Source organism: Mytilus galloprovincialis, chromosome 10 (genome assembly GCF_965363235.1).
Source record: "Mytilus galloprovincialis chromosome 10, xbMytGall1.hap1.1, whole genome shotgun sequence".
Lineage (NCBI taxonomy): Eukaryota > Metazoa > Mollusca > Bivalvia > Mytilida > Mytilidae > Mytilus > Mytilus galloprovincialis.
Window position 1 is genome coordinate 71,989,422 of NC_134847.1, and position 60,948 is coordinate 72,050,369.

General features: G+C 32.0%; 2 protein-coding genes across 6 annotated transcripts; one reads left to right on the top strand and one right to left on the bottom strand.

Annotated features, from left to right (window-relative positions):
• The first annotated feature begins 26,746 nt into the window (after positions 1-26,746).
• On the top strand, positions 26,747-39,623 carry LOC143048304 (uncharacterized). Its single transcript, XM_076221912.1, has 7 exons — positions 26,747-27,056; positions 30,134-30,286; positions 31,037-31,227; positions 31,483-31,601; positions 33,245-33,289; positions 35,217-35,327; positions 37,454-39,623. Exons 2-7 carry the CDS (start codon positions 30,165-30,167, stop codon positions 37,547-37,549), a joined length of 684 nt encoding a protein of 227 aa, XP_076078027.1. The 5' UTR covers positions 26,747-27,056; positions 30,134-30,164; the 3' UTR covers positions 37,550-39,623.
• Positions 39,624-41,714: 2,091 nt separating this feature from the next.
• LOC143048303 (cyclic GMP-AMP synthase-like receptor) lies at positions 41,715-60,078 on the bottom strand. Of its 5 annotated transcripts, XM_076221907.1 has the most exons (15): positions 60,061-60,078; positions 59,391-59,501; positions 58,870-58,941; positions 58,009-58,110; positions 57,454-57,498; positions 56,721-56,792; positions 55,572-55,673; positions 55,254-55,325; positions 52,594-52,695; positions 50,538-50,606; positions 50,187-50,240; positions 48,056-48,267; positions 45,838-46,072; positions 44,732-44,944; positions 41,715-42,323 (listed from the first exon to the last, which is right to left on the bottom strand). In XM_076221907.1, exons 2-15 carry the CDS (start codon positions 59,467-59,469, stop codon positions 41,899-41,901), a joined length of 1,854 nt encoding a protein of 617 aa, XP_076078022.1. In that variant the 5' UTR covers positions 59,470-59,501; positions 60,061-60,078; the 3' UTR covers positions 41,715-41,898. The 5 variants fall into 5 exon arrangements, with proteins under 5 accessions (XP_076078022.1, XP_076078023.1, XP_076078024.1 ...); XM_076221908.1 differs by lacking the exons at positions 57,454-57,498; positions 60,061-60,078 and having other exon boundaries at positions 59,391-59,733; XM_076221909.1 differs by lacking the exons at positions 55,572-55,673; positions 60,061-60,078 and having other exon boundaries at positions 59,391-59,733.
• Between the last annotated feature and the right edge of the window lie 870 nt (positions 60,079-60,948).

Genomic DNA, 60,948 nt, shown 5'->3' on the forward strand with positions numbered 1-60,948 from the left:
AAGACAATCTAATTAAAAACCGATCTCTCATCGCTCCTGTTTCTAATATGTCGCGTGGGAGATCTAACGAAACCGGCTTTGAGGTCACATGTGAGTGAACTAAAAGTTATGAATTTATAAAGATATGCAAATGAGTTGACGACCTATTAAGAAGCCAATCAAAAAAGTTTATGAATTATTTTGACTGACGATTTCGTCGTTAATAAAATGAGTTACATCCCTTTGCCTTACGTTTAACTTCCAAGATCGTGGAAGACTCAATTTCATTGGTCGAAAAAGACACACCTACGAGGTTACTCACATGTGACCTCAAAGCGGGTTTCGTTAGATCTCCCACGCGACATATCAGAAACAGGAGCGATGAGAGATCGGTTTTTAATTAGATTGCGTAAAAGACACCCTTGTAGATTTCAAAAAAGACTAAGCTAATGCCGCTACAAGGCAACACTTGCACCCGCAAAGTGGAAAGGGATTAATAAAATTTCAATAACTTGCTTCCCCATCCACTATAAATAGATATGTTTAAACTAAAAGTAGCACAGAAGTGCTGGTACTAGGCTGGTGATACCCTTCAGGAATTATAACTCAACCAGCAGTGGCATCGACCCAGTGCTTGTAAAAAGTCGCATCATAGATGCCAGGATAAAATATTGTATTTACGCCAAGCGGGCGTTTCGTTTACAAAAAACTCATCATTGACGTTCGAATTCAAAAAAAGTTAAAAAGGCCGAATTAAGTACGAAGTTGAAGAGCATTGAGGACGAAAATTCCTTAAAGTTTTGCTAAATACAGTTAAGGTAATCTATTCTTGACGTAGAAAATGGTAGTATTTAAAAAATTCAACAGTTTTGTAAACAGTTAATTTATAAAATTGACCATATCAATGATAATTCATGTAAGCACAGAATTGCTGACTACTAGGCTTGTGATACCATCGGGGAATTAAAACTCCGCCAGCAGTGACATCGACCCAGTGGTTGTAAATAAACTCATCATAGATACCAGGAATAAATTTTATATTTACGCCAGACGCGCATAAACACGCGTCTGGCGTTTCAAATTATAAGCCTGATTCCTTTAATAACTATTATTATTTAATGTCTGCGCAGTAATGGTATTGCCTATCATTTTCCTAAAAATTAAAGCACAACTCATAACACGATCTGTTCGTTAAGTACTAATTGTGAATGAAAATTCAAAGATATTACACTTGCTATTCTAGTATGCAATACGCGCGTTTTTTGTACAAAAAACTCTTTAGAGATAAAAATTCTAAATAAAAGCATGATAAAACTGGATTAGAAAACAAATACTCATAGTAGAAATCCTACTGATTTATAATATTTTGTTAACAGTTAGTTTCTGGAATAAGATGTGGTCAGTATTTTTTCATTGAAGCACGTTGAAAGCAATGAAGAAGCATCGATGTCATTCATATGACAAGAGATGTCTCGAATATTGTTATGATACGGTGCTGCTCAGTCGTAAGATATCTGTTCTTTTACTCTAGCTAACTAATCATTTAAAAGGACCACCAATATATAACTACACATATGGTCAAACGGCGTCAACATGCCAATACTTCAATCTAAATAAAACATCAAACAAATCAAAACATAAAAAAGACTTTTGATGATACAGACATATCTTTAAATTAAATACATCTTACCAGCTTGCATAGGTTGAATAAAAAGAATTAACATTAGTCCTTGCATTCCAATGCTTATCTCCATAACGTTTTAAATGTTTTGGAATGTAGAAAGCCTTGTGCGCAGAATTGTATGATTACATACGTCCTTCGAAACGTATTTCCATTGTATTGATCACTAATTCTATTTAACAATATCATTTGTATATGAATTAAGCCATTATCATAAGTGTTTTTAAAAAGGCTCCTTAATTAGTATTTGAACAGCAAATAAAGTAATGACGTTCACAACTACTGAATAACTAATGATGCCGAAAATGCGACGAACAAAATATAATTATTTGTCCATTTATCTTTCAAAATTTTAATGAAGATGGAAAAGTAATTATAAACTTATATATCTATTTTTAGTACTGGCTCTGTTTAAAAGAAAAAAAAATATTTTACTAAATAATTAATACCCCAGTCCCACTAGGCCATGATCGTGAAAAAAATGCAAATTTTGATGTTCGTAGTTCGATCGTGTAGATCACAGTAAGGTGGTATCACGGTCGTGGTGAGGTCTTCAAGATCGTGAAGATCGTGGCCAACTTTGAACATAATAGTCCGGCGGCTTTGTAAAAAATTGTGCACATCCTGTTACAAGCTTGAAATTTGGCATAGGCCTTCCTCAACTATTACTCTTTTATTTCAGATAGGGAGGCATTTGAAAAAAATGTCTCACTTCCGGTAAAATCCAAAATGGCGGACGTTATACTTAAATCAGCCCAATATCGAAGACTAGCGTGTAAAAATGTCCTATTATCATGCTACTATCATAATATTTGGTACAGACCTTTGTGTTTTACTACTTTTGGATAAATTAAATAGATTAGATGTCTTCAGAAACCCCACTTCCGGTTAAAATCCAATATGGCGGACATTGTACTTAAATAAGCTTATTTTTGGAGAGGGTAATTGAAGTGTGTTTTAACGTATTGCTACTATAATTACATTGTCACTGGTGGTAAGCGGATGGTCGTAACTAAAAGTTACGACCATCCGGAGATGGGAGACAACTCTAGGGATAGTTTTTCTTTTCCGCTTTTCGTGCAGTAAAAGGTTCATTTGAGCCAAACCGGTTGACTCATACATACTATTCGGTGGTTCGGTGATATTGAAACCAAATTTGATGAATTAAAACATTCCAATTTTCGTAAAATAGTCATTCAAAAATTCGAGCATGATGGTCGTAACTAAAAAAACAAAAATGTTAAGGATGGTCGTAACGAAAATTTGTGATGGTCGTAACTCTGTTTTAAATACGACCGAATAAGGCAAGTCAAGAGTTTTAAACGTGTCTTTTATTATATGCATATATTATATGATGTATTTCTGAAGATTTAATTTTTATTTTTACACAAAACGTAAAATAAAGCAATTTCAATCCGTATAACACTTTTCAATTCAAAATTTTAAAAAAGTTTTCAAATATTAGTTTTGGGGGAATTTTTATTAAAGTTTGATTTAAAATTCCAAATTTTTTAAATGTTTTGGACCGAACAAGGCAAGTCAAGAGTTTTAAACGTGTCTTTTATTATATGAATATATTATATTTTATATTTGTGAAGTTGTTTTCACCAAATAATAAAAACTAAAAGGGGTGAAGAGAGAGGTACCTGTAAAGTGCGAAACGGAAGACAAATTGGAACGAATCGAACGAAACAATACAAAATGAAATTAACAGTCATATATACTGAAAATATAATGTATAAAATTATCCAAGAGGCAAATGGTTGAATTAGCGTAAGCGGTTAAATTCATTAACAATGTAAATTTCTCAAAAGTGGAAAATTCATTCAAGTTTTAAAACAAGAAACACAGCTCTGGTTATGATAATTCTTAGTTAGAAATAAAAAGCACGAAATGTATCAAATCATTTCATAATTACAAAATAAATGATTTTAAGGAAAGGCATTTTTTAATAAATTGGACATCACATGAAATAACAGTATCCTGGTTTTTTTTTCTTCTTTAGATTTTGCATCTATTGAAAAGAAAAACTTTTTTAAAAACTTTTTGAGGATGTACTTATAAGCAGATTTTTATTTTAAATCTACAATTTAAGATTGATACATTAAGTCGAAAGAGCATTAGTAAGGAGTCAAAATAATCTAAAAATATTGATAGGTTATGAAGATCATTATCTAGACTAGACCATTCACGCGAATTCGCAGGTCCGTACCTGAGTTAAAGAACATACGCTTTATTTTTAGCCTGGATTTTTAGAAGTCATACTGTTGTTTGGTGAAATCAAGCTGATAATAAGGTGCACAGTTATTTCCAATGACGAAGTCCATGAGTAGCGTGTAGCCATTCATACAATATAAACATATAACATACACATAATTTCCAACCTGCATCCCGTGGGGTTTGTATGTGATAGTTGCCGCAGTACATTTAGTTCTACATAAGTCCTTGTAATATTATCCTGGCTACAAGCTTAAGCCTGGCTATAAACTAGTATTTTATTTTACTCTTAAATTCAGCGCGTGTAGCTGTGTAAAATATATATCAACAGTATTCCTACTTTCGAGGTTAATACAATTTTCATTGCGACACCATGGATTCAGTTTTCATTCCGTACCAATACTTAAAACTAATATCAATGATATACCGCAATATATAATCGTTATGTAATCGATTTAAATAAAGACAACACGTTAAAAATCCTGGGTTGAGTTCAATATCGTAGCAACTACGTAGCCGCTACGTAGATGCTATCAATATCTATATAGCAACTAGTCTATAATAGCTATACGTTCAATAGTCAAAATCTACGATATAGAACCCAACCCAGGATTCCAAAGTGTTTTTGTGGATTTAATTTCCTCATCAACGACCAAAAGCCGAATATTTGAAGGCCAATAGTTTATAAAAACTGCAATAGCTGATTAAAAGTTAAATATGATTGTTCAGAATTGTACGTTTAATAATTTCATCTGCCGACATGATTGCAGATAATAAAAAAAAGTCGTAAATAAAAAATAAAAAAAAACAAATATAAGGGAATACACGTGTATTTAATAATTTTATGCCTTAACGTACAGTAAAAAATAAATTAATACTCAACCCTAACATACTTTTCGGCTTAATGCGAGTTGATAAGTTTTCACTGTTGCTCCTAAATGATGAGCGTTTGGAATACATCAAAATTGTTTATGTTTAATAATTCTTTAGCTTAATTTCTGCATACAATTATCAGAGTAACAAATAATGTTGTTTGTAACAAATCATATATGACATCTGAGTATATTACTTTTACTTTTAAAAACATTAATAAAAGTTTGTCTAAAAACGCGAGTAACGTACGGTCATCTTTCAAAGTTACGACCATCATCCAAAATACTATAGTTGAATTTACGACCATCACACATTTAAAGTTACGACCATCATGCTCGAATTTTTGAATGACTATTTTACGAAAATTGGAATGATTTTGTCTATCAAATTTGGTTTCAATATCAACGCACTCGCGATAAGTGTATATGAGACAAGAGGTTTGGCTCAAATGAACCTTTTACTGCACGAAAATCGGAAAAGAAAATTTTTTCCCTAGAGTTGTCTCCCATCTCCGGATGGTCGTAACTTTTAGTTACGACCCATCCGCTTATCACCAGTGATTGTGTATGAACCTTTCTTTGGTGCTTCTGATGGAGACAATGTATGAGACATATGTCTTTAAAACCCTTACTTCCGGAAGTATCCAAAATGGCGGACAGAGAAATATCAATTTTTTATTCAAATTTTCAACTTTCTTCAAAATGTAAAGAAAATGATTTTATTTTGTGCTGGTCATTAAACTTTTGGCTTTAAGTTATGCCCAAAACCACTTATTCTAGCATGTTGTAAATGCTAAGATATAAAGTTGACACTTCCGGTAAAAATATGACGTAAATTTAAAAGATGAGTCCTCAATCTATTTCTTCGATGTAGAGTTTTGGATAGATTGATTTAAACAAAATAAAATCACTATAGTACTAAAAAATATTTAAAACTACTTCTATTTGGCCAAGAATACATGCTTATTCACAATCACCACCACATGCACACAAGGCAGTGCACGGGAGACCCGATTTTACACATTAAAAATAACCGCGGCATCCTTTCTTACATCCATAATGTACAAGCTTCTGAAAAAATGATGAGGTATCAGAAAGAGTTTTTTTTAAAGGGACCCTCTTTGTCCCTTCGCAATCCATTAGTGACAAGACTAGGTAGCATAAGAGTCAATCCAAAACTCGTCTCACTAAACACCTGCATTAGTATATTACACGTTTTACATGCTTGAAAAGACTAGAACAAGTCGTGGGAATAGCCTCACTTAAAATGAGAATTCCCTTTTGTGCAAAAATTTACTTTCTTGGTTCGTTAATCATGTTAGATCTGATAAGTTTGTACAGTACAACCCCGGTGATTTAGGCTGATCAATCATCATTCTTTATGTTAAAGTCACATCTTCAAATACCATTAATGTCTCCCACGCAGTCTTTTTTTTCCTTTTCAAGCAAAGAGAGAACAGTATCACAACCCGTCATAAGGTATTGGTCAGAAATAAAAGTGTGTGATCACTCATTGCCTAGTGCATTTGAAAGGCCATTGATAGATATTAATCCAAAGATTTTTGCCTCCCCAAATACAATCAATAGTTCGTCTGCCCCTTTGTTACGGAATAGCGAAATACTGGTAGTTTTAAAGCTGCTAAAAGAAGCAAGGGTAACATTTAGGGGAAAGGGAATACACAGACGAACCCAGGATTAAAAACATCCTGAAAGATGGGAAAGTTTTCTGAGAGATGACGACAGTAAGAAAGAACTTTTAAGTTTTCATTCACAGGAGCTTGCTCAATACAATTTTGAGTACAAGGTAGTTGAAGCAACAAATGCTCAGGATGTTTAGTGTTATCCACCACTTGATGATGTTTCAAGTTTAGCACCATGTTTACACGAAGAGACTGACACTAGAATCAAGATAGATGTGTCTGATGCAGTGAAACATAGACTTAACTGAGTCATGACTCAAACAGTCGATACTGATGTCATTGCTGTTTCGCTATTCCGTGACATAGGGCAGACAAACTTTGGTTTGCATTTAGAAGGGGAAAAGTATAAGATATATATCAATCAATGACCTTTCAAATGCACTAGGCATTAAAAGATAACACGTTCACTTGAAAAGGAACTGCGTTGGTGACATTAATGGAGTTTGAAGATGTGACTATAGCATTTAGAATGATGATTGACCAGCCAACATCACCATATGGATTTGATGTTTAATGTCATTGAAAACGATACGTGGTTTTGTTGGAAGATAAAAAAAAAAGAAACAGATTAGGTTAACAAGGCAAGAAAATATGTGTTTTTGCAGAATTTATTAAGATGTGAGAAACAATACCACAGTCTTTGTAAATGTTGGAAATCAGCTCTCCGATTGTGAATTGCGGCCTACTGAGTATGCTGATTGGGTATTATGTCCTTACCTAAATAAAATACCTTGAAACTGAAATACGAGTGGATGAAGTCTTGGATGCGTATGGTAGTTATAGCAACAAATGGTCAGGATTTTCTGTCTTATCCACCACGTAATGTATTTCAAGTTCAGCACCAAGTTCACATTTAGAGGCAGACACTAAAATCATGGTGCATGTGTCTGATGCAGTGAAACACGCACTTAAACGAGTCATGATTCGAACAGTCGTTAATGATGATGTTGTCAATACTGTTTCGCTATTCCGTGACATAGGGGTAGACGTTGTGTTTGGGAGGGCAAAAGACTTTGGATTAATATCTATCAATGGCCTTTCAAATGCACTAGGCAATGAGTGATCTGGGTGATCTGAAACACTTATTGTTATCCATGTCTTTACCTGTTGTGATATGGTTCTCTCTTTGCTTGAAAGGGGGGAAAAGACTATGTGGGAGACATTGATTGCATTTGAAGATGTGACTTTAACAAGAAGAATGATGATTAATCAGACTAAATCACCGGGGTTTTACTGTAAGATCGCACAAACTTAGCAGATGGGTATAACATGGTTAACGAAGCAAGAAAATAACTATTTTCCAGCATGTAAATAATGCAATATACTTAGGCAGGTGTTTAGGGATTATTAGTTACATAGTGTGCTAGTGACCTAATACGGTATATATGGGGTCAGTAAATTCCATATGGGGTGAGAGCGAAGCTCGAATCCCCATATGGAATTTACTGACCCCATATATACCGTATTACGTCACTAGCACACTATGTAACGAATTTATCTTACCGACTATCTTAGCGTGTGAAATTAAAACTAGTGATTCTCAAAATGAGCAAGTATTCAATACTGTTAGCATTAAGAAAATACTTCCATTGATCCTACAAAAACAGATGCTAACAATAACGACTTGTAAGGTTTAAATGTGTTTTATGAATTTATTTCAATCTTAATCATCAATTTCTTCGTCTGTTGGAACTTTTAAGCTTTTTTCTCAGTACCGTTTTGTTTTTATAAAGGGACATAACACCATTACTAACCGTGTATGAAATAAGCCCCGCCCCCTTCTTACCTAATATGGAATATAAAGGGACGTAACTCCACTACTAACCGTGTATGAGATAAGCCCCGCCTCCCTACTAACCTAATATCAAATATACACGGTTTGCACGCGGACGCTTTTAACCAATCGTATTTCTGGAAATGTATAGGAGGTAAGATAATGGCTCTTATGCTACCCAATCCAGGCGGGGACAAAGAGGATAACTTTTGAAAAACTCTTTTTGAGGCCTCATCATTTTGTCAAAAACTTATACATTGTGGATGTAAGAAAGGATTCCGCGGTCATTTTTAATGTGGAAAATCGGGTATCCCGTGCACTGCGATGTGTGCATGTCATGGTGACTGTTAATAAACATGTATTCTTGGCCAAATAGTAATAATTTTAAATAATTTTTAGTACTATAGTGATTTTATTTTGTTTTAATCAATCTATCCAAAACTCTACATCGAAGAAATAGATTGAGGACTCATCTTTGAAATTTACGTCATATTTTTAAAAAGAAGTGTCAACTTTATATCTAAATATTTACAACATGCTAGAATAAGTGGTTTTGAGGATAACTTTAAGCCAAAAGTTTAATGACCAGCACAAAATAAAATCATTTCTTTACATATTGAAAAAAATGAAAATTTGAATAAAAAATTGATATTTCTCTGTCCGCAATTTTGGATATACCCGGAAGAAAGGGTTTTTAAGACATATGTCTTATGCATTGTATCCATCAGAAACACCAAAGAAAGGTTCATACACAATGTAATGATAGTAGCAATACGTTAAAACACATTTCAGTTACCCTCCCTAAAAAATAAGCTTATTTAAGTACAATGTCAGCCATATTGGATTTTAACCGAAAGTGGGGTTTCTGAAGACATCTAATCTATTTAATTTATCCAAAAGTAGTAAAAAAAAAGGTCTGTACCAAATATTATGATAGTAGCATGGTAATAACACATTTTTACACGCTAGCCTTCGATATTGGGCTGATTTAAGTATGACGTCCGCCATTTTGGATTTTACCGGAAGTGAGACATTTTTTTCAAATGCCTCCCTATCTGAAATAAAAGAGTAATAGTTGAGGAAGGTCTATGCCAAATTTCATGCTTGTAACAGGATGTGCACAATTCGTCTGAAATATGCTTGTAGCCGCCGGACTATAATCAAAACAATCGTGGTGCGGTCGTGGTGAAATCGCGTCGTAGTACAAGAGTAGTGAGAACGCACTAAGATCGTAGTAAGATCGTAGTGAATGCGTGATTCTATTCGGAGAGACTGCGATACGATCGCACAGGGACGTTATCATGACCTCACTACGACCATCACGTTCTCACAGCGACCCAACTACGCTTCCACTACGACTATACTACGCTGTTCACGACCATAGTACGATTCTAGCACGCCCTTGTCGTCCTCATCACGTTCTTCTTACGACCTGACTACGTCCACACTACGACCATCATTCTCATTGTCATTTTCACCTACAATATATAAAAAAGCTCCCTAGATTTTGTTTGCTTGAATGTAATTATCCATTTGCTCTAACGTCTCAACCATGCTTTCGTTTTTATATAGATTAGACCGTTGGTTTTCCCGTTTAAATGGTTTAACACTAGTAATATGTTGGGTCCTTTATAGCGTGCTGATTGGCACTCAAACAACATCTTCCTATATATATATATATATATATATATATATATATATATATATATATATATATATATATATATATATATATATATATAGATTACTAAAAATTCAACATTTCTATACACAAGAATATTTATTATAGTGATCTTCATATATATATATATATTGATACATCTATGTCCTCTCTGCTATAGTTCACTAAAATATCGTCATTGAGCTTTATGGACCAGCTATAGGTTGTAATTTAGGTTGGATTGGTCGGTCCGACATCTCTGTTCGATCAGGATTCGTTACTTTGCTCCCTCTGCTTCTACATCAACTCCTACCACCATGCCCACTTGTTCTGGTAGATTTTGGTGGCATGACTGTATTGTTTCCGAGAAATCTACGATTTAATCAGAAATAGAAGAAATTGAACTGTATTGATATGGAACACGATGTTGACGTTATTGCTGAGAACGTAGTAAGATCGCGCTATGAACGTAGTATAATCGTGGTTAGAACGTGTTATAATCGTGAAAGATCGTGTTGCAATCGGATAACTCGGGGTATGGTCGTAGTGAGAACGCGAAGAGCGTAGAAAGATATTGATACGAGTAGTGAGGTCGCAGAATAAGCGCGGTGAGAACGTGGTATAATCGTAGCGGGATCTTTGTAGAAGCGTAGAGAGGACGTAGTAGCATCATGAAAGCAACGAAAATTTACATTTTCATGCCGTTCAAACTGCGACCTCACCATGATCTAAATTTATTTTAGATCGCGGTGAGCGTGGTGCGATCGTGGTCTAGTGGGACTGGAGTTTTAAGTATTTTCTGTTGTTTAATTACATGAAAACTCCATAACCTTTTCTTCCTTCAGTTTCGACTTTTTATATTGGTACAAGAGTACCATATAATTTTACAATCCGGTTATATTTAGTTCCTATTACTTTATTTTGAATGTTGTTGTTTTGCTAAATGTCATGTTTGTTTTCTTTCATGAATTGTTTTCATAAATAAGGTCATTAGCGCTTTTCTCTTACGTTGAATTTTCTCGGACTTTTATAGCTTGCTAGGGGGTACGGGTTTTGTTGAATGCCTTTCGATGGACTTTATTTGTTTACTTCTACGTAATATATATATATTATGTTGGCAACCATACCACATCTTTTTATAATCAACCTCTTTTCGTAAGGAAATTAATCAGTCTATTTGTACAATTCCGTTACACTTCGTATTTTGTTCAGAGTAGAATTTGTTTTGAATAAAACATAAATGTACTCACTGCAAGATCCAATTACTATGTTTGACATGTAGAAAAAGAGATTGTATGATCAAGAGCATTTGATGAGAACAACTGGGCTTTTATGTTTAACAACCCAACCATTCTTTTTAAATTCAAATTAATACTGTAATCCTTTGAGCACAAATACGCTAGGTTCAACAGATAAGTTTTCTAATAATCCATTTACTCAATTGAACTGTTCAAAAAGATCGCACTATTTATATGTTGAATACATCTACTCAGACTTTTTAAGAATATGTAATGAGGTTGAATTTCAGTTCCATCGAATTTCCAATGTTTTAAATTATTACACTCATAATAGATACAAGGATTAACATATCACACGTCAGACGAACGTATTATTCCAAAAGACTCACCAGCGACGCTCGAATAGAAAAAAAGTCTTTGAAAAAAAGCCAGATACAGCCTTAGCAAGTGCAAAACCGAAGCGCATAAGGTTTCAAACCCTAAAGGATTTACACATAACTCAAATTTACTTTCTTGAAATTGAATTTATTTAAGAATTGATTGCTTCTTTTTGTTAATTTTTTGGAATGTTAAGGCGTTGACCGAATATCTGCATATAAAGAAGTATTCCTATGAGCAACTTCATCTACAGAACAGAAGATGCCAAACTCACAAATGACTTTTCTTGTCTTGATTTGTTCCTAAATGAATTAAATAAATAAAATGAGAGAAATATGGAGGCAAAGATACTTTTATTTTGTATGATACGCCTTTTACCTAACATACAAATAAACAACATACAAAATATAAAATACAAATAAACAACACACAAAATACCATAAAAACACACAAAATGCAAATAAACAACACACAAAAATAAACATTCACATTACCACTATATGTTTAAACATTTATATTTTCGGTCATATAAGGCTTTCAATATTAGGGTTGTGTGATAAGGCATTATATAGAAATAACATACGATCAGAGGTGCGAAAAGAAATACTTGCCCTTTTACTTGATATTAGGAAAATATATTTGGACGTACAGAAATCATGAGGAACATATGCTACTTCAAGAACCTCATTTGTGTTAATTGTTTTTTATTAATCACCAAGAAGAGTTAATGACAGATACGCATATCTCCTTATTATAAAATTGACGTCGTTAATCAAAACATATAGCTTGTACACGCAAGGAGATATTAGGAATGTACAAATTGTGATTTGGATGGAGAATTGTCTCGTTGGCACTCATACCACATCTTCTTATATTTATTTATTCAGGTCCAAATTAGGTTGAAATAATGTTTTGTATCGAAAAATCTATTTGAAAAAATAAAGTTTATGTTAGCTTTGTGACAAATTACACAAACAAACTGACCCCCTTCAACGAATTGCCATTCAAAATTTCTTTCTTGTTAACAGTTAACAAGAGGGTAGACCTTTTTTTTCAATTTACCCTTACAAAATGTTCTAATACTGCTAAACAAGGTGAGTATTCTTACATTATTTTTTTGTAGTTTTTGTTTATGCTTCCAGTCTATTTAAAGTTTATTGTCTGTGTTTATGTGCTTTCATACCGTACTTTCATGTTTCCACCTATTTTACAAAATAATATAAAAACTCAAACAGATAACGTGTCTGGTGCCGTCGAACTGACAAATGTTCTAGTTTCTTACCGATATCGGCATTAGGGTAACAAGCAAATTAATAGAAAAAAGAACAACGTTTCGACCAACATTAAAAAATCAATTTTACTATTCTAACTATTATATATTAACGAGTTATTGTTTCAAAAGACACGTTTTGTTTTTACATCTGTGATATCAATTAATTATTTAGCAATTACAGATGACATCATTGTTCATTAATGATTATGAACTTGTTTTACACTAATATATCTGATTTAGATTATTCCTAAATAGATTAAATGTTGAACATGCCAAATGCATTGGTTTTTTGTATAGGCTTATTGTTTTTTTAATAATAATAACTACCACGTATTTTATAAATTGTGTATGTACAGGACACAGCACGAGTAATATAATCAATTTTATCGATAATTCGTTTAAAATTGTAGGACAGACTATAAATCCTTTTGGATTGCACTGAATACCAAAACGACCTACAAATATAACGCGCCATTTTGTCAATTTTATAGAAGAGCAAACTAAGAATTAGCTGACTAAGTCATTGAAACTTTCGTTCTATTTAAAATCAGTTTTCAAAATAATTTAAAAAAAATCCTTTAATCATTCATTCATTCATTCCGATCTTTTATATACCATTCCGATCTTTTATATACTATCCCAGAATGATTTAATTTCAATTGTTTTGTGTGTTGTTATCCCAAGTTAGTTAAAATATGACTTACACTGCCATAGCTGATTAACTGTAACATTTATTTGAATAAAACATAGTTAAGAAAACCAAATGTTTTAATGTACCTACAATTTATATCTTATATCGTCTGTTAAATATTTGAGGAAAGTTAACATACGGCCTCAATCTGTCTGAACAGTGCTTTTTCATTTTATTTTACCACAATAAAAGGGTCATCTAATTGCAGAAAATATCCCTAAAGATTTATGTGTTGTATATAAACCAGCTACAGGATACAAAAACAATTCACAAAAAAAAAAACAATCTGAAACAGAAAAAAAGTGGTGACCTAGGGAAACTTTTTTATCCTTCCAATGAATTGCAAGACATTTTGCTTAGTCACAAGATATTATTGTGTAAAAAATAACTTTATTTTTGGAACGTTTTGAGATTGGCTTAACAAAGGAGAATCATGCTATGTTAACCATGTTTACCAACAGCTGACAAAAATGAGAAATACATATGTCTAACCATTCGTCACCTGTAAGTTATCAAGGACATTCAAAACGTTTTACGGAATGATCTATGTATGACATGTTTACACCAAAAAGACTGAAATTGTACATTTGTTTATTTTACATTTTACACAGTGGAATAAAATGTAAAACTTTAAAATTCCAATACAACTTTAGCATGTTTAGCATGTATATCCTGAACGCAATACCACGACACAATCGAGTCTCGCTTGATTGGCAATATAAGTAGAATAAAAGAATATTTATAATTAGAAAAATATGTTGAACAACTCTGGAGAATTGTACATAATTGCTATCAACGATAGTTATATACGGTGTAGAATTTTTATGATTATTTTCTAAATATCAAAACAAAAAACAATTAAGAAAAATTTAAGAACAAAAAGCAATATTACTAGTAGAACCTTTGTCACGTTGTATTCAATTGATAACGATTAAACTCAGATTTATTCTAAATATTAGTAAGTAAAATTGAGCATTAAAAGCCCGAGATAATTAATTTTCGACTAACAGATAGCATGTTAGTATATAGTAATCAAATTTTTGAACTTGCAGAGCAACTCTTTCTTGTCTTGTATTTTGAATAATTCAACCATATAATTCCTGCTCTTCTTGAGATGATGATGATGATGGAAGTTTTAAACGACCTTGACTGGTCCTTGCACGGTCGACATTTAACCCAAAATAAATATTTTTAGTGCGTTTCCTTTGTAGATATATCATGGATTCATAATAGAATCGAATTTAACAATTCATGTTTCGGTCATATATGTTTAGTTCAAACCATTCACACCACTTTATCGTAGAAATATTATATTATATATGTTACTGCCTTCATCAGGAATACCAATCTGTAATCTATTTAGAACAGTCATAAATTGTGCGACAACATCACAGAAAGAACCAAAAGAAACCATAATATATGATATTTCCCCTAAAGAAAGAGTTTAAAGATACCAAATGAATGTTTAAGGGCATACGATACAGTTACAGAGGTGGTTATTTTCACGTGGTCAAACTGTGACATATCGGGAAAAGATGCATATTTTGACTGTTTTTATGATACAAACTAATTTTTAACTTGAAAACGGGTACATGGATCCCTCTCTTTGAAAAGAGCATAAGGTCTGATTATGTTTAAGATAATTTGTACCAATTTTAATGAAAACGTCAACATTTTTTTTTAATTGATAAATATACTGAAAAAATGTATATTAAAAAAAAAACAACTTGAAACTTTGTTAAAAAAAATTATTTCCAAAGAATTGCTGTACATGTTAAGAGCATATTTATGTGGAGAAGATTTTCATAACGTTTTTACAAAAATCCGCTTGTGTTTACCAGTTGAAATAAAAAAATGTGTCTATACAAATGATAGTAATATAAAAAAAAAATGAATCATAAGTTTACAGTTTGTGTTAATGTGCAATCAAATTTTCTCTGTTTTAACAAATTATATAAAAATCAAGCAGATAACTTTCCCAGTGCGGTCGAAATCAGAATATACCACAAATTGATTAGGTTCTAACCGATATTAGCATAACGTTACCCAGCAAAAAGAGAACAACAATTCGATCCATATTCGAAAACCAATTTGCTATTCTAATTATTATATACTGGCAGTTTTTGTTTGATTAAAAACCTTTTTTTATATCTTTGATTTACAATTTTTTTTATATAGCAATTACATACAGATGACGTAATTTTTCATAAATAATTATGAATTTATTTTATTCTCATGTATCGGATTCAGCTAATTAATAAATGCATTGAATGTTTAATATGCAAAATACATTGATTTGTAACATTGGTTAATTGGTTTTCAAAATTTTATTTTTCATTAATTCAGTATGTAAATGAAACATCACGAGTAAATTTATTAATTTGAACAATATATGTAGGACATATCATTATTATTTTGTAGGTCTGCACTTAATACTAAAACAACCTACAAATCTAACGCATCATTTGATCAATTTGTAAGACATGATAGAAGAAAAAACTAACAAAAAACTGACTAAATAATTATAACGTTCATTCTATTTAAAACTAGTTTTCCAATAATTTGATTTAAAAGACAAATCATATTATTGATATTAAATATGTTGTAATAAAAATTTATATTCAATCTAAAAGATAGAAATGTTAGACAAACCGGAAATTTAGAGTAAACGTTTAAAATGTCGACCCGTTTATCTCTTAAAGTGTCACATGTTATGTCTTATTTTATGATTAAGAAATTATTCCGTATTCATAGTGCCATATTTGCCGTGTAAGACGTAACAAGAACCATCCTTCCAAATATAAACGAAAAAATAAATATAAATATCTGAATGGATTTCGATAAAACTTATACAGATTTGATATAATATGATCATATTTATGATGTGAAACGGTCAGAATAAATATCTAGTCTGTTCACAATATAGCGGCCATTTTTGAAATTCCATAGAGCTGTAAGATTTGAAAATTCGAGTATACAAAAATGAAAGCAAACACTTCGATGTTATAATATTTTCACATAAAGTATATGAAAGGTTCGCCACCTCTACACGAAAATGTGATTTTATTGAATTTTCCGAAAACATTTTTATTTTTAACATAGCTTCTCTCATTTTTTTACCAGTAATTTCCGTGTTTCCCGTAAATGTTACCATAGAGCCATCGTTCAAGATTTTTCCGTTACATGATAATTAAGGGTATTCTAAATTTGTTACAGACAAATTAACTATGAAAACAAATGTTATTACTGAAATGGGAATTTTTTCAAGATGTGTTTAAGCATTCAATTTTAAGGAAACGCTAAATCTTTCATCAATGTCCAGCAAGGTTTTCGTGTCACCCCAAAATGTTACCACGTTCAAATTGAACGATTTTTGCACGGAACGTCAACGTTACCGGCGTTATATATATATATAAAATATATAATTCTATTTTCTATTGACAACACATGTATCATGATCTGTGTAATGGTATTATTTTGAGAAAAAAACGTTTTGATAATGTTTTTTGAAGGGTAATAAATCAACAATAAAAATTTGACTTCATCAAACTTTTGTAAACAATTTGCTGATTCTAAAGGCGTCGAATTTTTCGGATAAAAACAATAATATCATGCAATGGGTTAATCATTTTTAATGCAAAAGAATTGCGTTTTAAGGCGTGTAGTATGGTTAAACAATTGTTAAGCATGATTCTCTTGTTATAATCCCGCGAGTTTCAATAGCTAATTTACACGTAATTTTTTAAAAATATTACCCGAAATTTTAAGATCATAAGTATGTATAGCACAAGCTTTTAAAATACTGAAGCTTTAGTTTTTGAAGCCATGTAACTTTTCTGTGTCTGTGTCTGCCAATACGAATGTTTGTTTTCATCATACACTAAAAGTCATGCATATGCATCCGACAAACAGACGTATGTGAAAAATAGTCATTCTATTTTAAGGTCGACTGTAGACCACTTGTTTTAATTTTGAAATAAAATCAATAATTTCAAACTATTATTCGCAAATTGTAGTTTGAAAATTACAGTAGAAGGCGTTTGATAAAATGTATACTCTGGAAGCACAAAACAGTTTTAGTACCGTACTGGCTGTCTTCAAGCGATATATATATGCCTATAACAAGATACTTGTGATGACGGAATCATGAGCATCCTTAAGCATTAAACATTTTGCAACAATTGATTTGCTTGGACAGTGACAAATATTTGAAATATATACTTTCAATAAGTTAAGATTATGATGAAATACAGTTTGTTTGTCAAAAATATATAATCAGCCATGTTAGATGCAAAGCTTTTACGTTGTGTACAGAAGTGATTTGAAATGATAGAAAAACGACGTCCAGTAATGTTACCATTACTAAACTGAATACCGTGCGTAACATATATGCTCTTTCAGTTAAGTTTTCAGACGAAATATAAGATTTTTTAAAAGTGAATTGCAGGGGAATTATGAATCAGTTGATATTTTCTTAGAAAAATGTATGAATTTTGGTTAGTTTGGTGTATCATATTTTGAAAATAATTAAGATATCACTGAAAGGGTATATATTACGTGCCATTCCAATTTCAGTATCTATAAATAATTTTTTGATGGTACCGCATATAGAGCAACCGACAATGTGTTAATGTTACAAAGCAAATAATTACCGGATGAATTAAAAGACAGATTCTTCGTCATTTAATGCAATGAGCTCCACGAAGAGTCATATCTACTATGTATTGGATACCTGAACAACATTACATACTTTCCAGTATCATTTTATGTTGCCTGTCAGTAATTGTTGCTGATATTATGTTTGTCGGATTGACTAGTTACCTGACGATATGTTTTTATATCACAGTATTTCTGGAGCTCAGTGTAAAAATAATAATTGGATATTATACATAAATAATGTTCTTTTCTAAAGGTTTTTTTCCGATTCCTTTCATAACTAGGAATTCTGATTCCCAAAACTACACTACCATACTTTTCCAGTACACAGAAGATTTCCATTTATTAAAACAATATCAATTAAGAAAAAACGGTAAACATGCGAAGGACCAATCAAAAACCATTAGTAGAATAGTCAATACAACGGCAAAACAATCTCTTCAAAGATACATGGCTCTTAAATCGATACGTCAGGCGTGTAAGACATATTCATGGCGTTCGAATAAAATTAATTTGATGTTTGAATTTATCTTAAAACATTTTTCGCCAGTCAAATGTTCAATCATATTGTGCAAAATACGACATAGGCCAACTAAGCCTGTAGGAAGAAAAACCTAAGTCTTATGAATAATTCAAAAATGTATAAGAAGAAATTTCCCGAACAACTTATTTACCAATGATATGTCATGTCACCACAAAATGCTGACTTTTGAAATGTATTATGAAACTGCTTATTCCAGAAGTTATGCAAATAATATGTTAATACTTGAATTTTCAAAGAATTGTACAGTCTTAGTCACTTTCGTCTTGCAATGATATAAACACATTTAACTTTTGTTAACTTTGTAAGTATTCCTCATCTTAACCTAAATAAACAATTTATAGAGTTGGTCCTGCTTTCTATCATAAAAACGTATGACCAACGTAGATGCAAATTTAATGAGGGAAAAATCTGACTTTATAAAAGTCTGATTCAAACAAAAGTTCTTTGAAACTGACATTATAAAGAAATTTGTTTTTTTTTAAATTGACATATTTGTTACGTTTGGCAGAAGTGTTTTTTTAACAAACAATCGACATTCCCATAGGCAGCAACTGTGTCGACAAGTTTCGTTATTAATTTGAGTCTGACGTTATAAAATGATTTTTCTAGGAAAAAAGATAACAAGTAAGAAGTATCATTTAACTTCACATTTCGCAATATAGCCGATGTTATCTCACTATTAATAATAAAATATTAGGTGAACAAGTTGAACTTGATAACGAAGGATAGAACATATACGGTAAATTATCTTTCCGACGAGTTTTAATCTTACTTTACGGTACAACATTTGCTTAATATGAAGATAGCCATGTAGCATATCCTTGACATTTGACAATCACATTACATTTGCTTTTGTATACATGTTCAGATGTCTCTCAAACAATCAACAGTAACCCATACTAATAAGGTTTGAAATTAAAAAAAAATAAAAAATCATTTGTTTGTATAGTGGTATATAAAGTTAACAATAAATAAATTTTGTAATAATATTCCCGTTGTTGTAGGACAATTAATTTGCTAAATTAAAACAATCATTCAAGTTAAGTTTGTGGACAGATAAGGAAAATCCTGGGGCCTTGTTTTCGAAAGTATCTTATGACTAAGACATGTCTTATGATGGTCTTAGGACATGTCATAGTCGTAAGATATGTTTTCAAAAGTGTCATAAGTTGAGATATGTCATAACTTTTATCATAAACATAAGACGCCTCGCGACCTGACTTATGATGGTCTTATGATTATCATAAAAGTTACGACATCACGTGAAAGAAAGAATATGGCTGTTGTTTACATGCACATTCGACAACGAGCTGAAAATGTACGCCGAAACAGGGTCTTCCGAGACAGAAACAACCCACTAGATTACATGGACGATGATCAAATTGTACGTAGATATAGACTTTCACGCCCATTGATTCTTGAACTTTGTAGAATTTTGAAAACGACTTCGCACGGCCAACAGCAAGATTTCGTGCTTTTCCAGTATCATTTCAAATCATGGTAGCACTCAGGTTTTATGCCACTGGAAGCTTCCAAATGGTCAATGCTGATGTACACAATATATCCAGGCCTAGCGTATCTAAAATTACAAGTGATGTTACCTCATGTTTAAAGAGGGTTTGCAGGAATTATATAAAGATGCCAACTGACCAGGCTGGACTGCACAACATAATGAGGGGTTTCTATGAAAAGACCAACTTTCCAAATGTTGTCGGTGCCATTGAAGGCACACACATCAGAATAAAATCTCCAGCAGAGGATGGGCATCGTTATGTAAATAGAAAAAACTACCATTCAATTAACGTGCAAGCAGTTTGTGACTCCAGTATGAAGTTTTTGAACTATGTCGCAAAATACCCTGGTGCCACTCATGACTCTTTTATTTTGACCAATTCAAACATTTATGAATTATTTGATTCGAGAGAAATTGGCATTGGATGTCTTTTAGGGGATAGTGGCTATCCATTACGGCCATGGTTGATGACTCCTATGCTAAATGACAGTACTGAAGCTGAGGAACGCTATAATAGGGGACATATGAGGGCAAGATGTGTTGTGGAAAGGAGCTTTGGTTTGTTGAAAGCGAGGTTCAGATGCATTGACAATACTGCTGGAACACTTTTGTACGGAGCTACAAAAAGCTGTGACATTACCGTTGGTGTAGCAGTTCTCCACAATATGTGCATTAACCATGGCATTACACTACCTCCAGATGAAAATCACTGTGACCGTGGACATATAGCAAGGCAGCAGTACGTTTGTCATCTGAACGATGGTGCAACTGTACGCAGACGACTTATAAATGGACGCTTTTCCCAATAAAATACATTTTCTGTAATATGTTTTTTATTTTTCAATATTTCTATTGCTTTTAAAGCTTACACCAAATACCATTGCTTGTTTTCTATATTTGAATTTTAATATAGTTTCTAGTAGTACATGTAGTATATGGAGATGCAAACACAAATCTAAACTTTCATGTTATCATTATGCGACTTAACTTCTTCAATAATGACATTGATGTAAAACAACCGATAATCAATAATTTATTCTGTAAATGATAATGATATACCTTCTAAATCATACAACGATATGCAAAATTGAATATATTTTAAATACACAACACGTATAACATAACAAACATAAATACAAACACACTTCATCAAAACTTACAGCTGCTTTCTGACGGATTGATAGCCACACACGGATTAGACATCTGAAAGAGGGTTGGTTGTGTTGTGCATAGCACTGCTATTTGTAACTGTTGCCTTGACAATTCCAAATTATATCTGCCCTTTTCCATTTCCAGTTTTTCCTTTTCTATCTCTAATTTCTGCATCTTTAAGTTGTACCTGTCTTTTTCTAGATCGTATCTACTTCTTTCTATCTGTAACCGTTCTCTCTCCACTTTAAGTTGTACCTGTCTTTTTCTACCTCGTATCTACTTCTTTCTATCTGTAACCGTTCTCTCTCCACTTTAGGTTGTACCTGTCTTTTTCTACCTCGTATCTACTTCTTTCTATCTGTAACCGTTCTCTCTCCACTTTCAACCTTTCATTTTCAATTTCAATAAGGCGCAAGGTTTCATTTTCCATCTGAACTTTCTTTGTTGGTATGTCCAATTTTGCAACTTTACTTGAAGATGGCATATCCTGGGTAACTATCACATCATCAACAGCATCATCATCGTCTGACGAAATAAGAGGAAAGGCTGAAACAAAATAAGATAAGTATTTTCATTTCATGTAAGCAAACAAAAGCCCTCTATAAATAATGTGATTTTTTTCCCGTGGATCAATGAAATGTTATGAATAGATTAAAAATGTTTATGAACTGTGCGTTCTAACACCACAACCAACCTTTTATTCTTATTGGTATAAACTTTTAAGGTTTATGACCCCTTCTGTAGGCAGTTAAGTACGAACTTTTCAAACTATAATAGTATCAAAACAACAACAAAAATGAATAAAATAGATAGGCCATTGTGTACATATACCAAGGGGGAAACTTCATGCAAAGCATTTTTATTTCATAGAGATTACTAAAACATAGATTAATCACTTGTGTTTCTATGATGTGCTAGCGTTTATTGTTCACAAAAGGTTCCGAACAACCTTAGAATTAAAAAAAAAACTCTTGTTGAGTCACCAAAGTCGAGCGCACTCTAAAAGGTGTACTTGATTTGGTCCTTTTGAAATAAAGAGCAGATAAAACAATTTGTGTTTTATTTCTATTTTGTTAGTATTTATGAAAAGAAATTAAATCATTGATATTTCAAGATCTCTGCTGTTGAATGATTCGTTAACTAAGTTTTCTCAATATAACCCGTAAGATCCGTGACACAAAATTTTGTATCGAAATTCCCTTACCCCAAATTTTGTATCGAAATTTGACAGGACATTGATCCATGAGTTCTTTTAGGACACACATACTGTTTTATTATGTACAATTTACCTTCCTTTCACGATATAGTTTTTTAAGATCACAAGAGTCCTTCAAAAACGAGAATACACGATTTGATTGCCTATGAGACAACTATACCCATTACATTTCAAATAACATGGATGTAAGTATGTCTCAAAATAAGGCCGTCAACAATACCAAACCTCATACCGTCTACTAAGTCTAAACAATAAATAGTTTTAAAGGAGAAAACCTAAAGTTTGATAAATAAACAGCAACAAAAATTGGTTCTCGCCTTCAATTTGCCTGAAATATTTGCCGCTGGATGTTACACAATCAACAATCGATCGATTTGTCATGTAGTTTATGCTTAAAAATAACTGTACATACCTTGCAAAATGCTGGAACTTGAAGATGACTCTCTTTTATTTTCTGCTAGCTTCTTCTTTGTACTGCATACGTAACAGGTCCACTTTTTTCGAATCTCTTCAACTGTTCGTAGGTGATCTGTGTCATTGACTGCATTCATCATTGAGCATACAGCCTCCCATCCTCTCTTTTTGGCACTGTTGGTTGCTGTGTTTGTGAGTCGGCTGAATAGTAAGGACTTGTTCTTCTCGACTTCGTCAGTCAAAATCTGTATCTCTTGTGACGTAAAATTTGGGCTTCTTTTCTTACTCATGATTGAGTATAATAAATATCTAAATTATTTATTTTCTTTTATATAGTAGTTTAGTAACGTATTTGCACGGGTATTTCGTTAAGCGGGTGTTCGATGTACAAATACTTAAAAGTAATCACAATTAAATAACACTTAATGTATAATAATATACAAGTGGTGAGACTTCAATAAAATATTGAATCTGTATATAATGATACATGAACTTGGATATCTTTAATATATTATATATATAAACAAACTAGATTTAAACATATAATTAAAAAGAAAATATTCATAAATAATATTGATGATAATAATTATTATTGTCATACTTATTTTTCAGTCTATTTATTTTTAACATTTTTTTATATAATATTAAAATAACGTAAATATATAATGTCCACTTGTGACAGTCATAAGAGCATCATAGCCATGACTATCTTAAGACAGCTTTGATTTACATCCTATGACATATCATATGATAGTCATAAGATGGTCATAAAATTTGTCCTAAGATATATCTTATGACATATCTTATGATACTTTCGAAAACCAGGCCCCAGTTTACTAAGTACATTTGTGACCTGTCGAAAAAAGCAAAAAATTGCAACTTTGGAATTCTTACTCGACCAGTTGTCTAAAAGAAACAATTTATCTATAATACAATATGAAAGTATCCGAATTCTGCTAAATATTTCTAATCAGCGACAACTTTTGTCCGAAACATGTACTGTGGAATAATCGGATTCATTTAGTAAAGAAATATATAAAATACGCACTGGGATATCCCACTTTTCACTAAATTTTTTCGGCGGTTTTTCATGGCGGGATTAGAGTCTCTGCTTCAATGAATAGCAACTAGATATTGCTACATCGGAATAGTAAAGAATTTCTGGGGTAAGGCTTCTGAAAGGCCAAAAATTTCTTCCGAAACATGGAATACGCACTGGGGTCAGCAATCTTCCAACCAATTATCTTGGTATTTCCTTTTGGCTAAGGGTTAGAGACTCTGCATTTATGAATAGCTTTTATAGATACTACTACATTTAGGATAGTAAATAAATTCTGAGGATAGTCGTTTTACAGGCTGAAAAGTTCGCCTGAAACATTGGGAATTTTTTTTTATATATATAAAATACGCACTGGGGTCACCAACTTTCCAACCAATTGTCTTGGTAGTTTTTTATGGCTAGGGATTATAGAATCTGCATTAATGAATACTATTAGATAGAACTATCTCGGGATGGTAAAGAATATCTGTGGTAAGCCTTCTTAAGGATGTTTTATTCTGACGTGTCAGCCTCGTTGAAACCTTTTTCAAATTTTATTATCAATCAAGTCAGTTGTTTTAGATAACATTTTGAGAAAATGGGTGAGGGGTACAAGAAATGGTTTTACCAGAAACATGTACATGCCATATCACTTGTTTCTTTCCAAATTTCTCAGATATGTATTTTTTCAATCATTTAATACTAAGAAGTTGATATAATATGCATTTGATTCTTTTTTAAAAATACAGAGAAAAATCCCATATTTACAAGTGTCAGCATGGTAAATTTGACATGATAAAGCATCATAATATGATAAAACTTTCTTATTTTTTTTTAACTTATAGTTTTTTTATGTAAAAATATAAAGATCCGTCCACTTCATTCATTTTGAAAGTATGAAAAAAAGTTTAATTGTGGAACTGCGATTTTTTCACGATAAATTAATGCCCAACCCCCCCCCCCCCAACCCCCCAAAAAGGGGAAAATTTATGAAAATTTGGAGAATCAAAAGAAAATGAATTGAGTACTTACAGAGGGCCGTAGCAAACAAAGAAGTGCACCACTATATATTACTCTGCATTAATTGCAAGCCTTCTTACAGGCCGAAAATTTCATCCGAAACATGGAAAAAAAAGCCAAATTCTATTCGCACTGGGTTCAACTCGTTTCCGTAGTTCTCAGTGGTTAAGGATTAAAGACTTTGCATTTACAGTCACTGGGGGCCCCAACTTTCCAACCAATATTGCCCGGCGGTAGTTCTATGTGACTATGGGTTAGAGACTCTGCATTGATGAATAGCTTTTATATAGCACCAAATCGAGATAGTAACGAATTTATTGGGTAAGCCCATAAAAAAAAGCTTTCCAATCCATCCCAGCATCGGCTTTAAATGTCTAGCTGAAAGCATTATTATTAGAATTTTTCTATATACACAACCAATGAGGTACCTTTTAACATGTTTAAACTGTTGATCTCATGAGTACTTTAAAAGTTTATGTATAATTATACAATTGGAAGGGAAAAAACACGGCCAATGCAAACTGTTTCAAGTTTTTAAAAATCCGATTCGTGTTCACAGTTCCACAATTATCATTAAAAAATGTGCATACCAATCGATTTCTTGAAATTTTATGGAATGATCTACCTGATGATTTAAAAAAAATGCTAATTTTAAGAGGCGAATTTAGGGCGGGGCAGGGGGGGGGGGGGGTGCGGGTCCCCCTTTTGTTGAAAAATTTTGGTTGGTTATATAGAGAATCACTGAAGCGTGACGGGAACGGCCCCCTCTTAGGCAGCCAGTGGGCCCCCACTAATGAAAATTTCTGGATCCGCCACTGATTTCAGTCTGTTCAAAAATATTTTAAAGTCATGGAACGGAAATGACTGTAAGTGCACAGTTTGTGCAGACTTTTAGTTAATACATTATGTAAATTAATTTACCATCTAGATCATACCCCTTTTTTCAAATATTTTATGCTATGCATTTTTCCAGCTTTTATGCCTAGTTTACACTTGTATGCTTTTCTGTAGCTTTAATACTTAGCTTATGCTTATATTCTGCTTTTAGTGCTTCATTTTTTGGTGCTTTGAAATTTATTGCATGTGTATTATAAAATATAGTATTGTTAAAAATGTCTCACATGTCGGTTAAAAGCTCATTAGAGCTAATGTTTGTCTATGTTTGTATACCTTGCCGACTCTAAATAAAGCTTATTTATTATTATTTATTATAGATAACTTGTATTTATATTGAGTATTTACGACTAAAACGTCTCAGACCTTATAATTATTCAAGTTTTGACGATGTTAAAGCAATATAACACCATGTAAACGATGTTCACTTTTAATAAGGCCCTGTAACAAATCAATATTTATCTGTTCTTGTATAAATCCTTGTAATCCCACAGTTAAACTTTTTTTCATACTTTCAATTAAGATGAAGTGGACCAATCTATAGAAAATAAATAACTAACACTAATGATGTTTAGCATCTTCCACAAGTACCAAATTTCAAGATCAACATAGGATTTGCGGAGACTGGAGGTGCTGCTACATTGGAGGTAGATTGGCAATAGGATATGAGAAAACGAAAGTAGGACCAATTTACGTTACAATCCACACAATGCTTAAAAAGAGAAATTTGTGTGTATTAGGGTTTTGATTTCATTCACAATTAACACCTGCAACGTTTTATATAATTTTTTTTATAGTTAATTATTGTTATTGTTTTCACACTTTTACGTCAACTGTAAACAGGTCGTACAACAACAAAGTGTATGTGGCAAAAATCCATTTGTTAGTCAAAATCAATTTAAAATGGTTAAATATTTATGAAAAATGAAATGACACGTCATGTAAACTATCAGTAGATAACAGAACTGTATAATTAATATTGATAATAAGCTTAGTTTTGAGTAAAAACTGTTTGTCACTATTTCAAAACTAAAAAACATTGAACCTGACACTGAGGAACTCTGTATCCGTATAGTGTTTAGTATTGACGCTGTTATAATAGGCATTCTGCCATATACACAGTTCTATTGAAGTGTATACAACAGGTAAGATATTGTAAATTACTTTTCATCTTGAAGATAATGTTTCCTTGTTCTTCAAAGTATTGATTGATGCAGATAATTTTTACTATTCATTTGTATACCGAAACATACCAGATACTTACATGTAAGCAATATAAGTATGGATGATAAAATGGTGATAACAAAAAGAAATAATGAAGATGATTTAGACAATGAATTTATGTTATTTATTGACCTATTTATAATGGAGATCAAGTTAGATTTAATTTTCAGTACTTCTAGGAGGGTCCTCTGTCTCAGATCATGACATTGTCTTTATGGAATTTAAATTTAACACTATCTAAGCTAAAACAAACACCAAGAAATGTGCAGATTTACAACAAGGCAAACTGGGAAACAATGAAAAAAGAAGTAATTAACTTACAATATACCATGATATACTATACAGGAAAAGGTTAATACACATACTGCTGATGAACTGTGGCTAGAATTCAAAACAAAACTTAATGAACTAGTCAGTAAGCATATTCCACACAAAAAGCTTACTACAAAAAATAATACCCCATGGGTTACTTTTGAAACAAGAAAATTAATGAAAAAGAGAGACAGACTATGAAAAGATGAAAAAGTCTTGAAATGACAACATGAGAAACAAATATAAGCAAATTAAACATCAAGTACAAAAACAACTCAGACAATCATTCTGGCAATACATAGAAAATATTGTAACACCAAAACCAGATGAAAATAAATTTTCCAACATGAAAAAATTTTGGTCTTATATTAAAAGCAAAAAAACTGACTACAGTGGAATAACATCACTTAAGCAGAATGGGAAACTTATAACTGACACCAAACAAAAATCTGATGCACTCAACAGGCAGTTTCAATCAGTTTTCTCAGAACCAAACAAAATCACTGCTACTGAATTTGAAAACAATCAATACATGCAACAGAAAACAGCTTACCCTATCATGCCCGACATAAATATAACCGCCCAAGGTATCTCAAAACTACTTCTAAATTTAAATCCATCCAAGGCAAGTGGGCCAGATGAACTTAAGCCACGTCTCCTTAGGGAGTTGGCACATGAAATTTCACCAATACTATGCCTTATATACCATGTATACCAAAAATCATTAGACACTGGCGAAGTCCCTACTGACTGGCGTACTGCACATGTTTCACTCATCTACAAGAAAGGTTCCAAATATAATCTAGAGAATTATAGACCTATTTCTTTGACATGCATACATGTATGTTGTAAACTTATGGAACATGTTGTAGTTAGCGCAATCATGACACACGCAGACAAACATAACATCCTGTATCCCCTACAACACGGCTTTCAAAAAAACAGATCTTGTAAAACTCAACTTTTGGAATTTGTAGATGATGTCACTAAAAATATGGAAAACTCGAAACAAACAGATGTACTTATAATGGACTTCTCCAAAGCTTTTGATAAAGTCAGTCATAACTTGTTAACACACAAATTTAAATACTATGGGATACAGGGGAAAACAAATGCATGGATACAGGGCTTCTTATCATGTCGTACCCAAGCAGTTATCCTAGAGGGTGAGACTTCAGGCTATGTCCCTGTAAAGTCCGGAGTGCCTCAAGGATCTGTTCTGGGCCCAAGTCTGTTTTTATTTTACATTAATGACATACCAGTTGGACTAAATTCCACCATACACCTATTTGCAGACGACACCATTGCATATCTGGTAATAAAATCAAACAGTGATTGCGAAACCCTTCAAAAAGACCTCAACACACTAGGCATTTGGGAAAATACATGGAAAATGGCTTTCCATCCTGACAAGTGTAATGTCATGTCCATCAGCCGAATTAAAAATCCGTTTGTATATAATTACACTTTACATGGCCACATTCTTGAACATGTCGATAAGGCAAAATACCTAGGTGTGACAATTCAATCAGACTTAAAATGGGACAGTCACATAAACAATATCTGCAATAAAGCCAACAGCACACTAGGCGTTCTTCGAAGGAATCTTAACATCAGTTCCACCTCAGTAAAGGAACAGGCATATAAATCTTTAGTCAGACCATCACTAGAATATGCCTGTTCAGTTTGGGACCCTTACTTTACTGAGAATATTAACAAAATAGAAAAAGTACAAAGAAAGGCTACTAGATATGTCACTAACCGACACAGAAACACCTCAAGCGTTAGTGACATGATAGGTCATTTAAAATGGAGAGAAGAACAGATGCACGCCTGGTCATGTTCTATAAAATCACATATCATCTCATTGCAATAACAAAAACAGACAGACTTATTCAACGGCTCACATAGTCCAGGAACATGCACACACTCTCATACCAAATTCCATCCTGCAGAACACAAATAAGACAACAATTATTTTTCCCATGCACAATTAAAAGCTGGAACAGCCTTCCCTTGAGTATTGTGATGAGCGACTCTATAGAGTCGTTCAAAGTAGTTGTCTCAAACTACACCTACAGTCAGTAAATTAATTATGTGTAAATAGTTTTATCTTAATATTTAAAAATAATAAATTAAAAATATGCACTACCACTATGTAAAAAAATTTTGTTTTGTTTATTATCACAAATTTGTTATATTTCACTGTATATATGTCTTCACAAAGCAATGCGCAGTACAAGTGACGTAAACTTCAACGTGTTGAAGGCGGTCATTATATAGTAGAAGTAGAAGTACTGTGGCCCAGTGGTCTAAGTAGTTACTACTGTTATCACTAGCCAGTCAATACTGAGGTTGTGAGTTTGAGACATGCTTGTGTAGGTTAACATTCACTTCAACCATGTCCCATCTTAATAGACAAGGATTATCAGTTTAAGACGTGTCACAGTACTTTTCTATCCAAAATTCATTGTATTTAGTTTTGATGTTATATTTGTTATTCTCATTTGATTTTGTCTAATGCTTAGTTCGTTTCTGTGTGTGTAACATAATAACTACTAACATTTTAATGTTGTGTCGTTGTTCTCCTCTTATATTTACAATATCGTACATTATTTGGCCTTTTTATTGGAGCGTCAAATAAACATTTAACTTATTTGATTTAAGAATATGATTTTATTCGCAGATGTATTTATCAGAAGAAGAACTAAAAGACTATGCCAGTAGATCGTCGCGCAGCAATACAGCTAGGACTACTGTTAATGGCAGTACCAGCACAATATTTGTTTACTAAATTCATGTCTACAACAGATTCACAGAGAAGCTATGCTTTAAGAAAGTAAGAAGAATACTGTATTCATTCCTATTGAAATATGTATTGGCTACATCAAAAAGGGGGTTGTTTTGAATAAAAGGCCGGTAAAAGAAGAGGGGGCTTTTATTTTAAAAGATTAAAATTTCAATCATATATTGGAAAGTATTTAGACTTCCAATAAAAAGATACCACTGGAAAAGCAGAAACAACAAAATCTTTTGATTAAAATTAAAATTTGTGATTATATTTATGCTGTTGAAATTAAGTTTAATGTACACTACAAGCAGGGCTTTACATAACCTATTGTCCAATTGTCCTGGACATGCGGACATGGTGGACATACATGTAGGCTTCAGATAAGCAGAATCACCTTATCACATGTAGTTGTCTGACAGGAATATGATGGCTGATGGAAGCTTTCATATAGAATACAAGTAAATCCTCAAAGATCATAGAATCATACATTAGTCAGTTAGGATTCACAAGGCGTTTTACAAATACATTAATTGTTTGCCTGCAAGACAGAATCTAAGTAAAAAATGTATTTAAGAACTTCAGGTTCACTGTTGCAGCAGCGCTTGTAAATAGAAAACTGTAAGCCATTGAAAAAATAAACAGAACCAAAATCTGGAAATATACATGTACAGTTGAGTATAGCATGAAGAGATGGTCATACTGGAAATGGATAAACATGTATGCTTTCAAAAAATTGTTATTGTTAAAATCTTAAGATGCATTGAAGAAATAAACATATGCTTTGTTTAAATATTCTAGCTTAGTGAATGATGCATCTGTGTTCCAAGAGAAATATTTATCATGGAAGACCTGGAAACGATGGTGTACAGATCTTCTCAATTCTGTCTCTTCACTATCGGAGTCAGATGACCCTTCTCTGGATGACCCCCAGGGAGAATCTCCAGCATTAGAAGTGTTGAAATATAAAGATCCAGAAGGACATTTTGCAGGTATTTTTTTTATATTTACTGATTATGATAGAGGTTTAGGTAGTTTTACTTTGTGTTGTTATATAGCTGTCTTGTTGATGTACTATGTGACATATTTACACCCCACATCTCCTTTTATTCTTCTTAACAGGTTACTCATTACCTGTAATAATGCAAATAAAAGTAAAATAAAAAGTGACATCTAGCAGATGTAAACAAATTGATTTGAAAAAGAATTATAAGGTTTTTTATTGTTTTTTATGCGTCAATTTTCAGCTTCTACGCAACCCAGAAGTCCAAGACCTCCTAATGTGAAATACAGAATAGGTCAGGTGATACGACATAAAATCTGGGGTTACAGAGGGGTCATTGTTGGCTGGGATCCTAAATGTAGGGTAAGTACATGTATTGAAACATTTACATTGTATATGTAGATGGAACTAATATCTCTTTTCCTTAACAAGATTTAAGTATTTAACCTGTTCTACATATACATTTCTCTAATTCTTAGTATTTTACCCTTACCTGTTTATTATTTATAGAATAACTAATCGAAGAATTCAAATAGAGAAAAATATTCAAAGAGTAACTGAACAACACGTTAATTCATGAATGCGCATAGTGCATGAGTTAATTGTCAGTGTTGTTCAGTCATGAGTTGAATATGTTTTGATATTTAAATTCTTTGATTGGTTGTTCTTTTTATTACATTGGCAAATGGTTTTCTTTCTGAAACTAAATTAAAAAATGTAAGGAATTATATCTTTTTCTAAGCATTCACAATTTGTTTTGATCCGACATCATGACAACCCCTATTGTGTATGACGTCAGAGTAGTGAAATAACCAGATTTATTTCACGTGTGAAATTATTGGTTTTTATTCACTGAAATCAATGTAATTCATTGCAACCAATGTAATAATTCTATTTAATGAACAGTTGTTTTTCATTATTTTAGTTCATCATTTGTCCTCTGAAAAAGGCCCTGACATGACAAAATGTAATACAAATTAACAGGGAAACCAATGACATGATTTATGTAAAACAAGAATGTGTCCACAGTACACGGATGCCCCACTCACACTATCATTTTCTATGTTTAAAGGACTGTGAAATTGGAATAAATTCTCTAATTTGGCATTAAAATTAGAATGATCTTATCAAAGGGAACATGTATACTAAGTTTCAAGTTGATTGGACTTCTACTTTATCAAAAACTACCTTGACCAAAAACTTTAACCTGAAATTTGCACTATCATTTTCTATGTTCAGTGAACCGTAAAATTGGGGTCAAAACTCTAATTTGGCATTTAAATTAGAAAGATCATATCATAGGGCACATGTATACTAAGTTTCAAGTTGATTGGACTTCAACTTCATCAAAAACTACCTTGACCAAAAACTTTAACCTGAAGCCAAAAACTTTAACCTGAAATTTGCACTATCATTTTCTATGTTCAGTGAACCGTAAAATTGGGGTCAAAACTCTAATTTGGCATTTAAATTAGAAAGATCATATCATAGGGCACATGTATACTAAGTTTCAAGTTGATTGGACTTCAACTTCATCAAAAACTACCTTGACCAAAAACTTTAACCTGAAGCCAAAAACTTTAACCTGAAATTTGCACTATCATTTTCTATGTTCAGTGAACCGTAAAATTGGGGTCAAAACTCTAATTTGGCATTTAAATTAGAAAGATCATATCATAAGGAACATGTGTACTAAGTTTCAAGTTGATTGGACTTCAACTTCATCAAAAACTACCTTGACCAAAAACTTTAACCTGAAGCGGGACAGACGGACGAACGAACGAACGAACGAACGAACAGACGGACGGACGGACGAACGAACGGACGCACAGACCAGAAAACATAATGCCCCTCTACTATCGTAGGTGGGGCATAAAAATATTAAGGAAAAAAAATAGACAGAAACAAACAACAACCACTAAATTACTGGCCCCTCACAATACATGGTACAGATACATACCAAGTGTTTTAGACAGTGGTGTAACATGACAATTTGTATTTTACAGGCACCAGCAGATTGGATAAAACAGATGCATGACAAAGATAAACCAGTAAGTATTCAATCATGTTCACAATAACTTGACCACAAGGTTAAGACAGACAGTGAGCCAGACTAGAATAAAACAAAGCAGACTACAGCCGAAGTCTGCCTTGGGTTGTTGTCTGACATTATTCCCCTTTTCCTATTTAGATTTTTATGCCCCACCTACCATAGTAGAGGGGCATTATGTTTTCTGGTATGTGCGTTCGTTCGTCCGTCCGTTCGTTCATCTGTCTGTCCCGCTTCAGGTTAAAGTTTTTGGTCAAGGTAGTTTTTGATGAAGTTGAAGTCCAATCGACTTCAAACTTAGTAAACATGTTCCCTATGACAGAGCTCCAGATAAGCTGCGTATTTGCGTGATCACGCAATACAAATAATAAAAAACCCAATGCAATTGCCCATTGCAGGGTTTAATAACCCAATTAATTCAAAGGAAAACCCAATTATATGCCCAAACCATGAGTTCTCAACCCTTTAATTGGCTACTGTTTGCGTTATTTACCCTTATCTGTTTACAGTCGTCGCGTAAATCTATGTTTATAATATTTCTAATTGGAAATTTCCTTTCGTTCTAAAAATAGATCCCTGCATCAAGTAGCTGAAATGGGTCCCTGTTGGAGTTTTCCGTTGCTCAATAGGTACACGTGTTTTTGAAAACATTTCGGTCTTCTCTGCGTTTATCCAATTAGCGTGTGTCATTTAGTCATATTTTTTTGCATTGCTCGAGATTTATCATAACATACATTGAATTAAAACGAAAGTGCATGTCCGGTAAAATTATTAAATAGAAGCATGTTTTCTGCTTCTTTTGAAAAGCTGAGGGAAAGTTATGATAACAAGACTCAGCCAGTGTTTTAGGAAGCGTCCATCGAAAGCACGGGCGTGTGCGTACCTTCTAACGAGAACATTGCTAATAAACACGGGGTTTCGTCAAAAACGAAATCAGTTGGAAAAAATGAAAGGCCAAATCAATTAATATGACATGATAAAACATGAGAAACCAAAAGTTCATATAAAAGACAACTAAACCCAGATTTATATAAATTGAATAAACCAAAATCATTCAAGTATAATTAGAGTTTATGTAGTATTTTTTTTTCTTCATTTTACGGTTAATTAATGAATACACACACAGGCACTGGTCTCAGAATTTATTATATAAAGGTGCAAGACGAGTGCCTGTGAATACACATATCCGTTTTTGTGAGAAAATACAAAACTGGCAGAAGGTTTGGAACGGGACACAAATTAAACCTACAATTGCTCCTCAGTGAATAAACCAAATAAAACAGCTAGCAAATAACCCTAACCCTAAACCAAATAAAACAGCTAAACAAGAAACATATTTTTTAAGATGGAAAAAAATCTGGGGTTGATATTGCCTAAATATTCAATATTGTGTTGATGAAAAAACCCAATACATTCAGGAGCTTGGTGGTGAAAAACCCAATTTGATATTAACATGAGGGGTGAATTGGAATTGATAATGCAATTAAAAAACTTTATCTCCCAATTATATAAGAAAATGGTGGGTAAAAAATCCAATTTCTGAATTCTTATCTGGAGCTCTGCTATGATATGATTTTTTTAATTTTAATGCCAAATTAGAGGGTTTACCCAAATTTCACTGTCCACTGAACATAGAAAATGATAGTGCGAGTGGGGCATTCGTGTACTGGGGACACATTCTTGTTTGTACATGTTTTTCTTTATCATGTTATCCTCCCTTATATGCAGGATATATTTTGTTATTGAGATTTATAAAAGCCAATATATGGAGAGAAAACAATGATTAGGATACTATTTTCCATGCTTTTGAATGTACATTGAAATCATCAGAAAATATGATATCATGGAAGTAATAGTTTTACACATAATAGTGGAGTCAACATATAGATATACAACTAATCCATATTCCATTTTTTACATTTAAATAGGAATGGAGAGACATGCCAAATTATTCCATTTTAGTAGATACAAGAGATAGATTAACACCACAGTTAACTTATGTTCCAGAAGAAAACTTTGAAATTATCAGTAATATGAAGGTATGAAATTAACATCTTACAAATATATAGGTCCTAGATTGATATAGGTAACCCTATGCATGGTTGATTTCCTTGAATGTTCCTTAAAACCATTCAGAAATTGAAAGTATGGTTTCATTTTTGGCGAGCCTGCGACTTTTGTTGCAGAAAACTCAACATAGGGATAGTGATCCATGGCTACAGTCGCAGCGGCGTTAGCTTACTTCTTAAAAGCTTTATATTTTAGAAAGTGGAAGACCTGGATGCTTTATACTGTGTATATGGATACCTCATGTAAAGTTTCTGTCAGTCACATGTCCAATGTCCTTGACCTCATTTTCATGGTTCAGTGATTACTTGAAAAAAAGTTAAGATGTTTTGTAATGTGAAATTCTCTCTTATTATAAGTAATAGGATAACTATATTTGGTATGTGTTTACCTTGCAAGGTCCTCATGCCTGTTGGACAGTTTTCACTTGACCTGAACCTCATTTCATGGATCAGCAAACAAGGTTAAATTTTAGTGGTCAAGGTCATATCTCTGATAAATAAGGCAGCAACCATTTGATTTTCTGGGGGGGGGGGCTATGGTTTTTTTTTCTGTGCAAACTTTTTTTTTCGCCTTCGGCGAAGAACAATCTATTTTTTTAGCGACAAACCGAAGACAATTTTTTTCTTTCAATTTTAGCATTACATATAGTGGCAGCTGAGGGTGAAACAAACAATTTTTTTTACTCAGGGTCCAAAACAAATTATTTTTTTTCACCAAAACCTGGAAACAAACTTTTTTTTCCAAAAAAAAACCATAGCCCCCCCCCCAGAAAATCAAATGGTTGCTGCCTATGCAATAGGTCTAGTAAATTTCGGTGTATAAAAAGACTGTTAGGTGTACATGTCTAACTTGTAGGTGTCATCTGACCTTGACCTCATTTTTATGGTTCAGTTGTTATAGTTAAGTTTTTGTGTTTTGGTCTGTTTTTCTAATACTATATGCAATAGGTCAACTATATTTGGTGTATTGAAATATTTTATGATGTACACAAATGTACATGTCAGTCTTACAGGATTTATTTGACCTTGACCTCATTTTCACGGTTCAATGGATAGTTTTAAGTTTTTGTTTTGGTTAGCTTTTCTTAAACAACTATAAGCAATAGAACAACTGGTTTTGTTGTATTGAAGGATGTTTTAGCTGTACATGTCTGTCTTGCATGGTTTATATTATCTTGACCTCCTTTCATGGTTCATTGGTCAATGTTTACTTTTCTCTGGTTAAGTCTTTTCTTAGAAACTATAAGCAATAGATGACCTATATTTACTCTATTGAATGATTGAAAGGTGTACATGTATTTATTGTTTAGTTTATATGACCTTGACTTTAGTTTCTTGGATCATGTTAAGTTTATGTGATAGTTGTAGTAAAGCTATATATTTAGGACTTTCAACTTAGTATCAATGATTATTAAAGAAGGCTAGACATTTCAGCGTGTGTACTCTTGTATTGTTTTGCAATTATGAAACATAAGAAAATTTGAATAAATAATTGCCAAGTCATGAAATGCTGCATACTGGTAATAAGATGATATCCAATTCAAAGTTTGAAATACATGTTTTTGCTAAACCAGTACAGTTTCCTTTTGACCAAAATAAAACAATGCGCAAATTTCTGATAAGCAGCATTGAACTATATATATATATATATATATATGGTGAATTATTTATATGGATGTCACAATAATGCACTCTATTAATTAATTTATATTTTATGTTCGTAAAGTTTTGATATAAGATACATGAGTTTTGTAGAGTGGAGAGAATAACGTTTTCAATTTAAAATAAGTATATTTTCGCACATTAAGTTGTATTTGGCAAAATTTTAGGAATTTTGGTCCTCAATGCTCTTCAACTTCCAACGATGGAAGTTTTTAACGACCTTGACTGGCTATACACCCCTTGCACGGTTGGCAACTTTTTTTACTAATTTGGCCTTTTAAATTTTTTGTATTCAAGCGTCACTGATGAGTCTTATGTAGACGAAATTTGCATCTGGTGTAAATATAAAATTTCATTCTGGTATCTATGATGAGTTTATTTTTCTATGTATTAAGATTCTGGCAATGACCAAACAAACATTTGATCTTTTGCAGATAATGCATCCTGGTATTGATGAATATTTTGAAGGATTTGATGGTGCTCAATATTTACCTAGACCCTGGATGAAGGTCGTCTATCCACACGATTGAGAGGATTCAATCTTTTGTATTTTGTGCTATCAGTTTTTACGAAATGTCACTTGACAAGCAGTGGGATTCATAAATAAAGGAATGACATGGCAAACCATGTGAGAAAGATAACAATGGCATTATTGAAATGATAAATAATCAAATTTATTATTAATTATGCAATGTGATATGATAAGGATCTACTTTCTGTTGGCAAATTTTATTTTATCAAAGGGCAAAAGGGAATTGAAAATTGCTAATTTTTATTTCATTTTATATTTTCATTGACTTTTTTTAGCAAGGCTTTATAAATGATTGTATATTATAGGAATGATTTTTTCAGTAGTATGATCTTTTGATGCTGCAGAATATAAACCTAATAACATTTTTTATGCATGATTTTGTTCTGATAACTGATCAATGTTAATTATACCAGGACTGTCATAAGAGCATGTTTTATCAGATTAAAAACGATGTTATATTAAAATAAGAAATAACTAATAAAATTAAAAAAGAAATTGGTATGTATTATCAACACCATGAGAGATTTATTTTCTCAGTATACTGTCCAGAACTGAATTTCTTTGCAACTGTTTGTCTTTCACTTTATGTAAACTGTAATTCCTCCAACATAAAAAGATAAACTTTGCATTTTAAAGAAAAAGTATGAGATTTTGCTTAAGGAGGCTCGACGGTATAAAAATTTCACAAAAAAATAAACATTTTTTTTTTCATTACAAATTTTATTTATTACTTTATTAGTTGTTACTTTATCATATGGTACACAAATCATCCAACAAAATTTTTGGCCCCAAATGACTTTTTTAGCTCATCGTTGACCTGTATTTTTTATTATTATTTTCAAATAAGCTGTACTTAAACTAAACTATTGTAAAATTTGAGCGATTTCTGTAATTTAGTTCTTTTTTTATTTCCATATTACTTCTATTTCTCCTATTTGTTCAACAGAAAAAAAGTACCTTTACAAAAATGTATGCTTCTTTCGAAGGCAGATTGTGAGTGTAAATAAATGGTGACCCCATTTTTTTTATATTATTTTTCTTTTAAGTATTAGATAAAGTTCATGTATAGAAAAATATAGAGAAATCCTATATTAAGAAAAAAAATTGATTTAGACCTGCGAGCCCTCTTAAATTCAAAAATTCAACTGTACAATGTCCAGTGTTAAACTGTTAGAAGTAAAAATAAGATCTGTTTTTATGAAGTATATTTTTTTGACATTTTTGTTTCAAAACGGATTTTCGATATTAGATGTTGATCATGAATTTAAAAAGGACTGCAAGAACAGTTCAAACCTATTAAACTTAATTCATGTGATTGGAATTCAGAAAACTGATAGCCCAAATTACTTCACCCAAAAAGTCTTTCCATTTTTTCAATAGGTTTTAGAAGTGCATTTGTTTATGTACACCATGATACTATATTTAGACAAATTTTCTCTATAATTACAGGCTACGTAAACTAATAAAAAAAAATCTCATAACTATATAGTTTTAAAAATTAAGATGGATACGCAAATATTTATAGAATGTGAATTTGTAATTCCACAGCATTTCATATTTCTTAGTAGTACTGTTTTTAATTATGTCAGAAAAATCATAAAGAATGTTTAGTGGCATAACTAATATTGTATAATAATGTCAGTATCTTTTTGAGAAAGTAACATATTTTCTATTAGATATTTTTTTTGTTCCAATGACCTTTTCTGTGTGTTATATTAGAGGATTGGTGTTGAAATATATTCATCATAGATTTGCTCAACAGTGTCATTATTCAAGGGTAATATTTAAAAAAAAAAAACTAATCATCCTGCTTCAGTATTTTTTGTACGTTTTCTAAAATTATTTTATACCAATTTCAAATGGTTTTCTTGTATCAAAGTTAAGAGTTATCTTTATATATTAGGATTTAACATTGCTATTTCAAACACCTTAGTTTGATGTAACATAGATTAAAAAAATATTTATGTTATGTGTGTATTTAAACAAATGCTGTAGATACCATATGTTCATACATTTATATTGAAAATACTTTTTTCATTGTTAATTTTCAAATAAAAATGTTATTTTGTTGACACTTGACTTAGCTTAAGTTGTTTATAATTTCCTTTCACACTGACAGGCGTTCACCTAAAGATTTGTATGAATTCAGTTGTTAAAAGCAGGACCTGAGCGGTTTATTGTACAATGTCAGGTACTCTATTTGAAAAACAATAAGTTGGAATGTTTGGTTAATTATGACTTCAATAGTTATAAATCAATAAAGCAGAATGATAAAATGGAGCTACAATGCATGCTACAATGAGTGAGTAACCTTACAAAAAAACAACAACAAGAAATAACACAAAACAAGACATCTGGAGGTCAACATTTTAGTCCAGTTCTCTATACATATAGGCAAGTTTAAAAATACCATGGGGATATTTGGTTGTAGTTTTATTGTGACTTAAATGGCGCCTCCAATGAAAGTTCCAAAACAAAAAACACAAAAATAATGCTAATGCTGAAATATCATACCTATATTTCAATATTTTAAAGTTAATTGTTGGGAATAATACACATACGTACATATGTCTAAACCTATTTGACAAAAGAGCTGATTACTTGTCTGGTGATACCATTAAGGAGGAAACATCCACCAGCAGTGGCATCAACTCGTACACTCAACATTGACAACAGGGATTATTTTTAAATAAAATTCTAAGACCTTATTGCCATCACAGCTCTTAGATTGTATTTTAAGGCTGCTATATGATAGGTTTTATACTATACTACAGACAGAATTTTTGTAGAAAACTATAAATAATGGAGATAACCTGGTATTAGCAAACTATTCTCCTAATTGTTAGCAACTAAGTGAAACCATGTGGCTGTCACTAATGAGCAAAACGAACAAATAACTTATATAGTTATCTAACAGAGACTGCGGCTTAAAAAAAATTAAAAGGCAAACACAACGGACTGATGATGTTAAAACAAGTAACGGAAAACAAATACGACAGATAGCAGAAAAAAGCACTATGTCAACTATTTTTGTGTTTTAAAAAAAATGAAAAAGATGATAACTTCTGAACATTAATAAATATGCTTATGATTTTGAATAGGCACATGCAGAATGTGGCAGAGTAAATCCTGTTAATGTGTGTTCAACCTTCTGGTTAACCTAGGGAAGTGATGTAACTGCAAAACACTGTAACTTAACAATAAAATCAATTAGAAATGGATTATCTCACCAAAGCAACTAGTGTCACAAAAACAACAAACAAACAGACCAAATACACAAAGTGCTGATACTGTTTACAGCACACTTTGCATTCTGGTTAAACAACAATACTGGTTTGCGTTTCCACATGTTTTATATTAAATGCGTACTTGTGAATCCTGTTTCAAACCACAAGATAGGAAGTTTCACACTCGATTTCAAATTATATGACATCTGAATCTTAAAGAACATATACTGTTGAATGCATTCTCTGTTTCAGTGCTGGTATGCCTTATTACTATTTTTGCCAGTAAATACAAATGTATGTATCTAACTCAAATAACAAAAATGTTCACCAGTCCTCATTAAATGGATCATTGTCCAAGGTTTAAGTAACATGATCGGGTCAATTTCTCACATACCATGAGTATTAGATCAGCTAGATTTGGCGTATGGAATTATTTGAAGGTGTACATGTCAGATTGACAGGTTGCATCTGACGTTGACCTCACTTTCATGGTTTATAATTGGTTGTATTTAAGTTTGTGCTGTTTGGTTTATTTCTCAGATTCTATAAGCAATAGGTCAACTATATATGATGTATGGAATGATTGCAAACGGCACATGCCGTCTAGCAGGTCATTTGGCCCTTACCTCACATTCGTTGGTCATTGGTAAATGTTAGTTTTCCCTAGTGTGTTATTGATCTCAGATACTATATGCAATAGGTCAACTATGTTTGGTGTATAGACCATAGTTTATTGGTCAAATGTTAAGTTGTTCGGTTAAATATGTTTCTTAGATACTTTAATAAACAGTCCAGCTAAATTTGGAGTATGGAAAATTGTTAGCTGTAAATGTTCTGCTGGCAGGTATCATATGACATTGACCTCATGTTCCTGATTCGTTGGTAAATGTCAAGTTTACGTGTTAAGTTCTGTTTCTATAAGCAAAGACTTAACTATTTGTGTTGTATGGATTTATTGTTAGGTGTATATGTTGGTCTGACAGGGTTGGTAATGATAAGTTATGTGATATTTGTAATTAACATTCATCTGAAAGACTATCAACATAAAATTGATTGTGATCAGTAAAGTAGACAATGCAGCCTGTGCAATCTTGGTTTAGTTAATCAGAATACATTTTATTTATTTACTTCTTTTTTTGCCATGCAATTTTTCGTATTCCATTATCATTCCGCGGCATAAAAGATCTAATTCATCCGTTGGGATAAACTGTAGGACATTATCATTTTGTAAAAAATAATTTGGAATACATCGTTCTTCCAGCCCCTCAATTAGATGATTCAAAATGTTTCTTTGGATGATGACCTCCTCTGTTGGTTTGTTGGGCCAGTTGTCAAATTCTGTGAATATAAACTGTTTTATGCAGTATGAACTGAATTTCTGTATCTTTCCGGGACATTGGTCTTTCATATTGCAGATATACAACTTGATGAAACGATAGGCATCTTTCTTGAATGTCGAATCTCCACTACTGTTGGCATGCTTCATTAACATTTTCTCTGCCTTTGCAAATGACAAACGCCACAGCAAATTATTGTCTGGGTGATCTAAAACAATCAAATCATTCAAATACAAAATTAATAATTTTCGATTGAATTGGATTTTCTTACATATAACTCAAAGTATTTGATATTATATGAAAGTCATGCTTACATACATTTTTATAAAGGATTGAAATATAGCCATCAATATTTAGGTTGTTGTTATAAAAATTTTATGGAGACACGATCTTATGATGATCAATTTAAGTGTTTAAGGTGGTACCCAACACCTTAACTAAAATTGATTTGGCTCGTTTAATTTTCTTAAAACTTTGACGAAGTATTTACTTTGACCCTTTGACAAAAATATAAAAATTTCAAAAAATATTAACCAGCCATTTAATGAGAAAAATTACGCTGGTTGTATAGCAGTTTGACACACACTTATTTTGATCATTGAGAAGCTCAATATTCCCTTTACAACACAACGTCATTAAAACGTTCTTCTGATTTATAAAGTTATCTCCCTGTAGTTTTAGGTACCACCTTAAGCCACAGTATAGAAAACAATGTGAACTTGTAACATAAAACAGTCATTGCTTTCATAATTGTCTACGGAGAGGAGACAAAATACTTATTTACCAAGTTAGGAATTTATCTTAATATGGAATTCAGTGAACATTTTCAGAAAAATAAATACAATACAACTTCGTACACTTATATAAATAGGAAATGTAGGGATTGCGCGTTCAATTTGTTCTAGTCTGACTAGGTTACTCCCTGCATCAAAATCAGAACCGCGATATATCAAATACGCTGCTAGAACATTTATTTTGTTAAGGTAGTTTGGATACTAAAAACAGCATTTGAGCCCAGAAATGATTGCAATAAATTATCATAATTGAATATCCTTGAATATGAGATTATCGGCACACAAGCTTTCAACTTTGTTGGTGTTTTTTTTGTTTGTGTTTCTTTTTTATTTATCGAAATGCGATTTATTCACTCAATTCACGATGCTTGTCAGTGTCCCTTTTAATTGCATTTCCTGACAAAAGCAACTATTAATTTATCATAAAAACAGTTGCATTATTGATTAATTAACCTCATACTTATAGAGTTTAACAATTAATTAAAATCAAATCCTTCAGAATTAGAACTATTGAAGTTTCCAAATTTTTTACGTCTAGATGCATAATTTTATTCCATATTTTATATTTAAAAGACACATTAAAATCATGATATTTTTTTACAAAAGTATGATACGAAATAGATAACATGTATTTAGTTCATGAGGTACGAAATGGTAGATGATGCATTCATAATAATAAATTAACTGTTAACAAAACTTTGAATTTTTGAAATTTTAAGGCTTTTCTAACTCAGGAATAGATGACCTTAGCTGTATTTGGTAAAACTTTTAGGAATGTTTGGTCCTCAATGCTCGTCAGCTTCGTACTTTATTTGGCCTTTAAAACATTTTTTGATTCGAGCGTCACTGATGAGTCTTTTGTAGACGAAACGCGCGTCTGGCGTATATATAAATTTAAATCCTGGTATCTATGATGAGTTTATTTGTCCCATAGGGTACGAAATGGATATTATCGTGGGTACGAAATAAAGGCAACAGTAGTATACCGCTGTTCAAAACTCATAAATCCATGGACAAAAAACAAAATCGGAGTAACAAACTAAAACCGAGGGAAATGGTAAATGTTGAACGAAATGGTAAATGTTGGGTACGAAATGGCAAATTCGGGGACGAAATGACAGAGGAACGAAATGGTCAAGGTACGAAATGACTTGGTTCCATTTACAACAAGTGTATGGATAGAAGATGCTGTTATTAATATATGCCTGTTGATTAAATGTGTTGTTTCTCAAAATACTATAGTCTAAGAAATAGACCTGCATTTATAGTTACAGTACACAATCTATATGATTTTGAAAAGATTTCGTATGCGTTTTTTGGTGAACATTTCTTTTCTACTTATGGCAGTAATGATTGAAATTTTAAGATATACAATTATCGTTTAAACATACAGATTTGTGTATGGATAATTTTACGGCATTACCTCAGGCATAGATTACCTTAGCTGTATTTGGCAAAACTTTTAGGAATTTTGGTTCTCAGTGCTCTTCAACTTCGTACTTTATTTGGCCTTTTTAACTTGTTTGGATTCGAGCGTCACTGATGAGTCTTTTGTAGACGAAACGCGCGTCTGGCGTATATACTAAATTTAGTCCTGGTATCTATGATGAGTTTATTTACATAAAACATTTAAGAGAACCCAACTGTTAAAACATGAAACTATTGAACAACATGGTCAAGGTTGCTAGAACTGTAGAAAAAATAAATAAGAATTAAAAAATTGCCCTTACTCGTGTACTGTATATTAAAGAAAAAAGCTAATCCAATCATAAAAAAAATAATAGAGAGTGAGTGTATGGAACTTATTATTGGTTATTATTACCATGTGGACATCTTTTGCATACTACGTCACAAGATTTCATTGCATTGTGAACAACACTGTCATATGAAATCCATTTCGGATCTAATCGTTTTGCAACTGGAGGCCAACCCTCAATTTTAAAACAGGGAACCAAATCTACGTCGATTGCGTTCTTTCCAGGGATTGCCTTATAATCAATTGTGTAGGCCGGACTGTTTCTTGACTTCACTCTCTCTGAAATAATAAAGTGAACATCCTTAACATACATATTTTTAAAACTGATGCAAATTATCTTTCGTATGTTTTGATATTTTTGTTCTGTTGGTACTGAAATTTATTGTCAAAATCATATATGGTACAGGAAAATTGGCACCCTTAAAGCTATGCTTTGATACATTTCACAACATATTGAAGACGAATTTGCAATCTATAAGTTTACACATAATTAATAATAATTTCCGTCAAAAAGGTTAGCATATATATAAGTCGGTTTTAACTAATATGTCTCATGGGTCAAAACACCAGAATGGTATGAAGTTTTGAAATTCAAAGTTGTATTTACTTTTCGTGTCACTATGCTATCGACATAAATCAATCAATCGGTTATAAATAAGCATTATTCCTTCTACTATAAGTGGAAGTTAATTTGCGTTAATCATTCTGGATACATTGTTTGATATAGGTTAGCTACCACTATGACGTAAAAGCGAGTTTTAATGTATTGATAAATATTCAGCAAACAACTTAAACCGCGTCATCAATCATACAGTAAATTTGCTAGGTTGTAGTACTTAATTGTTAATAGAGGTAAACATATGTTTTTATAAGACACATAAGCTGTCTTCTGGATTTAATCATTTTAGAAGATTAAACAAGAAAACCGGAAGCATGTCAGCTCCTATTATTGAGTTCACCTGCTATGATATTTTAAAAGTAACCATAAGTACAAGGTTAAATATTTCTAAGCAACGCCAGTCTAAAATTATCTTTGACGGCGCAACACACGTTTTACATAAAAGAAATAAATTATGATTATAAACTTGAAATCTATCACATAAAACACTCTGCTCCAAGATTACTGTTACGACATATTTGGATGTGTAAAATATTTGAGTAAATTCACTCACTGGTCACTCTTCTTCCTTCTCTGATTTTTTGAAGAACACGATCAAACAATTCAAAAACATAAGTCTTATAGGCTTCGGGTCTAATGTAATCATTCCTAGTAACTGTACCATCTAATTCGGGAACTCTTGTCGATACCATTTTAACTTTATAGAAACCGAGAACTGACTTGTCATCAAAATCTACAGAAACTTGAACATCTGGGTATATCATCAAATCAAATTCATCAGGACTATTCTGTAATAAATCATCAAATCAAATTTATCAGGACTATTCTGTAATAAATTATCCAATCAAACTCATCAGGACTATTCTGTAATAAATTATCAAATCAAACTCATCATGACTATTCTGTAATAAATCGTCAAATCAAATTCATCAGGACTATTCTGTAATAAATCATCAAATCTAATTCATCAGGACTATTCTGTAATAAATCACCAAATCAAACTCATCAGGACTATTCTGTAATAAAGATTACAAATCAAACTCATCAGAACTATTCTGTAATAAAGGTTACAAATCAAACTCATCAGGACTAGTCTGTAATAAATCACCAAATCAAACTCATCAGGACAATTCGGTAATAAATCACCAAATCAATCTTATCAGGACTAGTCTGTAATAAATCATCAAATCAAATTCATCAGGACTATTCTGTAATAAATCACCAAATCAAACTCATCAGGACTATTCTGTAATAAAGGTTACAAATCAAACTCATCAGAACTATTCTGTAATAAAGGTTACAAATCAAACTCATCAGAACTAGTCTGTAATAAATCACCAACTCAAACTCATCAGGACTATTCTGTAATAAATCATCAAACTCATCAGGACAATTCGGTAATAAATCACCAAATCAATCTTATCAGGACTAGTCTGTAATAAATCATCAAATCAAGCTCATCAGGACTAGTCTGTAATAAATCATCAAATCAAACTCATCAGGACTATTCTGTAATAAATCATCAAACTCATCAGGACTAGTCTGTAATAAATCATCAAATCAAACTCATCAGGACTAGTCTGTAATAAATCATCAAATCAAACTCATCAGGACTAGTCTGCAATAAATCATCAAATCAAACTCATCAGGACTATTCTGTAATAAATCATCAAACTCATCAGGACTATTCTGTAATAAATCACCAAATCAAACTCATCAGGACTAGTCTGTAATAAATCATCAAATCAAACTCATCAGGACTATTCTGTAATAAATCATCAAATCAAATTCATCAGGACTATTCTGTAATAAATCATCAAATTCATCAGGACTATTCTGTAATAAATCATCAAATCAAACTCATCAGGACTATTCTGTAATAAATCATCAAATCAAACTCATCAGGACTATTCTGTAATTAATCACCAAATCAAACTCATCAGGACTATTCTGTAATAAATCATCAAATCAAACTCATCAGGACTATTCTGTAATAAATCATCAAATCAAACTCATCAGGTCTAGTCTGTAATAAATCATCAAATCAAACTCATCAGGACTATTCTGTAATAAATCATCAAATCAAACTCATCAGGACTATTCTGTAATGAATCATCAAATCAAACTCATCAGGACTATTCTGCACTGTTATGTCAATTTAAATCAATTCAAATTATTCAAAAGAGAACTACCATATACAAATATGTGGGAATGCATATACATATCGTTGTCATCAATTCAATATGTGCTAAATTCATGAAATCGTCAATAATTGATATACATCTATATTCGAAAAAGCAAGGGAAGGATTAGTTGTACGACTCACTATGATAGAGCCTAGCTTTTTAATAGCATAACACCTTACCGTGTAAAGTCATATAGTTTATATTGTGGAAGTTTACTTTCTACTGAAAACTGATATATCAAAAGAGTTTTCTGACTTTCGAGGTATTACAAAGTTTAACCACACAAATAGTAATGTAATGCACACTTATGTATAGTTGTGTGAAAAAATCCTAAAACAAATTAACGAAGTTGGTCTGATAAAAAAAAAACTAGCTCATGTTCTTCATTTGACAAATATTGATAGGATTATGTAAGTTGTTGTATTGAGTTTGTGTAAGATCTATACTTTAAAATATTACTGTGACATTTTATATTTCACGTACTTTTATCAGATAATATTTTACTTAGGTTTAATTGTCGATTGATACCCCAGTTTATTTAAAGCATTTTTAATGTGTGTGAACATTAAAGACAATAATACTTACTCTAGTTTTATCATAAAAGGAACCAGAATTGAAAAAAAACCATTTCAGTTTAGAAATTTTGTTCAACTCTGTCAGGAAAGAATCAGTAAATGAGTTCATAGCCTCTGAAGCTGCACTAGAATCTTTCTTGGACATCTTGCACTCCTCCAATTGATCTGAAAGTCTATCAATAGCTTGATCTGTCACTGTGGCTTTGTCTATTTTTACCATCACTGCAATGATAATCATGTTGTACTATTAATAATCTAATATATAGGAGTTTGTGAGTTTAACAAATAGTGAATCATCTGTCAATTAATAAATAATTTAATTTTGGATGTAACGCGTCTTCTGATTGGCTGACGTTATTTTGTTATCAGACCATAGACATAATTTAGTCATGTGACCGTGACGTCATCAACGTTTTTTCAAGGTTTTCTACGGTTAAAAATGGAATTTAGAATCAAATTATAAGAAATGACTGTAATATTTTTTCTGTCTATTCGAAATAACATAAAAATGTGTGTGCACACTGTTAAATAACCCGCTACGCGCGTTATTCATTGTGCACCAAATTTTTCATGTTATTTCTTCATAGACAGAAAAAATATTACAGTCATTCCTTAATTATCGGTTGTTTTGTTGTATTCGCATTGACATATTCTGTACATAAATTTAATTCATGCAACGTGTTTGTTGAAAACTACATATAGTAATATTGGCATTGCATATTTTGTAGTTGTATGTTATCAATATGTTGTGTCTATAAACTTCGGGATATTCGGGCCTTTTTTCGGGATCCGGATCTGGTTTTGTTTTGCTCGTTCCATGTTTATACGTTGGGTTTGCTCGTTCCATGTTTATACGTTGGTTTTGCTCGTTCCATGTTTATACGTTGGTTTTGTTCGTTCCATGTTGATACGTTGGTTTTGCTCGTTCCATGTTTATACGTTGGTTTTGCTCGTTCCATGTTTATACGTTGGTTTTGCTTTTCGTAGTGTTATATTTTGTTGATTCATTAATTTTCATTACCATTCTTCGGCCATTAGATTCTGTTTGCTTGTTTACTTCGATAAAAGTGTCACATGCATTAAATACAATATATATGTAGGACTCAAATCTATGGCGGGTTCCAAATCTATGGCAGATTCCTAATCTATGGCAAATGTGACGTTACAAATGCCAAAACAACTCAAATTTATGGCAGATTTTTGTTTTTTTCCAAATCTATGGCAGATCTTTCACATAACGTCACAATTGAAGACATCAAATAACGCCCTATTACATTGTATCCGCCGCTTACGATGGCGGAACCAATATATTTGAACACCATTCCAGATGAAGTAATTTCCCCCGACAACAATTTGCGAATGGTTTAAAGGAATCCATGTTTGACCTATTATCCGAAAGAGAGACAAAATGTGATGTACCAGCCGACGCTCGCAATAAATAATGACACTGCAGTTTTCAGTACAGGATATGTTAGCAAAGGAGTTATAATAATGGATATTTTACAGCTTGCAAAGTTTATAAAGTGAAAGATCAAATTACAAGATACCAATTTGATTTTAATTGTCATTAAATAAAAAAAAGTATACAATAAAATAACATTATCATGATTATGTGAAAGTTCAAACTGTTCATTTTTTTTAATTTTTTTTTTCATGATATTTAAAAAAAGAAACTGCCTTTTTATTTGTTTAGGGACTTACTAGTTGGTTTAATGAATGTGTTAAACAGGTACCATGCAACGTTTAAAAAATATTTATTTTTTATGGGGCGCATCATTTTAATCTTTAAGTCTGTATATATGAATTCATTATTTCCGAAATGTTTTGGTTTACCATCTTGTAAACGTTTATTTCACAAATGTTAATAGACATGCTCCCGTTTACGTATATTTCCACTTGTTTAAGACAAGTCATTTGTCGTATATGTTCTGCATTGCTTTCCATTTGCACAACATTTGCCATAGATTTGGAAACAACAAAAATCCGCCATAAATTAGGAATTTACAAAACTTGCCATAGATAAGGAATTTACAAAACTTGCCATAGATTTGGATGCCATGACGTCACATTTGCCATAGATTAGGAATCTGCCATGGATTTGGAACCCACCATAGATTTGAGTCCTACATATATACACTTACTATCAAGCGGAACTGAAGGAGATCTTAGAAGTTCTTCTTTTGCTACGCTTTTAGCTGTAAACATGTCGCAAAAAAAAAAATAGTATTTTTAAAACAATAACAATATTCAATATAACGCAGTGAAATAACACACAAATCAATTCATGCATTTTAAAGTTAAGTTTAGGACAGTATCAACTAAATATTTAACATATCTGCTTTGCATTCTCTTTTACACTTCTGTGAATTCCTTTATTTTATGTAGAACCATTTATGTGCACTATTATATGAAACGAATATTTCTGGAAAACGATGTTATTTTCTTTGACAACAAAACTAGGTGACGTTATAAGTAAAAATAAACTTATCTACCATACGGGTCCTTTGTTGCTGCTGTTGAACCAGTTGAATTTTTGTAACAATGTCCAGGAAAATCTTTATCTAAAAATAATGTAGGCCAGGTAAAGAAACACTGAAGATTTTACATGTTACTGCAATGTTAGTTAGATTCTCATGATATTTTTGTCCTGTATAACCTTTACGCCTTATATGAATGTTGTTGATTATAACGCAAAAGACAAAGATATACACTAACTTATTAATATATTTTGTTCTTTGCAGTGGACTTGGGATGGACAATTACGTTATTTTTTGTATGTAACCAGTTAACCGATGTTAATCAGTAATAACAGGTTTTTGTCTTAACCAAACTTCAAGACACAGGTACAATTTAATATTAACTGTGTTGATAGATTCATTTTTGCAACATCGACATAATGTTGTAGCTTAGTTTGCGATCAGTTAAAATTGTGATCATTCAGTTTTTATGGTGTTCAGTCGAAGATTTTGTTTTTAACTTGTAATGACCAATAAAAACTCAATATAAGACATTACGGGAAAGTAATATATATATTAATATTGTTACCATGCATTTTTATGATTGTTGAATTTTCGGCTAAAACACATTGTTTTGAAAATTCTTAAGTTCTTCAGATGTTATGTATACCATGTAGATCACAATTGCCATCTCAAAATAAAAAGTAAAAATACAAAAACTGCACGGAATATTCAAAACGGAAAGTCCATAAACAAATTGCAAAATAAAAATCTAAAACTCTTCAAAAGAATGGATAACAACTGTCATATTCCTGACTTGTAACTTTGGACAGTCATTTTCTTAACTAAAAAATGATGGATTTAAAGTATCAATGTACCTTTCTTAATGACAGTAGTTTTAACAAAATGCATGAACTAAACAAGAATTGTATATATAAAAAAAAACGGGTTAATATTGGGTTTTAATTAAGACGATAACTTGAAGTTTGGTGGAGTTTTATTTCAAACAATTGATTGTCGATGGTTTTCATTGTTGTGTTTGATATAGTTAACACATGAGGGATGTCAAGTATGGCTTTCAATAACAAATGATGGTCAATAAAAATGGAAAGTAAAAGTACAGTTTGATTTATTTCATATTTTGGCAAATTAAGAACGTGACGTACGCTCCCGGTGTCAAACGAAACACCTGGAGTTTTCATAAAAATGGAAAGTAAAAGTTCAGTTTTAATTATTCCATTTAAGATCGTAAATCAGACATTTAGCCAAATCGAACCTACAGCTGTTCATAGTATTCAGTGAAAGGAAACATTCCTTTAAAACAAAATAATTAAAAAGTGTTCTATTTTCTACCAATTAACCGCACTCTAACTAAGACACAAATCAAATGTGTTTTTTAAAACCATGTTACCGCGTGGTCATAGTTTTTGCCATAATCGTCTAATTCAATAAATGTCTATTGAGTAACTACCTGAAGAGGTCCATAATTGCCTATTACCATGATTACTTCGTAAAATTAGAACGTATTTCTCATAAACTGTACACTGTTCATGTGCATCGCTTTTTTTTTTTTTTAGAGTTCTTGCGTTTAGCGTTTAATAGTATTTACACTTAAAAGAGGGCCAAAAGAAACCAGAAGGACATTTAAACTCATAGATCGAAATTAAACTGATAACGCCATGTCTGAGCACATGCGATCACCCCCAGTTTTGCTGGGGTTCGTGCTGTTTAGTCTTTAGTTTTCTGTGTAGTGTCTTGTGTACTAATATTTGTCTGTTTGTCTTTTTATTTTTAGCCATGGCGTTGTCAATTTATTTTCGATCTATGAGTTTGACTGTCCCTCTTGTATCTTTCCACCTTATTTTGTAGTTATTTATTATGTGTACAACATAAATGTATGTGCTATATAACATGGACTGTGTTAGACGTCATGAAACAATCGCTCAAGGAATGATCAGATATTTATAATCTAGAAATCAATAGAGACTATGTAGCAACCACTGACACAAAAATTTGCAAATAGATATTTCAACTTGATATAAAAACAATGAATTATAGAAAAGGCACTTACGACCCGGATGTATTTACCAACCTTGATGTACTCGTCCATGATGTATTTTCAAACCTCTTTCTGTTTGGGATGTTTTGTCACAAAATTTACAGTTAAATTGCAAATCATCTGTATGATTGCCGCCTACAAAAGCAAATCAAGTTACCTGTTTGTTTTGGGTTAATATGTGCTAATTGTTACTTGTTCATGAGTAACTATACTGTTTTACAAACGTAGCGAGTTATCTAGATAGTCCAAGTAATGCATCTTATGCCTTTCAGTACTAAGGTTGTGAATTCTACCCTCTCCCCCGATCTACATGTGCGTTCGGCTAAAATCTTAATTTACTAAGATAGTCAGTTTTCCTATCGAAAGGCTATTGTTACCCCAACATCAATACAAACTTACCGCCACAAAATAGCTAATAGTGCTGAAAATAGCATTAAAACATAAAATCAAACAATCTGTAACTACCCTCCGCATCTTCGTATTGTATTTACATGTCTTAGATTAAAGCGTAACATGCATGTTCACATTACAAGGACCTTGTTTACAGGAGTGGTGTCCTTAGACAAAAACTGATGCAACAAGGATTATATGGAAAAAAATCCACACTTCACTATAACCAAGTTAGCAAATGAAGACTGATACGTTGTGCTGTACCTCGACACAAGAGGGAAGTGATTTCATTAAGTTGATTTTGGCACGAGAATAGATGTCTGATCTGTTTAACTTATTATTATTTATCTATTCCGAATGGTATCATTTTGTCCGAGTCCTAATAAGAACGGTCGTTGATGCACTCATAACAGGATACATATACACTTGTCCTGTTGAAAGCTCATGCATTTTTATTCTTCAATTTTACCTGTGTATTTAACGAATGTTTTTGGAAGACTAATGTTGTCTCGTATATAACAATGGTTTGAAGAAAGTGTTTGTGTAATTTTCATCACAATTTTGATTAGAAAATTAAATCTCAACCGTTTAATTTTGATATGATTGTTAAAAAAATGTTTGAAAGACTTTTAATTATACGAAATGCTAAGAAACGTCGCACGATACTGGTGTCACCTAACGTTACACACTCAAAGACGTAAGCCAAAATAAAAAAATTGTAATGCATGTTGGCTTTTTACAATAAATTTTAAAGGATTGATTTTTTTCCCCTAAGAAAGGATTAATTGTTTTTTCTTAGATAAAAGATGTTAAGCTTTAGTTTTATTAACAAATTAAAAATAAAAAAGTAACTTGAATTGAAACTATTTGTTTTATATACATTTTAATTATAAAGGCAATCGATTACTTTTTTTATGGATAAACTATGCACTGCAAATGCACTCATCTTTGCACTCCAGAATGTCAAGGCGAAAGGACTACGGCATATTTAGCATGTCAGTTCTGCACAAGTATATGCCAGGGAATTATCGGGAACAATTATTATTGGTGTATTTTTTCTATTAATTTGTATTATAGCGGATCCGACTATTATAGTCCTGAAAACACTTCAGTTCCGCGAGAAAATCTCTCCCAACCCCTTCTCTGTGAATCGGTAGAGCTTCAACATAAAACATTAATTTTAAAGTTTTCTTATTAAGCAACAAAATAGAATAGCCGTATTCCAAATCGTCTGTGAAAACCGCAATAATGACAATTAGACGGAACGTTAGAAGTATATTTTATTAAATAACGTCAAAATCGTATGTGGGGACATTGTATCGGACATTTTAGTTTTATTTGATATCTCGTATATTAGATTTAATTTATGGGAATTTAATATCAAAATAGAGATAATTTTTTGTACTTTTGTCCAATATAAATTTTTTTATGTAGCGAATGGCAATGTATTAAATAAACATCATGAACAAACAGAAAACGTAAACCTACGTTTAATTTGGTTTGAAGGGGACAAAATATCGGACATTGCTATTCAACTCGAAAAATAAGAATTCATTTTAAAAATTCCTGATTATTGCATGAGGCGAAAGTGTGATCTTTGTACAAAATACTAGTATAAGAATTATTTACTTTCGACATGTAGATTGCTCTGGAATTCCTTTTTTGGGGACAATTTAACAAAAAATACGGCAACCTTTCGTGCATGGGACACATAATTTGTATCATCTTGATCCCTTTTTTTATATTTCCGTCTTTTCGAGAGAAAAAAAATCGACATTATGTTATCGCCCAATTATGAATTGCTTGTTCTAGACAAACTTTTATAACGTTTGGTAATAAAATGTATATGTTTTTTTACGGTATTCAGAATTTCACAATACAAAAATTGTAACGCGGGACAAGGAAATCATTTTGCAACATAAAGGTTTTATTGAGTTTTAATTAATGAAAATGGTCTGTTACATAGACAAAATGGCAATAATCTGAAAGAAGAGTTTAAAAGCTTTAAAATGATATATAACACTTTATGATATCAATTTTTATGTTTAAAAATTAATTAGATGAATGTGTCTTGTCCGTGATTTTACCAAAGTAACACCAGTAGCGTGCGACGTTTCATAGGATTTTTTTTATCCAAAGTATGGATAATCTAAAATGTAACACAAGTAATCGTTATTTTGGTCTCAATGCACCTTAAATACGTACTTTATTTTATCTAAGTGTGAAGTGTATGACACTTATAAGCTGTGAATCTTTAAAGTGTTTTTATTAAATATAATCTTATGAAGTATAATTATGCTTACCATGTGCATCCGGGACACTTTTTGTTCCGCTTCCTTTCTGATCTGTAGAAGAGGGCTCCGGATAGGTAGTACCTGTGACAAATCATAAGATAACTAGGTCTGTAATACATAGAAAGAGCATCAAGTTCTTATTATACTTTAAGAAAGCTGTTAAGATATCTGATCATTTCAGAAATGATCAGATAGTTATAATCTGGAAATCAGTAGAGACTATGGTAGTAACCATTAACACAAAATATTTGCAAATAAATATTTCAAGTTGATATGAGAAACTATGAATTATAGAATTAGAACATAAGACCCGGAGTATTTACCAACCTTGATGTACTCGTCCATGATGTATTTTCAAACCTCTTTCTGTTTGGGATGTTTTGTCACAAAATTTGCATTTGAATAGCAAATCATCTGCATGATTGCCGCCTACAAAAGCAAAAAATCAAGTTACCTGTTTGTTTTGGGTTATAATGAGCTAATTGTTATTTGTTCCTGATTAGCTATATTTTAGCAAATGTACCGATTTATCTAGATAGTCCAAGTAAAGCATCTTATGCCTGTCAGTACTAAGGTTGTGAATTATATCCCCCCCCCCCCCCCCCCCCCGAGCTGCATGTGCGTTCAACTAAAATCTTAATTTACTAAGATAGTCAGTTTTCCTATCGAAAGGCTATTGTTACCCCTACACCAATACAAACTTACCGCCACAAAATAGCTAATAGTGCTGAAAATAGCATTAAAACATAAAATCAAACAATCAGTAACTACCCTCCGCATCTTCGTATGGAATTTACATGTCTTAGATTAAAGCGTAACGCGCATGCATGTTCACATTACAAGGCCCTTGTTTACAGGAGTGTTGCCTTAGACAAAAACTGATGCAATAAGGATTATATGGAAAAAAATCCACACTTCACTATAACCAAGTTAGCAAATGCAGACTGATGCGTTGTGCTGTACCTCGACACAAGAGGGAAGTGATTTCATTAAGTCATTTTGTCTGAGTCCTAATAAGAACGGTCGTTGATGCACTCATAACAGGATACGTATACACTTGTCCTGTTGAAAGCTCGTGCAATCTCATTCTTTTATTTTACCTGTTTATTTAACATATGTTTTAGGAAGACTAATGTTGTCTCGTATATAACAATGGTTTGAAGAAAGCGTTTGCGTAATTTTCATCACAATTTTGATTAGAAAATTAAATCTCAACCGTTTAATTTTGATATGATAACAATTTTGTGATTGTTAAAAAAAATGTTTGAAAGACTTTAAATTATACAAAATGCTAAGAATTTTTTATCCAAAGTATAGATAATCTTAAATGTAACATGAGTAATCGTTAATTTGTTCTCACTGCACCTTAAATTCGTACTTTATTTTATCTGCGTGTGAAGTGTATGACACTTATAAGCTGTGTATCTCAAAAGAGTTTTTATTAAATACAATCTTATGAAGCATAATTATGCTTACCATGTGCATCCTGAACACTTTTCGTTCTGCTTCCTTTCTCATCTGTAGAGGAGGGCTCTGGATAGGAAGTACCTGTGAGAAATCATAAGATTACTAAGTCTGTAATACATAGAAGGAGAATCAAGTTCTTATTATACTTTTAAAAAGCTGTTAAAATATCTGATCATTTCAGGAATGATGAGAATAGATGTCTGATCTGTATAACTTTAGTTCTATTCCGAATTGTATCATTTTGTCTGAGTTCTAATACGTCTGGTCGTTGATGCACTCATAACAGGATACGTATACACTTGTCCTGTTGAAAGCTCATGCAATTTCATTCTTTTATTTTACTTGTTTATTTAAAATATATTTTCGGCAGACTAATGTTGCCTTGTATAAAGCAACGGTTTGTGGTAGCAACATTAAAATATAGTTTTGATTCTTCTGAAATAGAAAGCGTATGGGTAGTTTTATCACAATTTTGATTAGAAAATTAAATCTCATCCCTTTAATTTTCATATGTGTATTATAAAAATTGGTCGAAAGACTTTAAATTATACGAAATGCTTAAGATTTTCTTTCGAAAGTAGAGATAACAGAAAATGTAACATGAGTAATTGTTAATTTGTTCTCAATGCACCTCAAATTCGTACTTTATTTTTTCCGTGTGTGAATTGTATGACACTTATAAGCTGTGTATCTTTAAAGTGTTTTTTTTTAAGACATTCTTATGAAGCTTAATTATGAATACCATGTGCATCCGTATCTGTAGAGGAGTGTTCTGGATAGGTAGTACCTGTGAGAAATCATTAGATAACTAGGTCTGTAATACATAGAAGGAGCATCAAATTCTTATTAGACTGTTAAAATGCTTTATTTTATTTTGATATATACGAATGCAGATAACAACCATTTAGATATAGCCCACTGCATTTAACAGTATGTTTTATTTGAACCTCTAGATTAATCGTGTAAATGGAGCGTTTCTTATATTGGTACTAAATGTCATGTAAACTGGAATTAAATAAGTATTGTAACTTTAAATAAGATGTGTTATTGGTTAGGTTAATTATCTGTTTAAACGTAAATATTTGATACTTTATTATGCGGTAATTTATATAAGATATTTATGGGCCAACGACGAACACAAGTCCAATATAATCTATTAACACCGTTGATAAAACAAAAACAAACAAAAGAGAAGCGACTATAACACATTAAATAAATATGTTAGAGATTATTATTCATTACATCTATCTTTAAACAATGATTTAAACATATGTTTAGGTGCACTGTATCTACATACCTTTATGAACTATTCCATGATGAATTCGCAAACCAGTTTCTGTTTCAGTTCTTTTATCACAAAATTTGCATTTGAATTTAAAATCTTTTGTTTGATGATCGCCTACAATTAAATAAAATAAAAATTACTAGATTTACAAAAATGATACGTGGACAAATTGTTGTGTTTGACATGCAAAGTTTGTACCTATTTATCAAGAACTTCTTAAGTAGTGGTCCTATATAAAGGCTACAATAGTATACCGCTATTCAAAAGTCATTAATCGATTAAAGAAAAACAAATCCAGGTTACAAACTAAAACCGAGAGAGAGACATCAACTATAAGAGAAAAACAAAGGAACAACAGGCACACTGAATTCGAAATGCAACAAAAAAGCAAACGCCAACATACATAAGGACGAACTATGTGATTACACCTGCTATACTCCTGACTTAGTTCAGGTCTTAAATCATTTGAGTATGTTCCTGTTGTGTAGAATATGAAAGTTATAACACGTTTGTATAGTCCGTATTTGATTTAAACACAGCCGTTTAAATTCTTAACGATTATAGCTTGGAATATATCATCTTCTATAGTTATCCATTTATCAAATATGACTATACATAGACCTATGGATGTCTGCGTTAGGTTGAGGATTCACTAATTTTACGAAACATCTCCATTAACTTCAACACAAATACTGTGGAATCATAAATATTCGTTTGATACGAATTTTCGCGGCTTTCGAGGTTACAGGAGAACCACGAATTTCAATGTTAAACAAATGTATGCAGACTTTGACAAAAGCACGAAATTAAGTTCTACTAAAAGCACGAACATTGATATAATATATAAAAAATATAAAAAAGTATATTACTTACCATATGACGCCTGTACAGCTGTTTTTGTTTTACTTTGTTTATCTTTAGTTGATGCACCTCCTAATGGTTCATCTTTAACAAATGAGAATAATTTTTAAGTCTGTGGCAATGCAGAAATAAACAGCTTGTAGTCATGATGTGTTTGGTTCATACAAATAGTTTCAAGTTAAATCTTTACGAATAAAAGAAAATGAAATGGTATAAAGCAAATGCATGTACAAAAATATTTTATTTTATCAACCTAATCTACCGAAAAATGAGGTTTGAACAGACCTATATAATATATGTATCATTTTTCATACCAGTCTTATGAATAAACATATATCAATTTTTAAACCTATGTATAATTTTTTATCCCTTTTGAAGAAAATTCAATACTCTTCTAAATATAAACTGAAGCAATTACTGCAACTACAATGTCAACACTTCACAACAGCACTCTGAAAAGAAAGGGTTAATCTACAATAAACTAATGAGATACAAATTTTCAAATGTTGTTAAAACCAGTATGAATCATTTACCTTTGTGCGCTTTGCTTTTATGTATTCTGATACCAGCATCACCTTTGTAATCTTTGAAACAAATGTCACATTTCTTCATTCTTTAGTTAAACTGCCCTTTTTGTATGATTACTAAATACAGAATTGTTTTGATCAGATAACTTCTTATAAAGCGTACATTTAACATTCCTTGTCAAGCTATGTTACACAGGTTTGTATCATTCTGAATTCTACTTTCGATTTGCTAATGATTGCACGATGCATCTACAGTACAAAATCATTTTTTGGAAATCACTATAATTAAGTCGTGTGCATCAGCCATATAATTGTTATGTGTGTTTACTTTAACTCTTTTGAATAATATTTGACTTATTTTTAAATGTATACATGTCGTCTACCGAATATCGTAAAAATCGGAATTTACAATGTGTCTATTTATATCTTGTTTACATTTATACACATTTTTGGAATTAATTTTTTATTTCATTGATAGGAAAGGAAAAACATTGTATTTTAAACGTACTTGAGGTTGAATGTTAAAAAAAGTAATACAATTCCAAAAGATATAAAATAATTCACAACTACATCATTCGATTTTAATCAATAATGTCCCAAACACCAAGGGATTCCAAGTCAAAATGACATTATTTTAAGCAAAACGTTTGCGCAACTATATTGTTTTACTACCAACTGTTTTGTTTGTAGCGCTACTCATCTTGTATAGACGAGACAAATAATTGTCCTACACACAAAATGGGAGCATGATATCTTTGATGTTACGCACAGTAAGTCAAAACACAACCTTATGACGTTTGGTTCTCGAGGTTATCACCAGTCTAGTCCTTAGTACTTCAGTTGTTTGACGTAAAATGTGTCTTTTGTCTGTACATAAACAGTAAACAATGATAAATGTATACACTAAATATAAAAAAAGAAGATGTGGTAGGAATGCCAATGAGACAACTGTCCACAAGAGACCAAATGACACAGAAGTTAACAACTATAGTTCACCGTACGGCCTTCAACAATGAGCAAAGCCCATACCTCATAGTCAGCTATAAAAAGCCCCAAAAATAACAATGTTACACAATTCAAACGAGAAAACTAAGGGCCTTACTGAGGTTGTTCTATCCCAGGAAGTGATGGCCGTTGTTGTATTTAGATCAGCTCTTCTGAATAATTGGTTGTCAATGCTATTTAAATTTGCACTTGATTTGGCCTTCCATTTAGGATAATGCGAGTGTCGAGTACCAGCAACATAACATTATTGCTACTCATTTAGATGTAAATATTGGAAGATGTGGTATGATTGCTTATGAGAAAGCTCTCTACAAGAGACCAGGTGTTGAAGTCATAAAACTTATATCGCTGCTCGTAGCACAAAAACCATGCTCGAAACATGAAATCCGGCATTTTGATTGGTCGAGTTTGGAGTATGATTTAAAAAAACTGACTTGAAAGTTTTATGACTTCAAGGCCAAATGACATAGAAATGAAATAATCACCAATACGTAATCGTACGGACTTCAACAATGATTAAAACTCATAAAGCATAGTTTTGTCTAGTCAGTTAAAAAAT

Coding starts and splice junctions, on each gene's coding strand:
- LOC143048304 (XM_076221912.1), top strand. CDS start 30,165: ATGCCAGTAGATCGTCGCGCAGCAATACAGCTAGGACTACTGTTAATG. Junction 31,602..33,244: donor GCTGGGATCCTAAATGTAGG/GTAAGTACATGT, acceptor TGTATTTTACAG/GCACCAGCAGATTGGATAAA. Junction 35,328..37,453: donor AAATTATCAGTAATATGAAG/GTATGAAATTAA, acceptor GATCTTTTGCAG/ATAATGCATCCTGGTATTGA.
- LOC143048303 (XM_076221907.1), bottom strand. CDS start 59,469: ATGAAGAAATGTGACATTTGTTTCAAAGATTACAAAGGTGATGCTGGT. Junction 56,793..57,453: donor TACAGATACGGATGCACATG/GTATTCATAATT, acceptor GATTTCTCACAG/GTACTTCCTATCCAGAGCCC. Junction 48,268..50,186: donor TCCTTCAGTTCCGCTTGATA/GTAAGTGTATAT, acceptor TTATCATTGCAG/TGATGGTAAAAATAGACAAA.